The sequence below is a fragment of the Pelophylax lessonae genome (assembly GCF_965119305.1).
Source record: "Pelophylax lessonae genome assembly, contig: HAP1_SCAFFOLD_57, whole genome shotgun sequence".
Classification (NCBI taxonomy): Eukaryota; Metazoa; Chordata; class Amphibia; order Anura; family Ranidae; genus Pelophylax; species Pelophylax lessonae.
Genome location: NW_028120142.1, coordinates 13,402 through 85,490, shown reverse-complemented (window position 1 = coordinate 85,490; position 72,089 = coordinate 13,402). Strand labels below are relative to the sequence as shown.

Sequence of the window (72,089 nt, the reverse complement as noted above, 5' to 3'; positions counted from 1 at the left end):
GGGGGGAAGGGCCTCGTTGACCCTTGTTAAAGGAGGTTTCTAGATTCTGATAAACCCCCTGCCTGCAGACCCCCACGGGGGCTTCCAGATTCTGATAAACCCCCTGCCTGCAGACCCATTGCGGGGAAGAGGCCTTTGTGCCCATCAACACAGGGACAAGGTGCTGAAGGGTGGGTTGGGCAGAATCCCAGCTGCCCCAAAACACCCTAGCCATGTTTAGGACATGTGGCCCCCTTTCCTGGCCTGCCAGGTTACATGCTCAGATAAGGGTCTGGTACAGTGCCTTGCGAAAGTATTCGGCCCCCTTAAATTTCAACCTTTTGCTGCATTTCAGGCTTCAAACATAAAGATATAAAACTGTAATTTTTTGTGAAGAATCAACAACAAGTGGGACACAATTATGAAGTGGAACGAAATTTATTGGATATTTCAAACTTTTTTAACAAATAAAAAACTGAAAAATTGGGCATGCAAAATTATTCAGCCCCCTTAAGTTAATACTTTGTAGCACCACCTTTTGCTGCGATTACAGCTGTAAGTCGCTTGTGGTATGTCTCTATCAGTTTTGCAGAGACTGAAATTTTTGCCCATTCCTCTTTGCAAAACAGCTCAAGCTCAGTGAGGTTGGATGGAGAGCGTTTGTGAACAGCAGTTTTCAGTTCTTTCCACAGATTCTCGATTGGATTCTGGTCTGGACTTTGACTTGGCCATTCTAACACCTGGGTATGTTTATTTGTGAACCATTCCATTGTAGATTTTGCTTTATGTTTTGAATCATTGTCTTGTTGGAAGACAAATCTCCGTCCCAGTCTTAGGTCTTTTGCAGACTCCATCAGGTTTTCTTCCAGAATGGTCCTGTATTTGGCTCCATCCATCTTCCCATCAATTTTAACCATCTTCCCTGTCCCTGCTGAAGAAAAGCAGGCCCAAACCATGATGCTGCCACCAGCATGTTTGACAGTGGGGATGGTGTGTTCAGGGCGATGAGCTGTGTTGCTTTTACGCCAAACATAACGTTTTGCATTGTTGCCAAAAAGTTCGATTTTGATTTCATCTGACCAGAGCACCTTCTTCCACATGTTTGGTGTCTCCCAGGTGGCTTGTGGCAAACTTTAAACGACACTTTTTATGGATATCTTTAAGAAATGGCTTCCTTTTTGCCACTCTTCCATAAAGGCCAGATTTGTGCAGTATACGACTGATTGTTGTCCTATGGACAGAGTCTCCCACCTCAGCTGTAGATCTCTGCAGTTCATCCAGAGGGATCATGGGCCTCTTGGCTGCATCTTTGATCAGTCTTCTCCTTGTATGAGCTGAAAGTTTAGAGGGACGGCCAGGTCTTCGTAGGTTTGCAGTGGTCTGATACTCCTTCCATTTCAATATTATCGCTTGCACAGTGCTCCTTGGGATGTTTAAAGCTTGGGAAATCTTTTTGTATCCAAATCCGGCTTTAAACTTCTCCACAACAGTATCTCGGACCTGCCTGGTGTGTTCCTTGTTCTTTATGATGCTCTCTGCGCTTTAAACGGACCTCTGAGACTATCACAGTGCAGGTGCATTTATACGGAGAATTGATTACACACAGGTGGATTCTATTTATCATCATTAGTCATTTAGGTCAACATTGGATCATTCAGAGATCCTCACTGAACTTCTGGAGAGAGTTTGCTGCACTGAAAGTAAAGGGGCTGAATAATTTTGCACGCCCAATTTTTCAGTTTTTTATTTGTTAACAAAATTTGAAATATCCAAGAAATTTCATTCCACTTCATGATTGTGTCCCACTTGTTGTTGATTCTTCACAAAAAATGACAGCTTTATATCTTTGTTTGAAGCCTGAAATGTGGCAAAAGGTCGCAAAGTTCAAGGGGGCTGAATACTTTCGAAAGGGACTGTATGGCAAGCATTTAAAAAAAAAATGGCATGGGGTTCCCCTTAAAATCCATACCTGACCTAAGGATGCAAACATCCCTTGTGACAGTAATAGGCAGTGACAGGTATTCTTTATAGAGGGATCGGGGGTCTAAAAGACACCAAACCCCTCCACTGCACTTGACTGTAATAAAAATGCAGAAAACTGCATTTTTGAATACAGTAACTTTTTAAATTCTGCGCCTATAGTGGCCGAGTAACCCGGACGTGATGTCATAGATGCCACTTTCGGGTTACATCATCGGAGAACTGATCAAAGCCGAATCTGGCTTTGATCGGGATTCCAACCAGTTAGCGGAGGTACCGGCTGGTTGCTCGGGTCTCCCGGTGGGACGGGAGACCTAGGCAGAGCCGCGGAAGGCGGCGGGAGGGGGGGCATCCCTTCTCGCTCCCTGGGGTAACGATCGAGCGACTCCCGAACCCCATCGCCCATTACCGCCTTAAAGCCGACCGCTGGCTCTAAAAAAAAAATGATACTGGGATGATGCCTCTAACCGCAGGCATCACCCCGGTACAACCACTTATTGCAGCCGACATAGAGTTATGTTGGTTTGCTGTAAGTGGTTAACAACCAGCTATTTTTCACACAGAATTCAAATTGGTCGATCATTTTTCGACCGATTGAAATTCGTATCAAATTTGAAAATTTAGAAATTTGTTAGAAAACACATATTTCGAAATTAAATTAAACAAATTCTATTGAAGTTTGTTATTATTTCATTTGAGATTCGGATACACCCGAAAAACTAGAATAACCCGATAAGCCCCCTCCCCACAGACACCCACAACCACCAGCTAGGGTTGTAGGGAAGAGGCCCTTGTCCCCATCAACAAGGTGCTTTGGGGGGCTTTTTTTCTGCATTTTCATTGCATTCTTTTGTTTACATTCATCTGTCAGTGGGGAACAGCTGATGACTCATTGGGTGTTAAGGGCGTGGCAGCTGGCTTCTGAGCCCGCTCCTTAACAACCAGATATTCTTCACACAGAATTCGTATGGGTGGATCATTTCTCGACCGATCCAAATTTGAATCAAATTTGAACATTTAGAATTTGTTAGAAAACAAATATTTCAAAATTAAATTAAACAGATTTCATCGAAATGTTTTATTATTTAATTTAGAGATTAAATAATTACACCCGAATCACCAAAAACTCATCTGTATTTATATTTAAACCGAAACAAGTTGCACACGTCTATATCACATCCTATTATATCATATCATTATCTTTTACTATAAGGCCCGGTTCACAAATATGCGAAATGGATGAGGGTTTGCCCACATCCAATTGGCATGACAAGAGAGTGTGACCGGCTCCCAATGGCGCCGGTTCACACAGCCCCGGGACAACCGTGTCCCACATTGAAGAAGTGTCCTGTGCATCTTCTGGTCCAATTTAGGTGCGAATTCAGGTAAAAATTTGGACTGACTCTATAAATCTACAACATACATCACATCCTATTATATCATACAATTATATATCATATTTGGGTGTGAAATTTATACTGAAGCAGGACAACCAATGAGATTTTGGCTTTTATTACTTCTATACAGACATAGTAAGAGGTGATGTTTGATTGGTTGCTCTGGTTGCTTTATGGGGACAAGGGCCTCTTCCCTACAACCCTAGCTGGTGGTTGTGGGGGTCTGTGGGCAGGGGGCTTATCGGCTTGTTGGTTATAGATTGCAGTATTAGTATTAGTAGATATGTGTCCTATAAATGAAGACTCTGGTCCTCAGCTGTCTATAATGTATGGAGAGGATCCCCCCCTCGTTATAATAACTTACTTTTGACTTTTTCTTTATTGGTCTTCTTCTGTACATCGAGATCACACATATTGATATATGCATTGTCCTCAGAGGTTTGATCTATAGAGGAACAGAGACCTTCATATGAGGACGGTTCTGTGGAGGATATTTAGAAAATGCAATTCAGATTTAATGAAGCTCTGTGAATGTAATGCTACTTTCAGAGTCAGACACTCATTTAGGCTTACACAAAATGGCTGGCTGGCACCCTGTGGTGGCTGGCTGGCACCCTGTGGTGACTGGCACCCTGTTGTGGGTGGCTGTCTGGCTGGCAGGCACCATGTGGTTGGCTGGCACCCTGTTGTGGGTGGCTGTCTGGCTGGAAGGCACCATGTGGTGGGTGGGTGGCTGGCACCATGTGGTGGGTGGCTGGCTGGCACCCTGTGGTGGCTGGCACCCTGTTGTGGGTGGCTGTCTGGCTGGCAGGCACTGTGTGTTGGGTGGGTGGCTGGCTGGCACCCAGTGGTGGCTGTCTTGCTGGCACCCTGTGTGGTGGCTGGCCTGGCACATACAGGCCCAGGGCCTGTGGCTGAAGAGCTGGTACAGTCTGGACGGAGGAGGACTCAGGCAAGGCCTGTGGCTGGCTGGTTGGACTGTGTGGGACTGGATTGCTGGCTGGCACCAGGCAGCTGTGGGTGGTGGGTGGGTGGGTGGCCGTGGGTGGGTGGCCTCCTTAGGACTTTCCATTAAGCAGGTGAAAAATGAAGGAGCATGTACTGGTCGTGACTGTGTTTTTTTTTTTTCTTTTGGCAGGTCAGTGGCCAATGGGCATCATGATTACTGTGGATCTGCATCAGAACAAAGGGCCTTTTTTTTGGATTTTTATTAAAGGATTTGGGTGTCTTTATTTCTAGGGTTACAACTATGTGCCCCATCATCATTCACATGGGCATCACTTATTCATAAAGCACCCCCTCTTCAATGTTAAGAGTGTATGGCTTGGTATGGTTCATGAGGGATACATATACTTGTCTCCCTCTTTTCTGGTCAGTTAGGATGCATGCTCAAAATATTATTGTTTCAGGTACTTATATAGTGCTGTCATTTCATGCAGCGCTTTACATATACATTGTACATTCACATCAGTCCCTGCCATCAAGGAGCTTACAATCTAAGGTCCCTAACTCACATTCATACATACACATAGTAGGGCCAATCTAGACCAGGTCCAGTTAACCTACCAGCAGGGGCATAACTACAGGGGTTGCAATTGCAACTGGGTCCCACGCTCCAGGGGGCCTGTGCGGCTCCCCTGTACACCTGGATAGGAGGGGCGGTGGGGGCAGCATGTAGAGAAATCACTGTCCTCCTTTTTCCTCCTGTAGCTGCAGGAGGAAAATGGAGGAGAATGGTTCATCTGTATGCTGCCTCCGCCGCCCCTCCTATCCAGTTCACTTGTGTTCTGTTGTCTCTGGGCCCCTGTGTGCTCCCCTGCCCCCCCCCCCCCACTGTGCTGCCCCCACCACGCCTCCTATCCAGTTCACTTGTGTTCTGCTGTCTCTGGGCCCCTTTGTGCTCCCCTGGTCCCCCCCACTGTGCTGCCCCTCCCCCATTGTGCTGCCCCCACCACGCCTCCTATCCAGTTCACTTGTGTTCTGCTGTCTCTGGGCCCCTGTGTGCTCCCCTGGTTCGTGCTGCCCCCCCCCCCCCCCACTGTGCACCCTTCCCTCTCCTGCCGGCTGCTGCAGGGGATGTGTCACAATAGAGAACCAGGAAGGGGTCGGTAAATATGTCATTTACCAGCTCCTTCCTTTTCTGAATGGACAGAGTCGTAGTCAGTGACATTGTAAAAAAATAAAATAAAATGATGAAAAATAATACAATTAAATTACCAAAAAATAAAAACTAGTGACACCAGTGGGTGAACTTCCAGGATCGCAAAGGTCACACACATAGGTCATACACATAGTAGGGCCAATCTAGACCAGGTCCAGTTAACCTACCAGCAGGGGCGTAACTACAGGGGTTGCAATAAAGAGTCCCTAAAAATGCAGTGTTAGCAGGATCAGCCCCCACACACTGCCAGCGACATGTAGCAGAAAACATTTTGCCCTAAATTTACAAATAATGTTTCTTTTATTTGATATGTTTTTTAACAGAAAGTAAAACACAGTTTTTTTTAAAAAATGTTCAGTCTTTTTACGTTTATATAGCAAAAAAAAAAAAACAGCGGTGGTTAACCACTTTACCACCGGAGGATTTTGCTGTCTTACGTCCTGGCCACTTTTTGCGATTCGGCACTGTGGGACTTTAACTGACAATTGCGCGGTCATGCAACGCCGTACCCAAACGAAATTTATGTCCTTTCTTTTTCCCACAGACAGAGCTTTCTTTTGGTGGTATTTGATCACCTGTGCGATTTTTATTTTTTGCGATATTAATTAAAAAATGCGACAATTTTGAAAAAATAACAATATTTTTCTAATTTGACAGTTAAAAAATATCCAATATATTCAATTTTTGTCATATGTTTAGGCCAAAATGTATTTAGCTCCATGTCTTTGACAAAAAAATTCTCAATGAGCGTATTTTTAACCGCATTATGACCGGAAGGTTTTACCCCATTCCTGACCAGGCCATATTTTGCAATTCGGCACTGCGTTATTTTAACGGACAATTGCGCGGCCGTGCAATGTTGTACCCAAATTAAATTTATGTCCTTTTTTCCCCCATAAATAGAGCTTTCTTTTGGTGGTATTTGATCACTTGTGTGATTTTTACTTTTTGCGCTATAAACAAAAAAAGAGCGACAATTTTGAAAAAATAACAATATTTTTCAAATTTTTTTATATGAAATCCCCCCCCCCCCCCCAAAATGTAAAAATCAAAATTTTTTATCATTGTAGGCCAATTTGTTTTCTGCTACATATTTTTGGTAAAAAAAATAGCAATAAGCGTATTTTGATTGGTTTGCGCAAAAGTTATTGCGTTTACTAACTAAGGGAAAGATTTATGTCATTTTTGGTGTTTTTTTTTTTTTTAACTAGTAATGGCGGCGATCTGCGATTTTTTTTATGCGGGACTGAGACATTGCGGCTGACAGATCGGACCCTTGACTGACATTTTTGACACTTTTGGGGGTACCAGTGACATTACTACAGTAATCAGTGCTATACATATGCACTGTTACTGTAAAAATGACACTGGCAGGGAAGGGGTTAATTTTTATTGGCGAGGGAGGGGTTAAAGCCTGGTGCTTACTGACGTGTGTGGGGGGAGGTGACTGAGTGACACAGGGACAGATCGCAGGTTCAGCTATGCTGAATCCTGTAATCTGACCCTGCCTGTCACTTAGGAGATCCACCCGCTTTGTTTACACAAGTGAGCGGATTTCCACACTAGATCCCCGACGATCGGGGAAGAGCGGCGGTGATCACCGCTGCTCCTCCCCTTGCCCGACTCCCGCTGTAACTGAATACAGCGGGAGCGAGCCTCCAGCGGCGCGCGCGCGGCACCGAGAGAAGGGAATGTCTGGTGACGTATGGTCTACGTCGCCAGACGATAACGAGACACTTTGCCGCAGTACAGCCAACGTGACTGGTCGGCAAGTGGTTAAATACCACCAAAAAAAACCCTATTTGTGTAAAAACAATATATATATATATATATATATATATACACATTTAATTTGGGTATAGTGTTGCATGACCGCGCAATAGCCAGTTGATCAGACAGGAGATAGAGAGATACAAAGTAACATTGTTTATAAACATTGATCAGACAGGAGATAGAGATACAAAGTAACATTGTTTATAAATATTGATCAGACAGGAGATAGAGAGATACAAAGTAACATTGTTTATAAACATTGATCAGACAGGAGATAGAGAGATACAAAGTAACATTGTTTATAAACATTGATCAGATAGGAGATAGAGAGATACAAAGTAACATTGTTTAGACACAAAATAGAGAATTAGGAAGTTACAGTTACTTCAGAAACTCCTCTGTTTCTAACTTCTGCAGATGCTGTTAGTTTAAGCCATGTGGCACATAAAAAAGTATTTTCTTTAAAATATAACTTGTCTTTGTATTAACCCTTCGTTTACATTAATTGCCCATCATGCACTTAATTTCCCTTCTTCCTTCATCTATTATTTAATAATTCTGTTTTTATCTTTATATTTTATGAACCATTAATGTGTAAACTTAAAAAATAAAAATAAAAATGTGTTTTTTTTTAACATCCTATTAAAAAAAAAAAAGAACAAAATTACCCCCCGCCCCAAAAAAAAAAAAAAAACTTTTGCATCCTACCAAAAAAAATACAAAATTGGAAAAAAAAAAAAAAATCTCCCTAAGTGTAAATTACTTTGCCATTCCCTGTAGCAGAACAATAATTTTCTGTCTTTTTAAACAGAGAAAATTCTAGAATAACGTTTTTACTTTTTATCTAAAGTAATACTATGTTTTTTTAACAAAATTATTATGATAACCCCATGCTCTGGACTATTGTAAAAAAAAAAAAAATCAATATACGCACCCACTAATGGGCAATTGCTGCCACCATATTACATTAAAAAAAAAACTTTTACTCCATTTATGTCATTTATATATATTTTTTTAAACTAACACTGGTCAAAAAAGAAAAAAAAAAGAAAGTGTGCATTTTTTTTTTACTTTTGTTCTAAGGGTTGCATAAAATATATATATATTTTTTTCAAGCAAATATCACACAAAGAAAGTTTTGTTTGCCCTTTTTCAAAACAATATACTGTATATATTACTTTGTTATCCTAAATAATGACTCAGTTATTGCTGAATAAACAGGTCTATAGCAGAAATATAAAAATCCCTGTTCCATTGGGCAATTTTCAGGTGGGGGATAGTAAATGGTGAAGAATACAAAATACTAAAAAAAAAAAGTACAAAACTTAAAAAAAACCCCAAAAAAAAAACAAAAAAATCTCCCTAAGTGTAAATTACTTTGCCATTCCCTGTAGCAGAACAATAATTTTCTGTCTTTTTAAACAGAGAAAATTCTAGAATAACATTTTTACTTTTTATCTAAAGTAATACAATTTTGTTTTTAACAAAATTATTATGATAACCCCATGCTCTGGACTAATGCAAAAAAAAAAAAAAAAAAAAAAATATATATATATATATATATATATATATATATATATATATATATATATATATATATATATATATATATATATACGCACCTACTAATAATGGGCAATTGCTGCCACCATATAACATAAAAAAAATAAAAAAAACTTTTACTCCATTTATGTAATTTATATATATTTTTTAAATTAATGCTGGTCAAAAAAAAAAGTGTGCTTTTTTTTAGTTTTTTTACTTTTGTTCTAATAGTTGCACAAAATAACATTTTTTTTTAAAGAAAATATCACACAAAGAAAGTTGTGTTTGCCCTTCTTCAAAACAATATACTTTATACATTTATTACTTTGTTATCCTAAATAATGACGCAGTTATTGCTGAATAATCAGGTCTATAGCAGAAATATAAAAATCGCTCTGTTCCATTGGGTAGTTTTCAGGTGGGGGATGGTAAATGGTGAAGAAAACAAAATATTATTTTTGTCAGGATTCCCTCGATATTCATCAATTATCATGTCCACCACCTACCTGGTTCCATCTCCAGATTTGCAGTTCCCCTCATTGCACCCTGTGAACAAGCTCGATTCCGTGCGCTGTGCGATCTGCGTCCTCACCATGTGCTGTTGCTTCATTTATAATGTTCCTATAGGAAGATGTTGCCTCATTCTCTGTTCAGATTTTAGGAACCTAAAAATGCCACAAAGAAGGGGAAGTGTCTGGAGTTCTGTAGAGTTCTGCATATCATTACTGCGCAGAATTTTATACCCAATCATGAACAGAATGGTTAATCTCAGCGGGTTCTGATTGGTTTATAATACATTGGTTTCCATTACTCCCCATCAAAAAAAAGGAGTTGTTAAAGAGTGGACCATCACTTACATTGGACTTCTTGGGGGGGGGAGCTTCTCAGGGGGTGAGTAGCGGAGGAGACACTTATTATGGTGTGCAATGGGGTGGAGACTGAGAGAGGAGATATCCGCCAGGCAGAGGGGGGGGGGGGTTGTGAATGTGAACTCTCAGTCATATTAGGCCAAATAGAAAAAAGATAACACTATACTAGTGTATCTCCCCGCGCCTCGGAAAAGGTTTTGATTAGATATAAGATAAAAATATAAAAATATGTGTGTAATTAGTGAGATATAAATATAAAAATATATATTGTGTGGCAACAGCTGTAGATTTAAAATGGATGATAGAAAAATAGCCTAGGCTATATACAGCATTTGCCGCAGAAAAACAATTAACTTAATGTATGTGAACAATGTTGAAAACTTATCTTTACAGTATAAGTGAAAATACAAATCAATTAAACACATGGAAATTAATAAAAAGTTGATAAATAAATAAATAAGTATTTTCCGGTGGTGATCAATATATGTGAATAAAATAAATGTAAAATTCAATAAAAAAAGTCTTTTCAAGTAGTGATCAGGTGCAAAGTGCTTCATGCTCAATAAATAAAAGTTCGTGACTTTCGTGACGTGGATTCCTCTTTTTCTGTGGCTTGTGGTAGAAATAAATGACTTACCAGAATTGTTAGGTCCTATGTGCTGTATAGCACTAGGACCTACAGCGCTTGGAGGCCGTTCAGGCCCGATTGGGGATCCCCTTTGTGGATGATCCTGGTGGGATACAGGTTAGGTTCCTCCTTACCCAATCTCGATCCTCAGGATATGGGGTTAAAAGAAAGGCTCCAGATAGTGCATTATCATTTTAAAAGTTTATTCATCAAATATTCATAAAAATCGGAGCGAAGAAAAACTCAAACTCCAAGTTTGCAGGCAAAGAAACCGCTAACAAACACCTCCTAGCAGAGTGGTGAGCGGTGTGTTCCGGCTTGCGTTTCACGTGGTGCATAGCGTGCTGGCGTGCGTTCCACAAGCTTGACGCGTTTCGCCACTTCCTGTGACGTTTTCAAAAGGCCTTTTGACTTTTGACAGGAAGTGACGAAACGCATCAAGGTTGTGGAACGCACGTCAGCACGCTACGCACCACGTGGAACGCAAGCCGGAACACTCTGCTCGCCAGTTAATTGTTTTTCTGCGGCAAGCGCTGTGTATAGCCTAGGCTATTTTTCTATCATATTAGGCCAAATGCCCCCAACATAGGGAGGGTACCTTGCCAGGGAGGACCCCCATATTGATGAGGACAAGAGTCTCTTCATCGCGTCCCTGACTTAGTTCTGGACTCTAATTGGTTTATAATACATTGGTGTGCATCAAAAATAACATTAGAGCTTGACATTAAAAGTTTGTTCAAGAGTGGACCATCACTTACATTGGACTTCTTGGGGGGTTCTCAGGGTGAGTAGCAGAGGAGACACTTATCATGGTGGACAATGAAGTGGAGAGGAGATATCAGTCTGGCTAGGAAGGCGGGTGAATGTGAGCACCTGGTCATAACAGGCCCAATGCCCTCAACATGAGGAGGGTACCTTGCCAGGAAAGACCCCCCTGGCAAAGCATCTTGCTCCCATGTTGATGAGGACAAGGGTCTCTTCATCGCATCCCTGACTTTGTTCTGGACTCTGATTGGTTTATAATAAATTGGTGTGCATCAAAAATAACATTAGAGCTTGACATTAAAAGTTTGTTCAAGAGTGGACCATCACTTACACTGGACTTCTTATGGTGGGGGGGGGGGGGGTTCTCAGAGTGAGTAGCAGAGGAGAGGAGACACTTATCATGGTGGACAATGGAGTGGAGAGAGGAGATATCAGCCTGGCTAAGAAGAGGGGGGGGGGTGAATGTGAACTCCCGTTCATAACAGGCCAAATGCTCTCAACATGGGGAGGGTACCTTGCCAGGGAGGACCCCCTGGCAAAGCATCTTGCTACCATATTAATGAGGACAAGGGTCTCTTCATCACATCCCTGACTTAGTCCTGGACTCTGATTGGTTTATAATACATTGGTCTGCATCAAAAATAGCATTAGAGCTAGACAGGAATTGTTTGTTCAAGAGTGAACCATCACTTACATTGGACTTCTTGGGGGGGGGGCTTCTCAGGGTGAGTAGCAGAGGAGCCTCTTATCATGGTGGACAAAGGAGTAGAGAGAGGAGATATCAGCCTGGCCTGGGGGGGAGGGTGAAGGTGAACTCCCTGTCATAACAGGCCAAGTGCCCTCAACATGGGGAAGGTACCTTTCAAGGAAAGACCTCTTCACCACATCCCTGACAGTGGTAGTGGGGGTCTGCAGAGGGGTTCTGCAGGTGGGTGACTTAAAATAATATTAAACTCTAAATCTCTAACATTCACAGTGATCAGAGACTTATAGCAGGACTGCAATACTGGGGCGGACATTCTGACACTAACTGACACTTGTGACACTTTGTGGGAACCAGTGACACTAATACAGTGATCAGTGCTAAAAATATGCACGGTGATCAGCAATTTTTAGTGGGACTGCGACATTGCGGCGGACAGATCAGACACCTAACTGACATTTTTGGGGGCACCAATGACAGTACTACAGTAATCAGTGCTAAAAAATATGCACTGTCACTTTACTTATGACACTGGCTGGAAAGGGGTTAAACATCAGGGGCGATCAAAGGGTTAAATGTATGTCTAGCCAGTGTTTATGTGTACTGTGTGTGCTGCTTTTACTAAGGGATGTGCTGTGCAAGGAAACAACATATAGGCTAGGCTATAAAGTTTGCCTAGGCTAACCAGCCGGGGAACTATAGGCCAGTCAGCCTAACATCAATAGTATGCAAGCTATTGGAGGGGATGATAAGGGACTAGAGGCATACCCCACTTTTAAGTACACAATGGGACCAGAGCATGTATGTAAAACAAAAATGTACTTGAAGTGAAGCAATACATTTGTTAATTTCTCAATGCATGTAAATACACTAGCTCCATAGGAAATCTTGGTCTGCTTGACATGGCACTGCTGACAAGGACACCAAGCTTGGGGAGCATGTTAAGGGGATCCATGACTATGATATGGTAGATTACCTTGGCAAGCTGGCTGGTCACAAATAGGATATGTTGTAGTCCCGGGTCCCCTCTCGGTGCTCCCTAAGTTTGGTATCCCTGTCACTTATGGTTTGAGAGCAGTGCCATATCAAACTGACCAAGATTTCCCATAGACACCAAAGTTAAAAATCGGGAGTAGTGCCATGCCAAGCTGACCAGGCTGTGTCTGTACTCGCGAGTGTATGTAAAGTGAGTGTACTTAAAACGGGGTATGCCTGTATATACAGGACTTTAGTAATGAAAACGGTATTATTAGTAGTAATCAGCATGGATTCATGAAAATCGAATACACTTATGATAATGTGTATTGAACTTTAATGTCAGAAACAGGCTCTCCCCATTGTCTGTGTATTGAAGTGGGATGTGGATTCTGTTAAGCCTGTCTGCCCCATTGTTCAATGTTAATGAACTCACATATTGTTTCTGTCCAGATGGCTAGATAATTAGTTCAGGTTAATTCTATTTCTGTATACAATTTCCTCTGCATATGATAATGTAATCAGGCAAACCCCTGACCTGTGTGTGGTAATCTGATCAGGGAGGGGGAGGTCCATGCTGTATATAAACTGTGTGAGAATGTTCAATAAAGAAGAAGGTTCAAAAACATATACAAGCTAAGTTGTCGGCTAGCTTTGTATGGGGACAGCTGGAATATTTGATATCTATGTTCAAGGCTGAAGGATGAGGTATACTGAAGGAAGCCCACAGACCCAGTGTGCGTCAGTTCCGTTACAATCTGTTCCCCCTTATTACAGTGCCTTAAAAAAGTATTCACACCCCTTGAAATTTTCCACATTTTGTCATGTTACAACCAAAAACGTAAATGTATCTTATGGGATTTTATATGATAGACCGACACAAAGTGGCACATAATTGTGAAGTGAAAGGAAAATGATAAATAGTTTTCAATTTTTTTATTTTACAAATAAATCTGTGAAAAGTGTGGCATGCATTTGTATTCAACCCCCCCCCCGAGCCAATACTTTGTTAAAACCCCTTTTCCTGCAATTACAGCTGCAAGTCTTTTTTGGGATATCTCTACCAGCTTTGCACATCTAGAGAGGGACATTTTTGCCCATTTTTCTTTGCAAAAAGTCTCAAGCTCTGTCAGATTGGATGGCGAGCCTCTGTGATTAGCAATTTTCAAGTCTTGCCACATGATCTTAATGTGATTTAGGTCTGGACTGTGACTGGGTTATTCTAACACATGAATATGCTTTGATGTAAACCATTCCATTGCAGCTCTGGCTGTATGTTTCAGGTTGTTTTCCTGCTGGAAGGGGAACCTCCGCCCCACCGTCTCAACTTTTTTTGCAGAATCCAACAGGTTTTCTTCTAGGATTGCCCTGTATTTGGCTCCATCCATTTTCCCATCAACTCTGACCAGCTTCCCTGTCCCTGCTGAAGAAAAGCATCCCCACAGCATGAGGCTGCCACCACCATGTTTCACGGTGGGGATGGTGTGTTCAGGGTGATGTGCAGTGTTAGTTTTCCGTCACACATAGCGCTTAGCTTTTAGGCCAAAAAGTTCAATTTCATCTGACCAAAGCACCTTCTTCCACATGTTTGCTGTGTCCCCAACATGGCTTCTCACAAACTGCAAATGGGACTTCTTATGGATTTCTTTCAACAATGGCTTTCTTCTTCTCACTCTTCCATAAAGGGCAGATTTGTGGAGCGCACGACTAATAGTTGTCCTGTGGACAGATTCTCCCACCTGAGCTGTGGATCTCTACAGCACTACAGTTCCCATGGGCCTCTTGGCTGCTTCTCTGATGAATGCTCTCCTTGCTGGTCAGTTTAGGTGGACGGCCATGTCTTGGTAGGGTTGCAGTTGTGCCATACTCTTTCCATTTTCCCATGATGGATTGAACAGCGCTCCGTGAGATGTTCAAAGCTTTGGAATTTTTTTTATAACCTAACCCTGCTTTAACCTTCTCCATAAACTTTATCCTTGACCTGTCTGCTGTGTTCCTTGACCTTCATGATGTGTCTGGTGTTTTCCTTGACCTTCATGATGCCGGTTTTTCACTAAGACTCTCTAAAAAAAACTCTGAGGGCTTCACAGAACAGCTTTATTTATACTGAGATTAAATTACACACAGGTGGACTCTATTTACTAATTAGGTAACTTCTGAAGGCAATTGGTTCCACTAGATTTTAGTTAGGGGTATCAGAATAAAGGGGAGGGGGTGAATACAAATGCATGCCACCCTTTTCACATATTTATTTGTAAAAAAAAATGTGAAAACCATTTACCATTTTCCTTCCACTTTGTTTTTGGTCTATCACATAAAATCCCAATAAAATACATTTATGTTTTTGGTTGTAACATGACAAAAAAAAAAATTGTCATGTCATGGAAAATTTCAAGGGGTATGAATACTTTTTCAAGGCACCGTATATCACCAATGACACATCCAATGATATATGGATCCACATAAAAATGTATAATTTATTGTATGCATTTAACAGAACTACAAAGATTATTACAATTTTATTTTATTATTACAAATCTTATGTCAACTCTGCCCAAAACTGGTGGTGGGAAATGTGAAGAACATCTAAAGTGCTGCTGATCTATTTCCTAAAAACCTAGAAGCAACTATAATATTCGATGAAAGAGGAAGAGAGAAAATACAAAGGAAAGAAAAGAGGAACCGGGAGAAATGAAACTGGAAGAAATGAAACTGTATGAAATGAAACTGTATGAAATGAAACTGGGAGAAATTATGTGAAATATACAGTGCCTTGCAAAAGTATTCGGCCCCCTTGAACTTTGCGACCTTTTGTCACATTTCAGGCTTCAAACATAAAGATATAAAACTGTTATTTTTTGTGAAGAATCAACAACAATTGGGACACAATCATGAAGTGGAACGAAATTTATTGGATATTTCAAACTTTTTTAACAAATAAAAAACTGAAAAATTGGGCGTGCAAAATTATTCAGCCCCCTTAAGTTAATACTTTGTAGCGCCACCTTTTGCTGAGATTACAGCTGTAAGTCGCTTGGGGTATGTCTCTATCAGTTTTGCGCATCAAGAGACAGAAATTTTTGACCATTCCTCCTTGCAAAAAAGCTCAAGCTCAGTGAGGTTGGATGGAGAGCGTTTGTGAACCGCAGTTTTCAGTTCTTTCCACAGATTCTCGATTGGATTCAGGTCTGGACTTTGACTTGGTCTTCTAACACCTGGATATGTTTATTTGTGAACCATTCCATTGTAGATTTTGCTTTATGTTTTGGATCATTGTCTTGTTGGAAGACAAATCTCTGTCCCAGTCTCAGGTCTTTTGCAGACTCCATCAGGTTTTCTTCCAGAATGGTCCTGTATTTGGCTCCATCCATCTTCCCATCAATTTTAACCATCTTCCCTGTCCCTGCTGAAGAAAAGCAGGCCCAAACCATGATGCTGCCCCCACCATGTTTCACAGTGGGGATAGTGTGTTCAGGGTGATGAGCTGTGTTGCTTTTACGCCAAACATAACATTTTGCATTGTTGCCAAAAAGTTTGATTTTGGTTTCATCTGACCAGAGCCCCTTCTTCCACATGTTTGGTGTCTCCCAGGTGGCTTGTGGCTAACTTTAAACGACACTTTTTATGGATATCTTTAAGAAATGGCTTTCTTCTTGCCACTCTTCCATAAAGGCCAGATTTGTGCAGTATACGACTGATTGTTGTCCTATGGACAGAGTCTCCCTCCTCAGCTGTAGCTCTCTGCAGTTCATCCAGAGTGATCATGGGCCTCTTGGCTGCATCTCTGATCAGTCTTCTCCTTGTATGAGCTGAAAGTTTAGAGGGACGGCCAGGTCTTCGTAGATTTGCAGTGGTCTGATACTCCTTCCTTTTCAATATTATAGCTTGCACAGTGCTCCTTGGGATGTTTAAAGCTTGGGAAATCTTTTTGTATCCAAATCTGGCTTTAAAACTTCTCCACAACAGTATCTCGGACCTGCCTGGTGTGTTCCTTGTTCTTCATGATGCTCTCTGCGCTTTAAACGGACATCTGAGACTATCACAGTGCAGGTGCATTTATACGGAGACTTGATTACACACAGGTGGATTCTATTTATCATCATTAGTCATTTAGGTCAACATTGGATCATTCAGAGATCCTCACTGAACTTCTGGAGAGAGTTTGCTGCACTGAAAGTAAAGGGGCTGAATAATTTTGCACGGCCAATTTTTCATTTTTTTATTTGTTAACAAAGTTTGAAATATCCAATAAATTTCGTTCCACTTCATGATTGTGTCCCACTTGTTGATTCTTCACAAAAAATTACAGTTTTATATCTTTATGTTTGAAGCCTGAAATGTGGCAAAAGGTCGCAAAGTTCAAGGGGGCTGAATACTTTCGCAAGGCACTGTATATAAGAGGTTAATTGTACGAGAATATGGAAAGCAGAAGATCGAATGTCATCCATGAAAACAAATAATTCTATGTGACATGTCAGGAATCTAATTCATGTAGAGTTACTGACGGGTCCACTTCCACAATTTACAACATAAAGAAAATTCTCAGTAAAAAGGAAGATGAACTCCATTTGGCAGATCGGGAGCTGGATCCAGAATGGTATCAAACAATTCTCCAACATCCTTCCCACAGAATGTGATGTGAAGGGAATATATCCCCTTTCTTCCCCATTCTGATGCTCAGTTTGAACTTCAGCAAGTTGTCTTCAACATGTCTAGATGCCTAACTGGTTTGAGTTGCTGGCATGTGATTGGCTGATTAGCAATTTGTGTTACCAAGCAAATCAAGAGGCGTACCTAAAAAGAGAGAGTGTATATATATATATATATATATATATATATATATATATATATATATTGTACAGGATGCCAAGGTTGGGTCCTGGATGTGTGCTATGTGGCATAATTGGGTTGTCGTCCCTTTAAGGGGGGTAGGTTAGTGTACTCAGGGGTCCCACCCATAGGGATGGGCTCTGTGTTCGACTCGAACATCAGCTGTTCATGTGTTCGCTGAACATGCAAACAATTTGGGCGCTCGGCACTGCCCCATTTGTTCAGCGCTTCCTCCTGCCACCTGCCCCCTGATGCACTGTGCTGTTGCAGTGCATTGATTGCTGATGATTGGCCAAAGCATGCACCTGACCCGTAAACTTTGGCCAATCATAGCACAATGTCCTGTCGGAGCCATGATTGACCAAAGGCAGGGTGCCTTTAGCCAATCATGGCTCAGGGGCTAAGGCCACGCCCCACACTATATAAGGCTGCTGCTTACACGGCAGCCGTGTATAGTGTGTGATAATAGAGGTTAGGGGGGTAGTTAGTGGATAGTGAGTTGAGTAAGTTTAGTGCAGTCAGTGTAGTGAACAGGTTATACCCCACTTTAATGTATAGATATGTTGTAGTCCTGGGTCCTCTCCCAGTGCTCCCCAAGTTTTGTGTCCCTGTCACTTATGGTTCGGGAGCAGTGCCATGCCAATATTTCAAAACAACACACCAATGTTATAGACGAGGAGCAATGCCATGCCAAGCGGACCAATATTTCCCATAGACGCCAATGTTAAAGACAGAGAGCAGTGCCGTGCCAAGCTGACCAATATTTCCTATAGACGCCAATGTTAAAGACAGGGAGCAGTGCCATGCCAATTTGACCAATATTTCCCATAGATGCCAAAGAGCACTGAAAGCTGAAAATTGGTCTTGGCAGGAAGGGGGTGAAAGTGCACTGTATTTAAGTAGTTAAGAGGAACCCTATGACAGAATTAAAAAAAAAAAATGGCATGGGGCCCACCCCAAAATCTATACCAGGCCCTTTGGGTCTGGTATAGTTTTTACGGGGAATTCCACACCAAAATGTAAAAAAACAAAACGGCGTGGGGTCTGGCCCAAAATCCATACCAGACCATTATCTGAGCATGCAGCCAGGCAGGCCAGGAAAGGGGGGCGAGCGAGAGCCCCCCCCCCCGAACCATACCAGGCCACTTGCCCTCAACAAGGGCCTCTTCCCGACAACCCTGGGCTGTGGTTATCGGGGTCTGTGGGTGGGGGGCTTATCCAAATCTGGACAAGGGGGCCCCTAGATCCCAGCCCCCCCCCTATGTGAATAGATATAGAATGCATAGTACCCCTACCCATTCACCAAAAAAAAGTGTAAAAAAGTAAAAAACACAGAATCACAGTTTTTGACAAGTCCTTTATTAAAAAGAAAAAAAAATAGTGTCCCTCGATGTAAATTCATCATCAATCACATTTGATTGTGATCGATCACAATGACATTTTTTCCTTTAGAAATGTCAGTATTGCTGCAGCAGGCTCCATACATTGTACAGATGCACCACTTTACAGCCACATTAAGGGGACCCCCCAGGCACGATATTTAAAGGAATTGTTCATTTTTATTTCACTTTAAGCATCATTAAAATCACTGCTCCTGTAAAAACGTTTGTTTTAAAAAAAAAATATTTGCATTGATGCATGTCCCCCAGTGCAGTACCTGGGTCCCCATACTCTTTTTATGGAAATAACTTGCTTATAAGTCTTTAAAATGAGGACTTTTGATTTTTCATGTTCGTATCCCATAGACTTTAATAGAGTTTGCATGTTCACTAGAACATTTCCCCTGTTCAAGATATTCTGGTGCGAACCGAACAGGAAAGTGTTCGGCCCATCACAACTCACCCATACAGGGTGACAGATTCTGGGACAGTTGTACAGAAGACTGGACTGACTCGCACTCCCTTCGGCATTAGTAGTGGCTTTTTTGGGACCTAGAATTTTGAAGGTCCTGAGTGACATTCGGGTGGGAAAAGGACCTCCACTCCGGACCAGTAGCCGAACTACCAGAGTCGCAGCAGTCACACTTGCGACCGGGCCCTGGTGTTCCACCACTGTGGGGGGCCCCTATGACCCGGCATCTCACCCTGTACCTCCAGCTGGCAGTTCACTATGCAGTGAAGGAGGGCGGGGGGGGCGATCATCAACTCTGTGGTGCATGCAGGATCTCCCTCTAGCTAGCAATTCACTTCCCGCTTAACAATGGATTTGCTGGGGGTTGGTGGTGCACATCAAGTGGATGTGTTAGGCCCCTTTCACACTTGCAGACCAACCGGTCCCAATGATCACATGCTCCCCCATACCTAGAAATAGGGGGAGGGGGGGTTCTCAGGATGGCTGACGTCTGGAAGGGAGAGCAGAGAAGAGACTTATCTAGGTTGGAGGGGGCTTGATATCCAGTTAACCTCTTTCTGGCTTTGCTCTGAAAGGAAAGAGAAAACAACCCCCAAGTGGGACTTTAAAGGCAGACAGAAAATAGAATGGAGTATCAATACAGTAAAAGCAGTATATTTATTTCACATAATAAAAAGTGACAATTTCACATGGTAAAAACAAAACAATAAACCATCTGTATGAGTAGAGGTGTACCGTAGGTTCAATCAGGGAGAACGGGAGGGTGTCAGGATAAGTATCTGTAAGGTTCTGGCACTCTCAGTGCCTCCTATCACATCATTTCCGGGTGCTTTCCATCTACCTAGATAGATGAAGCACATATAGGTGTGTTTCCCTTTAAGAGTGCTGACATCATCACTGAGCGCCGGACTGAACAGCTATTTAAATCACTAGCTCTCACTCACATGTGTTCGTTAAACCTGCTGTGTGCCTAGATGTGCCTTGTTGCTAACCTGTCTTGAAGCTCTCATGCTTGCAAGCTTACCTCGCTGTCGGAACCACGCTGCGCTGATCCCTGTATCCCACTACCGGATCATCCGCTCTTGTCGAACCTCTCCTCTGCTACATTGCTACTAGTGATAAGTACCCCACAGGGGAAACCTCAATAACCTTTATACTAAAGCTTACACTGTCTAGCTCTGCATACTAAGGACTGTTACTACATCTGCACTATCTAGATTGCTAGCTCTTGAGCCTACTATCATCTGCTCTTGCACTGGGTTAGTCTCTCCTGTATGTCATCTGCTATCCTATCATCTACTACCATACATAATTGCTAACCTATCTGCATCCCACCTGTTACTATCTCATTCTCAAGAACATTCCTCTCAAGTGTCTGTCACCTATCGTCTCAACTCAACCTGTCTCTTCAGCCTATCACCTCTATACTACTATATACATAGATCACTCCAGGAACTTCTTATTGAGTGTGTGTATTTACTTGCTGAATTGAGATCATCCACATATGATGAGTCTTTGGGAGTTGGGATTGGTGTCTCAGCGTTTCTCTACATGACTACTGAAGTGGAATATTTCTGCAGCTGTAAATCCACATCATACATAAAACGCAGGAGCGTTACAGTATCCAACCCAATAGTGTTCACACTGATATATCCATATCCAACATGTTTCAGAACATAGAAAGTTCCTTCGTTAAGGGATAAATCGGAACAAAGTACTTAGGTCTATAAATTACAAAGTATAAATATCAATACATATATCGTAAAATATGGTATCTTACTTACATCTATACAGTTACAATGGCAGAAGTAATTGCGTTTACTAACTAAGGGAAAGTTTTTTGTCATTTTTGTTGTTTTTTTTTTTTAACGCGTAATGGCGGCGATATGCGATTTTTTTTGCGGTACTGCGACATTGTGGCGGACAGATCGGACCCTTGACTGACATTTTTGACACTTTTGGGGGTACCAGTGACATTACTGCAGTAATCAGTGCTATACATATGCACTGTTACTGTAAAATGACACTGGCAGTGAAGGGGTTAACTTTTTTTGAGAGGGAGGGGTTATGTGTGTCCCTAGGGGCGTGATTCTAACTGTGATTGACTGTGGCCTGAGGTGTATGAACAGTGATCAACGGTCCTACATAGTAGAACCGTATGATCACCATTCATACACAGGGGAGAATGAGAGGCGGCTTGTTTACATTAGCCGCCTGCCTTTCTCCCGCTTTAACGGACGATCGCGAGTGACCGGTGGACATCGGGTCCGCCGGTCACACGCGCGGGGGGGGTCCGTGACCGAGCGGGAGCGCGCCTCCGGCGGCGCGCGCTCGCTCCCTAGACCCTCACAGGCTAGCGACGTATCCCTATGTCGCTCTGCCTGTGAGGGGCTGACTGCCGACGTAAATAGTCGTGCGGCGGTCGGCAAGCGGTTAACAGATGGAGATCTGGTCTTCTTCAATGTCTGAGTGAGGATATTTTTATTTATATTTTGGTTGAGGAAGGGGAAGGATTAGCAAATGGAGATCTTGTCTTCTCCAATGTTCAGGTCAAGTTTTTTTTTTTTCTATGTCTGGTGGAAGAAAGGGAATAATTAGCAGATGGAGATCTAATCGTCTTTGATGCCCGGGCCATGATAGGTTTTATTTTAGTCTGATACATGAGGAATATTTATGAGCAGATGGGGTTTTGGTCTTCTCCGATGTCCTGGTCAGGATATATTCTTATATACTCTGGTAGATAAAGAGGAATAGTTAGCAGTTGAATGAAGATCTGGTATTCAATGTCCAGGTCAGGATATTTTCTTCTATAGTCTAGTTGAGGAAAGGGAATGATTAGCAGATAGAAGTCTGGTCTTTTTTGATGTCCAGATCAGGATAGTTTCTTCTCACAGATGTATGGGATTCTCCGGAAACAATTGTCATCGTTCCATTTTCTGATTGGTACTATTGTGGCACAATCTTCCGTTTGTCCATTCTCATACCCAGACCAATTATCAGGCTGCCTGTAGTCCCAAAACCTGAAAGAAACAAGTTAAGTTAGAAACTGTAGCAAGAAAGGCTGGAGATAGTGATGATCAGTGCTTTTTTTCTCAGAGAATAGGTGCAGGAACTCCCCTTTTCTAAGTCACTTCGTATCTCCGCCCCCTAACCACCTCCGCGCACTGACCCTTGGTTCCACCCTTACCCACTTCTGAGCACTGACCCTTGGTTCCACCCCCACCCACCTCTGAGCACCGTTCCTTGGTTCCACCCCCTACCCAACTCCCAGTACGGCCCCTTTTAGAGAGTATAGAGCCAAGTATCATTTTGTTGTGTTAAATAATGTATACGGAATTTGGTCATGATAACAAGACAAGCAATAAAATAGATCCTAGCCAGCAGTAATAGACTCCACCCCAGCAGCAATAGACCCCCCCTCCCCGGCAACAATAGACCCCCCCCCGGCAGAAATAGACTCCCCTGGCAACAAAAGACCCCCCAGCAACAACAACAAATCTCCCAGCAGCCAGTATCAATAGACTCCCCAGCAGCCAGCAACAGGAGACTCTTAAACAGTAAATCCCTTCTAGCAACAATTGACCCCACAGTAACAAAAAATCCTCCACCAGCAACAATTGATTGCCATGCAAAAATAGATCTCCTCCAGCAACAATAGATACTCCAACAGCCAGCATCAGTGAACCCTCCCTTCACACCCCAGCACCTCTTGCCATTGTAAACATTCAGTGCTAGAGGTGCCGGAACTGCGTTCCCCCGCGTTCCCACTGAAAAAAGCCCTGGTGATGATAGTAGACAGAGATGACCTCTAACCAAAGTGAAAAACAGCTTACTGGATTATACCACCTGCAAAAGAGGGAAGACCTCTGTAATCCTCTCAGAACAAACCTACGCTTGCATTTCACATGTTTCGTGTGTGTTTAATTTTACATTGCCATATGTTGTCCTGAATGAGTATCTATGAGTATCTATGCTCAATTTGCCAGATGCCAGAACTGCCCCACATTATAAAACCATACACAACTCACAACATAACATGCATTTTTCATTAGTGTCCTCTAATTCCTTAGCAGTGGCAACAAGGAGAGCAATTTAAAACCAGCAAATACGGGAATGGTGTGCACAGACAGGGAACCCTGGCACACTTTTAAGCCACCCAGCAAAGAAAGAACCTCACTAAACTGTTTCAACTGAACAGACTTTTTGTGATGCGTACGTAGCATCCTCCTTGCCGGAGCCACGTGGGAAGGATGTAACAAACAGACTGCATAGTCCTTTGCATCCTGACTTTAAACCCCTGTGAGGACCAAGCGCCCATGTGGACCAGACATTTCTGGTCCCTTGATACCTCCTGTGGTCACACACAGCCCATTTTGTTGACATCACTGGGAATGTTTACTGAATAGCTAACACTGAATACCCAAACTATATATGATTAATCACGGGTGTTATGAATACTAGTGGATAATACATCCCCTGAAGAAGCCCAGTGAGCGAAACATGTCGAAAATTTTCATTATAATACTGCAATGAATTTCCAAAAACACATGACTCACCAGACAGCAGCAGTCTGGGTCATTATATATATCATCTGAAGAGGCCCCTATCCTACATTTAAATCATTGGATATGGAAAGGTTGGGAGACAAGGATTTCGGGCACTAAATTTTCATAAAATTGCTTTTTATTAAACAAACACTTTAAAAACATCTAGTGATACAAGCAGATGAGAAAAATCTACATTGAACATGAGACCAGAAAACGGTCGACAGTATGAGATATAATCTTACATGAGGTACTAGACCTTCATATAGTATGGGAACAGTTGTGTACAGAACAAGTTGTATTATGCATACATCCAATGTGATATACTTCAAAGCAGACAGAGCCTGCCGGCGGACACCTCGATGCTCAGGGTGCCAGTCAGCAGGGTCGGCTGAAGTTTACAGTAAACACATGGTATACATTACTCATGACAGTTTGCTCAACATGTTTCGCCTTCTCGGTGAAAGCTTCGTCTGGAGCTTAATAATTGTTTTGTCTGTATAAAAACATAAGTAATTTTAAGGAGACAGAATGTATTATTTACTACATATTCCATAAATGAGAATAATGCATTTTATATGTGATATACAATGTCAATGTAAAAGAAAAGGCATTTAACACATATGATATTACTGTTCTAGCCATCAGGGGGGGGGGGCCCGGTGGGGAGGCAAGAGGGCAGCCATTGGGACACATGTGGGGACACACACCGTATGAAATAGGTAACATTATTTTTTAGGCATCAGTATATAAATGATAGAGAAAACATATCTGTATAGGATATGAACATACCTGTACAGTGTATATTCTGAACTTTTTTGGTACTGTAACGAGGAGGACTAAAAGACGGTCACTGAGCTCATAAATGGGGGAGCCGATATTCACAAGGAGTATAAATACAAACGCTACTGTATGTTTGTATCTGGGTTGGATATAAAAAGTGCGCTAGTTATAATATGTCAAACCATTATCGGTAGAAAATAGCGACACCCGGTGCATGTTGATACACAGATAGGTGAGGATAAAGTTGTTTGTATATAAAAAAGGAAGAAACCCATTGAAGAAAGATGCATGGACATATACCAATCACGGGGAGGGAGCTTCTACTCCATGTCATCATATACCGCAGTAATTAAAGGTTTTTATGAGAAGAGTTACAAAGGAGTAACTGCCTAGGTATAAGCCGCTTGTATGGTCCTAGATCTCCATACAAACAAAAACATAGGATACTTGATTCCCTCATGTGAGGTACAACATTATTCGACCTTGAGTATATAATGGATTAGAAAGATTGCTTTTAGTACCGCATTTCTCTCAATGAGCCCAGCGGTAGTAGTCCATGCATGTTTCAAGACAGTCCAAAGATCACCAATAGCTACATGCGAGTGTATTGGGGGCTCTCCAATAATTAAACATGCTCACCGGTCCTGCGGAATACTTTGTTAAGATAGGGATAAATTAGACCTGGCTTGTAAGTGGCAGACACTATTGGATTGAAAAAGGATTAAGGACAAAGTTGTAAGTAAAATGGTGTGCATAATCCAAGAGATAGCAAAGATATAAGTTTGTCGGCTTACCCTGTTGAGCCAAAATCCGTCATAGATGTCCTCCCCGGATGGGGAACCGCCGCCATACTCGGACGCTTGTATGGCGCCCTTTTATGGCGTGGGTCCCGGGCGGTTCGTCAGAACGACGTCGCCACCCCGGCCACACCCCCCGGATATGACGATGCGGCGTAGGCGGAAGTGACTCCGCTGCGGCCACTCGTAGAGCTCCGAGAGGGTAGATCAGACTCTCAGAGCTGGAGGCTCCAGAAAGTCTGATCTGGTGCCACAGGAAACGATGCTCCTGGGAGCGGAAGTCCACTGTGGCTTACCAGGCCGCACATGTATCACCGGATTGGCTAAAAACTCTAGCGTCCCACAGCGCCCCCGGAGGTTAGCTAGCATGGCACACTTAGATATAAAGCATCTGCAAACACATGATAACAGAAATACATTGATCTGAATAATAATTACAGAAAAAAATATATACATCAATAGTTAAACAAAGAGTGATAAGAACAAAAAGAACCAAGAATATAATGATATATTATATTCTAAAAAAAGAGGAAAAGGATAAACAGAAATGGGAAGAATATGTTAATAAGGGAAAAAAGGAAAATAATAATAATGGTGTATCTAGCACCCAGGCAATTTGGTGCTTAAAAAATGGAAGGACTAGAGCCGTTAGGCCCAAAAATTGAGGACACTACCCTCAGTAGCTTTTGAACATATGAAGAGCTGAGTTTGGAAATTATGATTCTCCAGAACACAATCCCATAAATATCGAAGAGGCATAGAGTCAGCACATGGACATTCATTGGGTTTCATATAATGCGATATTGATACTTCTAATGATTAGTAAAGGACAATTGGGGGTAAAAGACACGAAGGGAGGGGAGGGGGGGGGAAACAGGAAACAGGGGGTGGAAAGATGATCACGCCAAGCAAGCCGACACCCGTCCTACCCTCCACAGATAACAAACAGTAACGAAGGCGGAAAAAAAGTTTTATCTTAAATCATTAAGAAATGCACGATTTATAAAAATGATTTATAAGATTGGGTTTCATTCAAACCCGGTCTAACGGTGGCATTGAGACGTTCAATCCAGATGGTTTCCCTCTGGAGAATTCTTTTGTCCCAGTTGCCCCCTCGTGGGTCCTGGGGGATCACATCCAGGACATAAAAATGTGCTTTTTTTGGGTTGAATCTGTGGTAGAGGTCTAGGTGCCTGCTCACGGGCGTGACCATCTTTCCTCCCTCTGATATGTATATATGGTCATTTATCCTCTGACGGAGCTCTCTAATTGTTTTCCCAACATAAAACATGCCACATGTACAGTGCATGAGATACACCAATCCACGAGTGTCACAGTTGGCGCGGAAGGTAGGGGAAAAATCTTCCCCATTGGGTAGAACGAAATGGGAACCCTCCTTAACCCATGGACACATGGCACAACCACGGCATCTATACGTACCCCTATTAGTTGTTTTAGAATTTTTTATGGGTTGGTAGTGGCTAGCTGTTAATTGATCTCGTAATGATCTAGTACGTTTAAATACAATTTGTGGGTATGGCCCCACATATTTGCTCGTGATTGGATCATGACTGAGTAAATGCCAGTGTCGTTCAAGGATGGTTCGGAGTACATTCTGGTGGCTTGAAAACTTAGTTATGAGTTTCACCGTGGGTTGTGTATCTCGGTCTTTAACTCTAAAAATCAGACTATTCCGATCTTGTGAGAAAGCTCTATTATATGCTGTACGTTAAAGGCGTTTACTGTAGCCCCTGATGGCTAGAACAGTAATATCATATGTGTTAAATGCCTTTTCTTTTACATTGACATTGTATATCACATATAAAATGCATTATTCTCATTTATGGAATATGTAGTAAATAATACATTCTGTCTCCTTAAAATTACTTATGTTTTTATACAGACAAAACAATTATTAAGCTCCAGACGAAGCTTTCACCGAGAAGGCGAAACATGTTGAGCAAACTGTCATGAGTAATGTATACCATGTGTTTACTGTAAACTTCAGCCGACCCTGCTGACTGGCACCCTGAGCATTGAGGTGTCCGCCGGCAGGCTCTGTCTGCTTTGAAGTATATCACATTGGATGTATGCATAATACAACTTGTTCTGTACACAACTGTTCCCATACTATATGAAGGTCTAGTACCTCATGTAAGATTATATCTCATACTGTCGACCGTTTTCTGGTCTCATGTTCAATGTAGATTTTTCTCATCTGCTTGTATCACTAGATGTTTTTAAAGTGTTTGTTTAATAAAAAGCAATTTTATGAAAATTTAGTGCCCGAAATCCTTGTCTCCCAACCTTTCCATATCCAATACTGCAATGAAATTAAAGTTATTGTAATGTAAGAAGGTTTTTTTTTTTTTTTTATCCTAATGCATTCTTTGCATTTAGATAAAAAACCTTCTGTTTGAAGCAGCCCCCAATGAGCCAATAAAAGGAGAGAGGGGGCAAGGCCGTGTCTGAATGGACACACGGAGCTTGCTATGGGGGCACTCATCAGGGGGGAGGGGCCAAGGAAGCCAAAGAGAAGAGGAAGATCTGGGTTGCTCTGTGCAAAACTACTACACAGAGCAAGTAAGTATGACATATAAAACATATAAGAGTGAGCGCTATGTGTTCATAAGCTGCTGGCACTAAAAAGGTGAATATATGCCTTCTAAACAACAAGAAAAGGAAACAGTGCAGCACTGATAAATACTCCAATCATATATAGCCCATATGTGTACAGTCCAATACGTATGTCACAATATAGGAGGAATGAAGATGAAGAGGAAGACAGGAAGGCCCTTAGAAGTCACAAATTGGTGCAAAATTCACATGAAAGGTCCACGGGGTGACCGACCATCCAAAACGGTGCGATACACAGCACAGTGATCCTCTACCAGGTTCATCTATATGCTCCCCAGATTTGCCAGGGAGACAAACCTTGAATCAAACTCCTGTGGGCAAAGGGAATACCACCTTACAGGTATCAGGACATCCTTATCTTCCGAGTAGATGCACTAAATAGATTGCTCATCACATGGAGCCAGAAAGATATTTCATAGTGTAGTATGATTTATTAAGGTACTGTATATAGTAAAAACATGTACATGTTCATAGATAAAATCAATAGCGAAAACTCACATCAGAAAGTCCGCCGCTCCTCAGCACGGATGCGGCAGACAGATGCCAGTGTGTAGGCCCAGGTCTGGACACATTTAGTGTCAGTACACGTTTTCAACAGGAGAATGCCTATCACTGGCATTGTAAACTTACTTGTATTAAATAGTGGAAAGACGTTATTAATTACGGGACTGGAAGTAGTCACAGCGTCCTTTTCAGGAAGACCGGAAGCGGAAGAACCGCCATTTTACTGGTGACTGGAAGTGACCTCATGCCGTGATTCTTCCGGAGCCAAACATTAGCATTTTAATTCGTAACAATTCTCAATTCGACCACTAGGTGTCTTACTGATAAATTAATATACTGTAACTAGTACCAAAAATGTCCTCAATTGAATTATAACATGAATGCTTAGTATAAAATATATGCGATAAAAAAATAAATAAATATGTAATAAAAATATAGATAGATTTAATGAATTATTTTTTAAAAAGTCACCAAAAATATTCTAGAATATACAAAAAATATTAAAAAAAATGTTATATCTTTGATAAAATATTTTGTTAATAGCCTCATCTGGTCTATCCTCTCTCATATCATAATGACCATTAAATCGAATGCATGATCAACAATTCCACATACATAATCACTGTAAAAATGATAAACATTTATCAGCAAATTACATAAAGAAAACATCTATGAGGTATATAATAAAATCTCACATACTGCGATATATAGATCTCAAAAATGCACTATCCCATACATAGAGTAAAAATGATTATATAGCTGTATAGAATAAGTCACCTGAATCATATACAATTATGAACAATATCATGTGAAACTTTACAACTATATAATTCAAATGGGTAATATCTATCTCCCCAAGTGGGTGACGGGCAATCCACTATTCAAACCAATTAGTCGTATTGCACCTTATGATGTAAAGGTCCTGATGTGTGGGCAAAAAACTCATATGTCTATAGGGTGACTAGCAATTGAATTGCATGCTAGAAAAATCCCCATAGATATAGATACAGAAAGGGGGCAAAGGTCTTTCAAAATGAAAGGCTCGACTATAGCTTCTAGCTGTTGTCTAAAAAACAATTGATGTCTAGATCTACGTTAAGTCCCCTGGGCACTGAACTTTTAAATTCAGAGATCCATTCAGTTTCTTTCTTCGAAACCTCTCGTTTTTTTATTCATCCCTCTTCAGTGGTGTTGGATTACATCTATGCCCACAAATTTGAGAACACTAGCATTTCTGTTATGGAATCTATGAAAGTGAGCAGAAAGATGATGGTCTTTAAAGCCTCTCTTAATGTTATACATATGTTCCCTCAGCCTATCCTGAAGGGGTCTGGTATATGGTTCTCCCCACGTACTGCTTACGGCAAGGGCATTTGAGCATGTACACAACATGAGTAGTATTGCAGGTGATGAAGGCATCTATAGGATAAGTCTTTTGTGTAACGTTGGACTGAAAAACAGAACATTTATGTGTAGTGGTTCTGAGCATATAACACATTTTCTGTATGAAAAAAACATTTTAAGTTAGAGAAAAATGTTGTTCTGACTGGGGGATTAACAATGTTGGGTGCTATTTTGTCTCTCAATGTGGGAACTTTTCTAAAAACCACCTGAGGTTGAACTGGTAAAATACAATTCAAAACCGGATCACTTCTGAGGATACCCCAATGTTTCTTAATGATTTTCTTGATCTGGTAATGCTGTATGGAGTACCCCGTAATAAATGGGAAAAACTTTGCAGCTATGACTAGATCCTTCTTCCTCCCAGAGATGCTACAAGCTATAATTGTAGCGTTACCCAAACCTGGGAAAACTCCGGATATCCCACAAAATTTTCGTCCCATATCTTTATTAAACTCAGATTTAAAATTGTACGCTAAAATATGGGCTCAGAGACTGGCACGGGTAACTCCCTATCTAGTACGCACGGACCAGGTTGGATTTGTTACGGGCAGGCAGGCCCCTGATGGTACCAGATGGATGTTTAATCTGTTGAAAGTGGTGGAGGACCGTAGAGTGCCCTCAGTGTTCCTGACACTCGACACCGAAAAAGCGTTTGACAGGGTGCACTGGGGGTACCTGAGAGCTACCCTCTCCAAGTTTGGTCTTCGGGGCCCTGTCTGCTCTGCCATATCGGCCTTGTATACAATACCCTCGGCGAGAGTCTATACGAGTAATGCCATGTCTGACTCTGTCAATATCATGAATGGCACCCGCCAGGGGTGCCCTTTATCTCCGCTAATATTTTCCCTGGTGATGGAGCTGCTGGCGGAGGCCATTTGGAGTGACCCTTCTATTTCAGGTATCAGAGTGGGAGACAAAGAACATAAAATAGGATTATTTGCGGATGACGTTATACTTACCCTTAGGTCCCCGATAACTTCCCTGAGAAACCTTACTAAGGTCCTGGACACCTTTAGCGCTGTCTCCTATTACAAACTAAACACTACTAAATCTCAATGCTTGCCATTATTTATGTCCTCGGGAGCCTTGGGGCTCCTGAGGAGGAATCATCCCTTTCAGTGGGCCACTAAATCCCTTCTATATTTAGGAATCGATTTGTCCTTCCCGACTGCCACAACCTACTCAGTCAACTTTTCAGCGCTCACTAATATAGTACAACAAGATTTGTCTCACATAGCTCAATACGAACTTTCGTGGATGGGGAAAATTGTGCGCTTAAAATGAGTGTCCTACCAAAAATCCTGTATTACTTTAGAACAATTCCTATCATCCTACCCAATTCCTTCTCTTCTAATATGGAGAAATTATTCCGGAAATTTCTATGGCATGGGAAGGTGCCCAAGATCTCCTACTCTACCCTTCTCAAATCTAGGTGTCGGGGGGGGGGTTGGATTGCCGGACCTTCGCAGCTATCACAGGGCGGCCTTATTGGATCAGGTGAAGGAGTGGTTCAACCCCATCTCTGATAAATTGTGGGTTCATTTGGAAAGGGCCTTGGTGGCGAATAGGGATCTCCCCTCCTTGCTATTAGTGGTGCAGACTGGTCGGGATCTCCACATTCCTGAGGTCCCGTCCATTCGGGCTACGGTAGCTAGCTGGGGGTCCCTGAGGGCATTGTCGGGGACTCCACTTATATCTAAGGAACTAACGCTTGCCTCATACGAATTTCTTATTCCCTCTTAAACTGCCCCCGCCATGCCATCCCGAGCTCATTTACATATGCCCAAATTCTATCTTCCACCCCAATTTATTTTTTTTAGCGCAACTACGCCATTACCATCTGAAATTTCCCACCACACGTATTTCTGTGTCCCAGGAGGTGTGGGAATATCTCATCTCCAGGACTATGAGGTCTAAAGGGCTTTCATGGTTCTACTGACGAACCCCAGGTGTCAAACTAAGTCAAGGTGTATGCAGGAGTGGGAAAGGGACCTCAACTTGGAATATTCCTTGATAGATTGGCAAGATGCCATTAAATCCAGCTATCAATATACACATTGTACCAATCATTGGGAAGGGGCACTCAAACTTCTAAATAGGAGCTACCTCACCCCATCTCGATTGGTGAAAATGTTCAAGGACTCTTCAGACTCATGTTGGCGGGATTGTGGGTCCAGAGGTACTCTTTTGCACATATTTGGGAGTGTAGGTGCTTGAAAAGCTACTGGGTTTCAGTCTACGCCTTGATAGCATCTGTAACGGGCATCCCGCTTACTATGTCACCTGCATTGGCATTGCTTAATTTGGGTATCCATGCAATCCAGAAAGAGCATAGATGCATTATCTCCCATATATTCATGGCGGCCAGGGTGACCATATCGGCGGCGTGGAGGTCAGCATGGACTCCTACCGTTTATGATGTTGTCAACCGTGTGAAAGCGATCCACTCCTATGAAAAATTCTTTGCTAGCTCACGGGACTCCCTTCCTGCATTTCAGAAGCAATGGGGACGTTGGCAGTTGAACTATCCTAGTTGAACCGGAGCATTGCTGACTGTTACTTGTATTTCCTGATTGATGACTAATATTCGGAGGCACTGTTTTGACTGTCCAGTTGATAGTCTACCTGTTGTATAAGTTGACTGTTTCAACTTTTTCTTTTCTTTTATAACATGTACTTCAAGTATCTGAGACACCTACTCTATTTTAAGTTTAAAAGATTGGACGTGTACTCTTTTGGGAATCATTCTGTGGGGGGGTCAGGAGGTCTTCAGGGGAGGGGCTGGTTAGGGGGTTTGGGCGGGTCATGGGGCCTGGGCACAGTATGCTCCCAGTGGGGTGCCGGGCCTCGTGGCGTGTTTCCTCTGGCCTTGATCTGCGCCCTAGGCGTAGGATCTTGGATTAAACTTTGGGTCCTACTCCTCGATCTTTTTTCAGATTTGAGGTACTTTGCTTAATTTAAAGTATAAGCTATTATTTGCTATGTTTGTATGCTCTGATCTTTGTATTTTCTGGCAACTTGCTTGTTGTATGTTTGAAAAATTTCTAATAAAAAAACTATTGAAATGAAAAGGGAAAAACTTTTTGCAGGGGGTTCTATGGGCCTAGTGTGAAGTAGGTCTGCTCTATCCATATTAGCTTCCATTTGGATGGTATCCTGTACATTTCGGGCATCATATCCTTTCTCCAAGAACCTGCACTTTAATATCTTGCTATCTAGCTCATTTTGTTGGTACAGTTTTGCCTGATCCTGATGAATTGGCCTTTAGGGATGTTTTTGAGCCAACTGGGGTGGTGGCAGCTGTTAATTGGGATGTACCCATTCCTATCAGTAGTTTTAAAAAAGGATGTTGTTACAATTGAAGACCCAGTGTTAATCAGAGTAAGATCCAGGAAGTTTACCTCCACCTGGCTACACACATAGGTCAATTCTATGTTCAATGTGTTATTATAAAGTTGTCCAAAGAGGACCTGTTTGCCCTTTTATTACGGGGTACTCCATACAGCATTACCAGATCAAGAAAATCATTAAGAAACATTGGGGTATCCTCAGAAGTGATCTGGTTTTGAATTATATTTTACCAGCTCAACCTCAGATGGTTTTTAGAAAAGTTCCCACATTGAGAGACAAAATAGCACCCAACATTGTTAATCCCCCAGTCAGAACAACATTTTTCTCCAACTTAAAAAAGTTTTTTTTCCATGCAGAAAATGTGCTATATGCACAGAAACCAGAACCGCTACACGTAAATGTTCTGTTTTTCAGTCCAACGGGTACACAAAAGACGTATCCTATAGATGCCTTCATCACTTGCAATACTACTCATGTTGTGTACGTGCTTGAATGCCCTTGCTTTAAGCAGTATGTGGGGAGAACCATCAGACACCTTCGAGATAGGCTGAGGGACATGTGTATAATATTAAGAGAGACTTTTAAAATCATCTTTCTGCTCACTTTCATAGATTCCATAACAAAAATGCTAGTGTTCTCAAATTTGTGGGCATAGATGTAATCCAACACCATTGAAGAGGGATGAATAAAAAACTAGAGGTTTCAAAGAAAGAAACTGAATGGATCTATGAATTAAAAAGTTCAGTGCCCAGGGGACTTAACGTAGATCTAGACATCAATTGTTTTTTTGGACAACAGCTAGAAGCTATAGTCGAGCCTTTCATTTTGAAAGACCTTAAAAAATGTTTTTTCTTTGCCCCCTTTCTGTATCTAGATCTATATCTATGGGGGATTTTTCTAGCATGCAATTCAATCGCTAAAAAAAGGGGGAAGAAGAGCCTGTGCGCTGCCAAGAGATGAATAACTAAATAATATATACAGATGAGAGGGAAGGAGGAAAAGAAGCAGCCAATTCTGTATTTTCCCAAAATACTGGATATTCAAAGGTGTATATAATGAATCGGCTCTAATTTTCAAAAGATAACTAGATGTCATAAAACTGCATGTTCATAAGTGACAAAAAACAAATACAAAATAAATACAAAAGTATAAAATGCAATCAATGTAAAATCAATAAATAAATAAGTGATCTCACAAAAGATATCCACAGGGTGAGTAAAGTGATAGTGAATCAAAGTGCCATTAATATATATAAATAGATGATAAATATTGATAGAAGAATATATATAAAGGTATCAAAAATATACGTGAAGTGAGATTTAAAATCACATAAAGTGCCAGATGAAAATCAAAAAATCCACTAAAAAAATATACAGTGGGTACGGAAAGTATTCAGACCCCCTTAAATTTTTCACTCTTTGTTATATTGCAGCCATTTGCTAAAATCATTTAAGTTCATTCTTCTTCCTCATGAATGTACACATAGCACCCCATACTGACAGAAAAACACAGAATTGTTGACATTGTTGCAGATTTATTAAAAAAGAAAAAATGAAATATCACATGGTCCTAAGTATTCAGACCCTTTGCTGTGACACTCATATATTTAACTCAGGTGCTTTCCATTTCTTCTAATCATCCTTGAGATGGTTCTACACCTTCATTTGAGTCCAGCTGTGTTTGATTATACTGATTGGACTTGATTAGGAAAGCCACACACCTGTCTATATAAGACCTTCCAGATCACAATGCATGTCAGAGTAAATGAGAATCATGAGGTCAAAGGAACTGCCTGAAGAGCTCAGAGACAGAATTGTGGCAAGGCACAGATCTGGCCAAGGTTACAAAAAGATTTCTGCTGCACTTAAGGTTCCTAAGAGCACAGTGGCCTCCATAATCCTCAAATGGAAGACGTTTGGGACGACCAGAACCCTTCCTAGAGCTGGCCGTCCGACCAAACTGAGCTATTGGGGGAGAAGAGCCTTGGTGAGAGAGGTAAAGAAGAACCCAAAGATCACTGTGGCTGAGCTCCAGAGAAGCAGTCAGGAGATGGGAGAAAGTTGTAGAAAGTCAACCATCACTGCAGCCCTCCACCAGTCGGGGCTTTATGGCAGAGTGGCCCGACGGAAGCCTCTCCTCAGTGTAAGACACATGAAAGCCCACATAGAGTTTGCTAAAAAAAACACCTGAAGGACTCCAAGATGGTGAGAAATAAGATTCTCTGGTCTGATGAGACCAAAATAGAACTTTTTGGCCTTAATTCTAAGCGGTATGTGTGGAGAAAACCAGGCACTGCTCATCACCTGTCCAATACAGTCCCAACAGTGAAGCATGGTGGTGGCAGCATCATGCTGTGGGGGTGTTTTTCAGCTGCAGGGACAGGACGACTGGTTGCAATCGAGGGAAAGATGAATGCGGCCAAGTACAGGGATATCCTGGACAAAAACCTTCTCCAGAGTGCTCTGGACCTCAGACTGGGCCGAAGGTTTACCTTCCAACAAGACAATGACCCTAAGCACACAGCTAAAATAACGAAGGAGTGGCTTCACAACAACTCCGTGACTGTTCTTGAATGGCCCAGCCAGAGCCCTGACTTAAACCCAATTGAGCATCTCTGGAGAGACCTAAAAATGGCTGTCCACCAACGTTTACCATCCAACCTGCCAGAACTGGAGAGGATCTGCAAGGAGGAATGGCAGAGGATCCCCAAATCCAGGTGTGAAAGACTTGTTGCATCTTTCCCAAAAAGACTCCTGGCTGTATTAGATCAAAAGGGGGCTTCTACTAAATACTGAGCAAAGGGTCTGAATACTTAGGACCATGTGATATTTCAGTTTTTCTTTTTTAATAAATCTGCAACAATGTCAACAATTCTGTGTTTTTCTGTCAGTATGGGGTGCTATGTGTACATTCATGAGGAAGAAGAATGAACTTAAATGATTTTAGCAAATGGCTGCAATATAACAAAGAGTGAAAAATTTAAGGGGGTCTGAATACTTTCCGTACCCACTGTATATATAAAGTCTTAGTGCAATATTCTGTGCAGACACAAGAGGGGGTGTGGATCCTTCTCTGTGACCATAAACAATAGATATACACTGTGACTGGTGATGGTAATCCAAAAAAATCTCTGTGATTGTTGGTTATATCCAAAACAGTGATCATGCAGGGTGAGCAGGGACTCCAGAGAAAGACATATAGGTACAATGGCCGCTCACCTCACATTACACCAAAATTGGCGTTTTTTTATATAACCACTGGAGTATCACTGGATAATAACTTCCTCTTTATCTCCTTCTCTCCTTAAAGGTGAAAGCTAATATTTAAAGGGTCCCTCGATATCCCTTCCTTTGGATGGGGTGATCGATATAAATCCCCACGATTTAACATAGGTATTAGAAAAATATAAGGTAGACCTCCATGGTAAAGTATATAAACACTTTATTGCCACAGAAGAACAAGAATAAAACTCACATTTGCTGTAGATGAATCGCGCACTTGGCGCAAATAGCGGTGTATACTACGGGGAGTTCCGGGTGCGGCCGTAACCGGAAGTGACGTCACTTCCGGTTACGGCCGAACCCGGAAGTCCCCGTAGTATACACCGCTATTTACGGCAAGTGCACGAATATTGCACGAAGACCTACCTTGATATTGAAGAAAATACCGGACGCGGGCCACTTCCTCCCTCTACGGCCGTGGCCCGCGCCGTCACTTCCGGTTTGCAAAGACTCATGGGAGCTGAACGTCTTCGCTCCCAGGAGTCAATGCGCCTGCACCGGCCCCGCTCATCACTTCCAGTGTAAGCATGGCATTCCCTGCTAAACATCTTCTGGGCATACTGGTAAGTGCGACCTGGGACAGTTCAGAGGCTCTCCATTGTGGAATGTACTAGCCCTGACTGTCCCGGGGGTATTTTTATCTAAATTTGACCCCCGAGGCCGGAACTCCGCTTTAATTAATCAGTAAGACACCTAGTGGTCGAATTGAGAATTGTTCCGAATTAAAATGCTAATGTTTAGCTCCGGTGTAACGTTAAAAACCCTACCCTGTGAAAAATCCCTACCCTCGTCACTTCCTGTGAGGGTACGTCATTCAACAGCTGAGCAGCTTCCCAGTGCGCATGCTCACAGCTGCAGCGGGTAGGGAATTTTCATGGGGTAGTGTTTTTTAACCTTACACCGCGTCATTTATCAGCTGTTGCAGCACGTCCCACTGCCCATGCCCAGCCGCTAAATGGAATCATCTCGGAGACTTCCCTCATCAGCAGGTGCGGCGTCTCAAATGAGTGACTGTTACACTGTAGCCGTGATTTGTATTTTCATAGACCTGCTACCGATGTAATTTTCCTGAAACAGAGATGACGGGAAGTCTGATGGGTTGGAGCCGAGATGATTTCGCGCGGCAACAGCTGATGAATGAGACGGTGTTCCGTGAAAAAACACTAACCCGTGAAAATTCTCTACCCTTCGCAGCTGTGAGCATGCGCACTGGGAAGCGGCTCAGCTGATGTATGACGTACCCTCACCGGAAGTGACGAGGGTAGGGAATTTTCACGGGTAAGGTTTTTTCACGGAACACCGGAAATATCACGGCATGAGGTCACTTCCAGTCATCGGTAAAATGGCGGTTATTCAGCTTCCGGTCTTCCGTAAAATGGCGCCGTGACTACTTCTAGTCCCGCAATTAACAACATGCGGTCTTTCCACTATTTAATACAAGTAAGTTTACAACGCCAGTGATAGGCATACTTCTGTTGAAAACGTGTCCAGGACTGGGCCGTCTGCCGCATCCATGCTGAGGAGCGGCGGTCTTTCTGATGTGAGTTTTAGCTCTTGATTTTATCTATGAACGTGTACATGTTTTTACTATATACCTGAAAAAAATCATACTACACTATGAAATATCTTTCTGGCTCCATGTGATGAGCAATCTATTTAGTGCATCTACTCGGAAGATAAGGATGTCCCGATACCTGTAAGGTGGTATTCCCTTTGCCCACAGGAGTTTGATTCAAGGCTTGGCTCCCTGGCAAATCTGGTGAGCATATAGATGAGCCTGGTGGAGGATCTCTGTGTTGTGTATCGCACCGTTTTGGATGGTCTGTCACCCTGTGGACTTTTCATGTGAATTTTGCACCGATTTGTGACTTCTAAGGGCCTTCCTGTCTTCCTCTTCATCTCTCCTATATTGTGACATGCGTATTGGACTTTACACATATGGACTATATAAGATTGGAGTATTTATCAGTGCTGCACTGTTTCCTTTTCAGGTAAGTATGACATGTTTGTTATTTTTAGGCAAAAAAACAAGACTTTAGTATCACTTTAAGGACAACAAGAAATATGTCAAGATTGTACATTGTTTTACATAGATATGTTTTTCTAACAATTTTTTAATAAATAATTAATTTTTAAAGAAGTTTATGTATTTAAGTTTTGTATGTATAAGAAAGTCTCAACACCCCCCCCCCCTGTTTTTTTCACCCTCCTAGTTAGGTGCTAATAGGTAGGTAGGTTGTAGGTAAATTGAGTTATTTGGTCTGTTCTTGGTGCTATCTCCTCTGTATTTCCAGAAAGTACTGGAAAATAGAAGGTAGAGCAGGTGGAGCCTGGGCTGATCCTAAATGCAGCCAATCCCTGTTCTGGGGAGTGACCAGCAGGGGGCCAATGTCTGGAGCATGGAATAGCCTGTTGGAAAGGCCCAGCCTGGAAGTGCTGTTAAACCTTACAGGGCCTTTAAAGCTGCGAGTTCGGGATAATTCCAGCTCAGAAGGGAGCTGAAGAATCACCCACAAGTCACAGGAACAGCTGGGGCAATATCCAGTGAGGATTTTAGTTGGGAGTGCAGTGTCAGCTGAAACTGGACTCCCATCTAGATAGCCAGTGACACAGTGAGTAGGCCTGAAAAAGATCCTGAGAGAAAGACTGTTGCCATCGTGTTTTCTTTTTTTCTGTGGAAAAACTGTTGCAGACCTGCTAGCCAGGATTGTTTCCATGGTGGGAGCCTTCTGCGCTGAATTGTTTTCAAGTTCCTATATAGAAAACTCTTGTGTCTCAGTTACAGTTTACTATATAGTGTCCTCAGGCAGGTTTCTTAGTTCTGGGTATCCCAAGGCTCATCTAGACCCCCATCCCAGGTCTTCAAATAATAAAAACCACAAAATGAAGGCCTCTTGATCCCTGTAGGGAAAGAGAGCCTTGACTGATGGGGGCATGGCCAGGAGTTGGGATCAAGCAGGAGGGTACATGGGACAAAAGGACTGGATGGAGCCTTGGGTATGGGGCTGGACCTGAGCTCAGTTAAGAGGACCTTCCCAGGGAATTCTGGGTCTTTTAAGAAGAATCGCGGTGAAGAGCTGACCACCCCCCCCCCCTCCCTGTTTTACGGTCGGTCTGTCACAGCTTTCATGGCTGTTTTTGACCTTGCCAGCAGCTAAAGTTCCGGTTATTGGTTATGCCCTTGTATGTAAATCTGGGGTAGGCTGTCTGTCAGGCACTGATGGTAAGGACAGACCCTTCCCCCTTACCCCTTTTTAGAAGTTAAGTTAATGACTAAGAGTGCTCACAGTACAACTGTGACTGGCACTGGTCTAGACGTGTACTGGTTTGGTATTAGAGACGAAATAAAAGCTGTGGCCTTGCCCTTTCCAACTTAATCGTGGTAAGCGTGGTTTTTATATGGGGAGGGGGCAAGGGGGTGTTTGTTACCACGTTAACTTTGTTTCTGGGCCTATGCTCCCAGCAGTCAAGGCACTATCTGCCTACTCACTGTGTGAAAGACAGAGTTAAACTAGGTGCACTTGGATGGAAATAGCTTGTGTTTGGCTGCTTTTCACTAAAATAAGCAAAATCTGGGTTAAACAGCAGGACCAGACTAGAGTCTGCACTGCACATATATGCAAAATACATGTGAAGCCATACTGCCTCATAAAAGCATTTCTGTAAACATGCGGTGCTTTACTTGAAGGAATTCCTTTCCTCCTCAAAGACCCGTCACCAGATCATTATTTCAACAGCAGCCTTCCCATAAGGGGTTATTTACCTTAAAAACCTCCCTTGTGTAGACATCCAAAAGCCTGGAACGTGTTGTTGGTTGCCACCATCTAAAATGTGATATCAGCAGCCCAGGCAGACTGAGAACATGTCACTTAGATGACACTCTATAGCAGGGGTGCCAAACTTAATTTTTATCACAGGCTGCATCTGCGTTATAGTTGCCCTCAAGGGGCCGGTTATGTCTGTATCAACACTTTATCATATTAAATAATTGCCTCTGCATTTGATTATTACTGGTATTAGTAATTACTTAAGACTTAAGCTGTGAAGGCAAGGTGCAGACTGGTACAGAGCCCAATCACCCTTCTATACCAGATGTTTAAAGTTTAAAAGAAGGGTGGGATCATGATATTATCCACATGAAACTTTTTTGGAGACTTCTCAGACAGAGCATGTCTGAGCAGTCTCCAATTAGAGTGGTCACCTGCTTGGGATTCATCCCTGGTTGTGAATCATGTGCCAAGGTTTCAGTCCACCTGAATAGGGTTGGGCTGGATGTTCGAGTCGAACACACGAGCACCGGAGGCTCTCGGCGGCAAGTTTGTCTGCTGATGAGCGCCCCATAATGCACTGCACGATTGCAGTGCATTAAGTGCTTGCGATTGGCCAAAGCATTCACCTGACCTATATGCTTTGGCCAATCACAGAGGTGTGGCCACCCGGTTACATCACCCGGTGGCACTGCCCCCTTCTGACGTCAAATGCTTCACATGAGGTCAGGCGGGGTTTTGCCACCGGGTGATGTAACTTGCCTATAAAACAGCTGTCAAAGCTCAAGAGCGTCATTTGGCGGGACGCCTCAGAAGAGGCAAAGAGTTTTTGGATTTTTTCTATTTTTCGGGTGCAGCGAGCGTCGTGATTGACGATGGATTACATCGGGGGACAATATTTATTTATTTATTTTTTAATAAAGGACTTGTCAAAAACTGTATTTTGTGTTTATTTTTGTTGCACACTTTTTTGGTGAATGGGTAGGGGTACAATGTACCCTATACCCATTCACGTGGGGGGGAGGCTGGTATCTGATGGCCTCCTTGTTAAATTCTGATAAGCCCCTCACCCGCAGACCTCCACAACCACAGCCCAGGGTTGTTGGGAAGAGGCCCTTGTCCCCATCAACATGGGGACAGGGTGCTTTGGGGGCACCCCATAGCACTCTCCCCCATGTTGAGGGCAAGTGGCCTGGTATGGTTTTGGGGGGGGGTGCGTTCGCTCTTTCCCACCTTTCCTGCATGCAGGCTGCATGCTCAAATAATGGTCTGGTATGGATTTTCAGGGGGGGGGGGCACGCCGTTTTTTTTCTAAAATCCATACCAGACCCGAAGGGACTTGAAGGGGTTTAAATTACATTTTTCCTTTAGAAATGTCAGTATTGCTGCAGCAGGCTCCATACATCGTACAGATACGCCACTTTACAGGCATATTAAGGGGACCCCCCAGGCACAATATTTAAAGGAATTTTTCACTTTTATTGTTTCAATTTATGCACTATTAAAATCACTGCTCCTGTAAAAATGATTGTTTTAAATCAATTTTTTTGCATTGATACATGTCCCCCAGGGCAGTACCCGGGTCCCCACACACTTTTTATGGCAATAACTTGCATATAAGCCTTTAAAATGAGAACTTTTGATTTTTCATGCTTGTTTCCCCATAGACTTTAATAGAGTTTGCATGTTCACTAGAACTTTTTCCCTGTTTGAGATGTTTTGGTGCAAACCGAACAGGGGGGTGTTCGGTCCATCACTACACCTGAAACCTAGACACATTTTTCAGATAAGAATGTGGCTCAGAACAGGCCTGAAAGGAGGGTGAGGGGGTAATATGTGCGCTGCATTACTATACTCTTTGAAGTGGTCAAAAGTGTCCCAGGTCAATTACTATCCTATAGTGTATACTAAAAAAAAAACTGGCAAACCTATCTTCAATACACAGAGGAGCGTGGATCTGGAGGAGGAATTCTATCTTCCTCTCTGCTGCCGACTACCGAGACAAGGCAGAGATAAGGAGGGTGCTGCAGGAGAGGTGCAAGGGTTTACATAAAATGGCCTGGGGGCAGGCCCAGACTGGCCATAGGGCAGACCGGGCATTTGCCCGGTGCGCCGGGGCCACCCGCTCCGTGGCCGGTTTATGATCAGGCCGCACAGAGGCATGTAAGCGGCAACCACGGCCTGGAAGCACTGCGTTCCGAGCCCACCCACTTGTGTGACAATAGCAAATTAATATTCCCATTGTCTAATTGATTCTCCTCCCGGACAATCAGGAGGCCAGTCCTTAGATCTGATTGGCCAGGGAGTCTTAAGACTCCCAGCCAATCGGGTCTTAGGAGCCACTTCCTGTTCGGCTGAGAGGAGAAGCAACGGCCCTGGAGCAAGGAGCAGAAGCCCTACCATCTCTCCTAAGGCAAGGATGCCTCTGATCGCCACCTTCCCATCCATCTCCCATGGGGGTGTTGGTTTGCCGCCCTACCAAAATATTGAGCACCACCTGCCACAGCCTAGGCGGCTGGATGTGGCCCATGGGTCTTTTGTTTGACACATATGGCCTATAGTATTTATTCTTTGCCTTTGCCATGGTAGCTACATAGGAGGTTATGAAGGCAGGTATTACCACAGAAGCAAAAAAGATCTGCTTTAGTGATTGTAATGAAATCCGGGCTATCAAGATGACAGCTGGGATTTTCCAGTAAGCACAGCGATGTAAGCACAACGATGGCGCTTTGGAGTTTTTAGGTACACACATGTCCAAAGTATTTAAGATATGTTTAAAATTTACATATAAAACCCGCGCCCTTATAGCAGCGAACTCATACAGCTGGATGTATACAAAAATTGATAAGAAAGGAGTCGCGCTTAGTAGAACAGTCAATAAATCCCATAGAAGAAAAACAGCAATGACTGGGAATCACATCACAGCCACATTCAGCCTTGATGGGTATACAGTTCATGAGAATGCGGGGTTATATCACCCAGGTGTATGTTGCAGACAGACGCTTGTGAGAACCTTCACCACATATAGCCTCTTACCAGAGAGAGACGGGGCATACACGGTAAGTAGTTAGAGGACTACTTCGCCTGTATCCAGCAAGTCAGCTCCGGTACGTATCCAATCATCCGGTGTTCACCAATGTAAAGGATGTGCTGGCACTTTAAGGACCCGCTCTCAGAGTGTAATGTGGAAAAAGACAAAAGCGGCCCATAGCGTCCCCTTGAGAACGTCCATCCGACGAAAAGCTTCGGGGAGGAGCGGAACGAGCGTCACTCCGTCATACCCGGAACTCGGAAGCACCCTACACCGTTCCTCTGCCCATGATGTGGCTAGAGGCTTGATGCTATTGTATTTTGGTGAGTGCAATACCTTTTTCTACCAAATAAATATCTAGACAGTATCACGCTATGGGCCGCTTTTGTCTTTTTCCACATTACACTCTGAGAGCGGGTCCTTAAAGTGCCAGCACATCCTTTACATTGGTGAACACCGGATGATTGGATACGTACCGGAGCTGACTTGCTGGATACAGGCGAAGTAGTCCTCTAACTACTTACCGTGTATGCCCCGTCTCTCTCTGGTAAGAGGCTATATGTGGTGAAGGTTCTCACAAGCGTCTGTCTGCAACATACACCTGGGTGATATAACCCCGCATTCTCATGAACTGTATACCCATCAAGGCTGAATGTGGCTGTGATGTGATTCCCAGTCATTGCTGTTTTTCTTCTATGGGATTTATTGACTGTTCTACTAAGCGCGACTCCTTTCTTATCAATTTAAGATATGTTTGTTCAGGTCTTTGTGAGTTGCCCAGAGTCCAAGAATTGTCAGTACCTCATAAATAGATGGTAGTCCACACTTGGCACCCTGCCAACTCCAACTTTTTCCCCAATTAAAAGAATAATGCCCTGGACATCACTACACATCCAGTGAAAAAGTTGACAATGCTGTTGGCACCCACCCAAGACAGTTTGGAACCCTAAGCCCCGGTTCACACTTGTGCGTGTGCGGGGTTCGCATGTAATGTCGGAGCGCACTGCTCCGACATTACATGCGATCGGCTGTGCGGTGCGAGTTTAGCCATACAGTTTATATGGCTAAATTCGCACCGCAGCCGCACCATACACGCACAGGACCCTTTTTTTTAGCCGCATCAGGATCGGATCGCACAGCGGTTCACACTTGTGCGATCCGATCCTGTGCGAGCTGCACGATCGCACTGCGATATGCAATCAAACTGGGGGTGTCGTTAAGATTACATTGACACCCCCAGCGTATCGCATATGGCAGTGTGAACTGCCGGGGGTGCGTGTGCGATGCGGGAACAGGCTGCGAATTCGCAGCCTTCCCGCATCGCATATATGTGAACCGAGCCTAAAGGTTCCAGCCCCGTTCATATACAGGTGCATCTCATAAAATTAGAATATCATAAAAAAGTTATTTTATTATAGTATTTCAATTAAAAAAACAATTCGTTATGGGGTTTCAGGTCAGGTGAGTTTGCTGGCAAATCAAGCACAGTGATACCATGATCATGTGACCAGGTATTGGTAGTTTTGGCAGTGAGGGCAGGATCCAAGTCCTGTTGGAAAATGAAATCAGCATCTCCATGAAGCTGGTCAGCAGAGGGAACCATGAAGTGCTCTAGAATTTCCTGCTATGACTTTGGATAAAACACAGTGGACCAACACCAGCAGATGACATGGCTCCCCAAATCATCACTGACTGTGGAAACCTCACACTGGACCTCATGCAACTTGGATTCTGTGCCTCTCCACTCTTCCTCCAGACTCTGGGACTTTGATTTCAAAATTAAATGCAAAATTTTCCAAAAATTCACTGTGTTTATGGGAGGCTGTCAGGTTGGCTGTCAGGGCCCCCCTAGTTTCTAACAAAAGCCCTATATATATATATATTTATTTATATTAGGGATAGAGCAATATGTTATTTTCAGGGCAGATACCGATACTGATATTTTGGTCACAACGTATCGGTATCGGCCAATATGGGCCGATATTTTGTACATTTAAAGTTTTGAAAAATAAAAACAATTTTTGACACAAATCTGGTACTGAACATGTAAATTTTTTGTTTGATGTTTAATGGCTGGCTTGCTGGCACCCTGTGGTGGGTGGCTGGCTGTCTGGCACCCTGTGGTGGGTGGCTGGCTTGCTGGCACCCTGTAGTGGGGGGCTGGCACCCTGTGGTTGATGGCTGGCTGGCTGGCACCCTGTGGTGGGTGGCTGGCTGGCACCCTGTGGTAGGTGAGTGGCTGGCACAGGGGCTGTGGGTGGCGGGCTGGTACAGGGCCTGTGGGCAGCTGGTACAGGGCCTGTGGGTGGATGGCTGTCTGGCACCCTGTTGTTGGGTGGCTGGCTGTCTGGCACCCTGTGGTGGGTGGCTGGCTGGCACAGGGGCTGTGGGTGGCTGGCTGGTACAGGGCCTGTGGTTGGCTGGCTGGCTGGCTGGTACAGTGCCTGTGGCTGGCAGGTACAGAGCCTGTGGGTGGCTGGCTGGCTCGCTGGTACAGTGCCTGTGGCTGGCTGGTACAGGGCCTGTGGATGTGGGTGGCTGGCACCGGGCTGCTGTGGGTGGGTGTATGGCTGTAATACACTCCCGTGAGACTAGTCCCGACTCCAGACGAGGCTGTCCAAGGCAATGGAGGTGGCCTAAGAAGGCAGAATGACATCACAAAAATATCGGCAATATCAGCCAGGCTGGGGCCGATACCGATATATCGAGGAAAGTGCATATCGGCCTCCGATATATCGGCCTTGCCGATGATCGGTTTATCCCTAATAAATAAATATATATATATATAATATAGATATATAAAAATATAGTATATGTACAGTACATATATACCGTTGGTTATCTAAAGACGCAGCTCTTTGGTTACACCTAGTCTCATCAAATTAGACTTCATTTAAAGTTCATGATCTTACTTTTCATTTGAGGCATAGGGAGTCCCATCGACCCATTTCCAGGTTCCGTCCTTGTCAGTAAGACCGATCCATACGAGCATGCCATAGGAAAACTTCTCTATTAAAATCTTTAAAACACAAAAAAATACTCATGTGAGACATTAACATAAACCCAAACTCAAGTAAAGATTTGCAATCTCATAGGGAACATTAGAAATGTTGATTGTGCGTTTCTGGGTAAAGCTTCTGCAGTACAAGTATTTTTTAGACATCTCTTTTCAGAATAGGTTGAACAAATCACATCAGGCTTTGGTCCTAACTTGCTTACACTCTAATATGCTTACTATACGCTTATATGTACACAAACACAAGGACACCTTTAAAAAAAAAAAACTTCAATGAGTATTAAAAACCCCCAAAAACCTAAATCAAATACAGTCCTCTCCCAAGACTATGGTAGTGTATGACTCCCCCCTAGGCGTGCTGCATGAGTATAGACTAATGCCCCAAATCTAGTGATCTGGTTTCACCCATGTACCTAAGGCATGTACTTAATTTGGTGTCAGGAAAACCGTGCTCAAGCCCATGCTCAAAGAATAGAACATGCTCGCAGAACAGTCCACAGGACAGAATTAGGATCATGTGTGCATCTGCACAAGCATGTGCGCATGTGAGCATTACTATGCTGCGTGTGCTCATGAGCATGAGTGTACATGCTTGATGGACTTTGGCGCCTAGTTGCCTATTTAAAGCCCTACAAAATTCATGATCATTGCTAGGTGGTCATCAGCTCCTACTGCTTGTGAACTGATCCGGCGTGCATCCATGTCCTGACCTTGTTGACTCTGCTTGTTTCTGGACCTCTGTTGCTGACCCTGGCTTGTGACCTGACCTTGCTTCCTGCCTGCTGTTTCGGTACCTCCTTGCTTGGTTGATACCGACCTTTGCCTGACTCCAGTGCTTTAAGTGGCCCAAAAGAGGTGCCGGTACTCTATTAAAGCCTATAAATTTTGTCGCCCCACCCCACATCAGGGTCCCCACAGAGCACCCCCCCCCCGGCCTCTAAACTTTCAGCTCATACAAGGAGAAGACTGATCAGAGATGCATTCTTGCGATAGTATTCGGCCCCCTTGAACTTTTCGACCTTTTGCCACATTTCAGGCTTCAAACATAAAGATATAAAACTGTAATTTTTTGTGAAGAATCAAAAACAAGTGGGACACAATCATGAAGTGGAACGAAATTTATTGATTATTTCAAACTTTGTTAACAAATAAAAAACTGAAAAATTGGGCGTGCAAAATTATTCAGCCCCTTTACTTTCAGTGCAGCAAACTCTCTCCAGTAGTTCAGTGAGGATCTCTGAATGATCCAATGTTGACCTAAATGACTAATGATGATAAATAGAATCCACCTGTGTGTAATCAAGTCTCCGTATAAATGCACCTGCACTGTGATAGTCTCAGAGGTCAGCGCAGAGAGCATCATGAAGAACAAGGAACACACCAGGCAGGTCCGAGATACTGTTGTGGAGAAGTTTAAAGCCGGATTTGGATACAATAAGATTTCCCAAGCTTTAAACATCCCAAGGAGCACTGTGCAAGCGATAATATTGAAATGGAAGGAGTATCAGACCCCTGCAAATCTACGAAGACCTGGCCGTCCCTCTAAACTTTCAGCTCATACAAGGAGAAGACTGATCAGAGATGCAGCCAAGAGGCCCATGATCACTCTGGATGAACTGCAGAGATCTACAGCTGAGGTGGGAGACTCTGTCCATAGGACAACAATCAGTCGTATACTGCACAAATCTGGCCTTTAAGAAAGAGTGGCAAGAAGAAAGCCATTTCTTAAAGATATCCATAAAAAGTGTCATTTAACTTTTGCCACAAGCCACCTGGGAGACACCAAACATGTGGAAGAAGGTGCTCTGGTCAGATGAAACCAAAATCAAACTTTTTGGCAACAATGCAAAACGTTATGTTTGGCGTAAAAGCAACACAGCTCATCACCCTGAACACACCATCCCCACTGTCAAACATGGTGGTGGCAGCATCATGGTTTTGGCCTGCTTTTGTTCAGCAGGGACAGAGAAGATGGTTAAAATTGATCGGAAGATGGATGGAGCCAAATACAGGACCAGAAGAAAACCTGATGGAGTCTGCAAAAGACCTGAGACTGGGATGGAGATTTGTCTTCCAACAAGACAATGATCCAAAACATAAAGCAAAATCTACAATGGAATGGTTCACAAATAAACATATCCATAGAATGGCCAAGTCTAATGACCTTTGCCTGAATCCAGTGCTTTAAGTGGCCCAAAAGAGGTGCCGGTACTCTATTATAGCCTATAACTTTTGTCGCCCACCCCACATCAGGGTCCCCACAGAGCACCCCCCCCCCCTGGCCTGGGCTGGGACTCCGGAGTAGGGGGACTCACTGGTGGTGACTGGTCTGGCTCTGGAGTGGGAAATATTCTTGGGGGGGTGGCAATTGAGGGTGCAGATGTCCAAAATGAGCGTACTGGTACGCTAAGGCACACGGAGAGGTGGCGGTATGCTCAAGAGCCATATTTGGAAGTGGCGGTACTGAGTACCAGTGTATACCGGCCCACTTAAAGCACTGCCTGACTCTAATTCCACTCCTGGTTCCTGACCCTGTACTCCTGCTGCCTAATTGTTGCCGACTCCTGCCCATCTGGCCATGCTCCTGCATTTGTCTGCTGCCAGTTTGCTTGCTAAACTGTCTTCAGCTCTGCTATCAGATCTTCTGAACTGGGTCTCCTGTCACTCTGTGCCACTTTATACCCTGTGACCCAGACTAAATTTGCAAGTGCCACTCAAGGCTCCACCAGGTCCTCTTATGCAGGAACCACTTGGAGTGCAGATAAGGGCAGGGCTCCTCACAGCTCTAGATATCTAATGGAAAAAGAGAAAGACCTGGAAGTCGCACATCTCTGCAGAACCTCCTAAGAAAGTATATCACAGCTTCAGCCCGGGCTCCAACCAGGCCACGCCCCCAATGCATTTCACTTCACCCACAGAGCTTAGTCATGACTAAGCTCAGTGGGTGGAGTAAAAGTGCTGGGGAAATGGCCTGGTTGGAGCCCGGGCACCTGTAAATTTAGTCTGGGTCACAGGGTATAAAGTGGCACAGAGTGACAGGAGACCCAGTTCAGAGGATCTGATAGCAGAGCTGAAGACAGTTCAGCAAGCAAACTGGCAGCAGACAAATGCAGGAGCATGGCCAGATGGGCAGGAGTCGGCAACAATTAGGCAGCAGGCGTACAGGGTCAGGAACCAGGAGTGGAATTAGAGTCAGGCAAAGGTCAGTATCAACCAAGCAAGAAGGTACCAAAACAGCAGGCAGGAAGCAAGGTCAGGTCACAAGCCAGGGTCAGCAACAGAGGTCAAGGAACAAGCAGAGTCAACAAGGTGGGATATGGATGCACGCCGGATCAGGTCACAAGCAGTAGGAGCTGATGACCACTCAGCAATGACCCTGAATTTTGTAGGACTTATGCTGGCCATACACGCACAGAATTTCAGCCGTTTGCAATTATTCATCAGTCGAAAGCGAATTGGCCACTAACTTACAGAATAAACTCTTTTACATAATCGTTTTCATGATCATAATGATCATTCGATAACATGTACAATACCAGTCAGAATATTATTTTCATTTCAATTTTACCATACACTTAACAACTTTTGTAGAAACGATAAAAGTTTTCGCTATGGATCCATCGACATTAGCCGGGCACACGATCAAAATCGTCGGTAAACTTGTGTTCACTAACGGCCCAATTTTCGAACGATCTTTCCTAAAACGACCATTTTTCGGACGAAATTCTTGTCGTATATGGCCAGCATAAGGCTGTCACACACCTTCTTATGGGGTTTTACAGAGATGTGCGACTTCCAGGACTTTTCCCTCTTCTTGGTATTCCCCTTCATCATCCCCAGGTAAAACAGGACAACAGGTGTATGGAAAGTCCTCATCAACTCTGCCTCGACTAGTTACATGACATTTGGGCACATTTGGCAAACTTCCATGATTTTGGGAGACCATAGTGTATTATAGATTCCCGGGGCAAAATGGCAGTTTTGTGACGACCCGCCCCCTGTAGCTTGGTCACACCTCCCTTTTCCATATCTACCAAGAAGCCATCCCACCGTGACAAGCATGGGCTGTTGTTCTGTTCTGGCTGAAGTTCAAAATAAGTTCAAAGATACAACTATTCCCCATCATTGGTTCTCTCACCATCTCCTCCTTGGAATTAATGACCAACAGGTGAGCTCCCATGTCCTCACAATCTTTCTGGGCCGCCATCCATGTCTTTAGATTTAAGGAAAAGTAGTAGCAGCTGGACTCATAACATGTCCAGTCCACACCACACATCACATTGGAAGAGCCTAAAAGAGAAGAAATTGAGTCTCATGTTGAACCATCTCAGCTGTAGTAACTCTTGTAGGTAACATTTTTATATGGAATTATAGTAAAGCAGTAGAAATCAATTGCATCCCAACACCAGGTTCTACTCCCCCAATGACACAAGAACATTTCTTCATTTTACAGAAGCATGGGTATTTTTTTTTTTGACAGATGCTTTAACCACTTAAGCCCCGGAAGATTTTACCCCCATTCCGACCAGGGTTTTTTTTGCGATTCGGCACTGCATGACTTTAACAGACAATTGCGCGGTCGTGCAACGCTGTACCTAAACGAATTTGACGTCCTTTTTTTCCCACAAACAGAGCTTTCTTTTGGTGGTATTTGATCACCTGTGCGATTTTTACTTTTTGCTCTATAAACAAAAAAAGAGCGTAAATTTTGCAAAAATAACAATATTTTTCACATTTTTTTTATATGAAATTCCCCCCAAAAAAATGTAAAAATCAAAATTTTTTAACATTTTTGGCCAATTTGTTTTCTGCTACATATGTTTGGTAAAAAAAAAATCGCAAAAAGCGTATTTTTATTGGTTTGCGCAAAAGTTATTGCGTTTACTAACTAAGGGAAAGATTTCTGTCATTTTTGGTGTTTTTTTTTTAATGCGTAATGGTGGCGATCTGTGATTTTTTTTGCGGTACAGTGACATTGCGGCGGACAGATCGGACCCTTGACTGACATTTTTGACATTTTTGGGGTTACCAGTGACATTACTACAGTAATCAGTGCTATACATATGCACTGTTACTGCAAAATGACACTGGCAGGGAAGGGGTTAACTTTATTGGGGAAGGAGGGGTTAAGTGTGTCCCTAGGGGCGTGTTTCTAACTGTGATTGGACATGGCTACTGGTGTAGGAACAGTGATCAATGGTCCTACATAGTATAACCGTATGATCACCATTCCTACACAGAGGAGAATGACAGGCGGCTTGTTTACATCAGCCGCCTGCCTTTCTCCCTTCACAGCGGACATCGGGTCCGCCGGTCACACGCACGGACTTCCCAGGGAACGAGCCAGGGAAGGCATGCGCCTTCGCGGGCGCGCGCTCGCCCGCTATTGGCTCACAAGGAAGTGACATGCTAGTGATGTACCAGTACGTCACTTTGCCTGGCCGGGGCTGACCACCGTAGTATATGTACTTGCGGCGGTCGGCAACCGGTTAATCTCATTTCCAAAGCCATTTTAATATATTTAAATAGGCATCCTTCAATAGAATGCTCGAGCCCTGTCTTTCAATTGTCATCCCAAGTTGTCACATGGGCTTCTGATGAAGACTACCCACTTAATTTGGGCATTTTTTTAATTTTTTTAAAAATCATACTTGTCTAGGTGGATGCAGCATCTGTCCCCCGCCAGCTCCAAGACTGAGAACCGTGCGATCAAAGACTGCTGATTGCTCAGTTTTTAGAGCTCCGTGAGCAAAAAGCTGGTCAGTCACCGCTCTCTGCTCTGCAACCCCCGTGCTCACTGGAGCACTTGGCAGTAGAGGGGTTGGAGCAGCCAGCTCAGGGTCTTCCCAGTCCAGGCATTTGGGCGGATACCAACTTTATTGTTGCAATCTTGCCCCAGCCTGGTCCGGCTCTGTGACATCAGCTGACAGCGGACTTCAGCCCGCTGTCTGCTGAAAATGGGTCACAGGAAGGCAGAACGAACTACAAAACTGATCCACAGGAGACGTACAGCCAAACAAGCTTTCCCCATACTTCTCCTTTAAGGACCGGACCTTTTTTTTACATTAGTTGTTTACAAGTAAAAATCTGTATTTTTTGCTAGAAAATTACTTAGAACCCCCAAACATTATATATATATTTTTAGCAGAGACCCTAGAGCAGTGATGGTGAACCTTGGCACCCCAGAGTTTTAGAACTGCATTTCCCATGATGCTCATGCACTCTGCAGTGCAGCTGAGCATCGTGGGAAATGTAGTTCCAAAACATCTGGGGTGCCAAGGTTCCCCATCACTGCCCTGGAGAATAAAATCAGGATCAACCGATTATCGGTTCGGCCCATAAGCGGCGGCCGATATTCACTTTTTTTAAAGTATCGGTATCGGCCACAAACTAGGCTGATATGACCAATATTTTCTTAGGGTAGGGCTGCCTCTGGAGGGGAAGAGGGGGATGGGGATTAGAGTGCCGCCTGATTACACAAAGAGCAGGGTTCTTGTGCTTAACCGGTGCGGGCGCTGTCATACGAAGTCCCGCCTCCTGGACCGGCTCCTACCTATGATAGACAGCACACTGGTGACGTCTATCATAGGGGCCGGTCCAGGAGGCGGGACTTCGTATAAGAGCGCCAGCATTGGGTAAGCAGAAGAACCCTGCTCTTTGTGTAATCAGGCAGCGCTCCAATCCCCATGCACTGGTCACTCTGCATTGGATGGGGGACTGGTCACTCTGCATTGGATGGGGGCACTGGTCACTCTGCATTGGATGGGGGCACTGGTCACTCTGCATTGGATGGGGGCACTGGTCACTCTGCATTGGATGGGGGCACTGGTCACTCTGCATTGGATGGGGGCACTGGTCACTCTTCATTGGATGGGGGCACTGGTCACTCTGCATTGGATGGGGGCACTGGTCACTCTGCATTGGATGGGGGCACTGGTCACTCTGCATTGATAGGGCACTGGTCACTCTGCATTGATGGGGCACTGGTCACTCTGCATTGATGGGTCACTGGTCACTCTGCATTGATGGGGCACTGGTCACTCTGCATTGGTTGCTTGATTGAATGTGCAGAATATCGGCCCATATCGGCCACTTCTGATATGCAATGGCCAAAATATCGGTAATGGTATCGGCAACAAAAAAACGATATTGGTCGATACCTATAATAAAATGACAGCCATTGCAATTTGTTAAGTATGTCACCTAGTAATAAATGAAAAAAGCAAACAAAATATAATATATACCCCAATTATTTTGTATAATAAGAATGATGATGTTACACCGAGTAAATAGATACCTAACATGTTATGCTTTAAAATTTCTGGTTCCGGAACCTCTGTTGCTGACTCCAGCTTGTGGACCAACCTTGCTTCCTGTGTGCCGTTCCGGTACCTCCTTTACTTGCCTGATACCTACCTTGGACTGGCTCTGACTTCACTCCTGGTTCCTGACTCTGTACTCCTGCTGCCCAATTGTTGCTGACTCCTGCCCATCTGATCATGCTCCTGCATCTACCTGGTGCAGGTTTGCTTGCTGCACTGTCTCCAGCTTTGCATCTGCTACCAGATCTTCTGAACTATATCTCCTACAGGCACCCGTGCTCTGTTATACCCTGTGACCCAAACTAAATTACTGGTGCTGCGCAGGGCTCCACCTGTGAAGGGGCTTCTCTGTGAAGTACAGACAGTGCTGCCGCAGTGCTTACAAAAGAGCTTGTTAAGGAGAAAAAAGAACACAAACCCTTCCAAAGGTCTGGTGTGTATTTTGGGGGACCTTTGGAGGGGTTCATGTGCTGTATTTTCTCCTCGGCAAAATGCCAAAGAGCCTTTGAGTCTGGTGTGTATTATAAGGTGGTACCTCAAGATTCCCCAAAAAATCCATACCAGACTCTCAATCCAAGCATGCAGCCAGGATGTCCAACCCTTACCTTATCCACCAAGACATACCTTACCCACCAATCCTTACTTTACCCACTAAGACATAGCTTGCCCACCAACCCTTACCTTATCCACTAATAAATATCTAACCCACCAACCCTTACTTTACCCACTAAGGCATACCTTGCCCACCAACCCTTACCTTATCCACTAGAACATACCTTACCCACCAGTGGCGGCTGGTGCTCAAAATTTTTTGGGGGGGCGCAAAAAGAAAAATGTGAAAAGAAAAATGTAATAGGTATTGCTTCGCGGCAAAAAACGCGGTAAAAAAATTGCATGACTTTGAGGTCATGGTACAGGCATGGCACAGGTGATGGTATAGGCATGGCACATGTGATGGTATAGGCATGGCACAGGTGATGGTACAGGCATGGCACAGGTGATGGCACAGGCATGGCACAGGCATGGCACAGGTAAGGCACAGGTGATGGTATAGGCATGGCACAGGTGATGGTATAGGCATGGCACAGGTGATGGCACAGGTGATGGAATAGGCATGGCACAGGTGATGGCACAGGTGATGGCACAGGTATGGCACAGGTGATGGTATAGGCATGGCACAGGTGATGGTATAGGCATGGCACAGGTGATGGCACAGGTGATGGTATAGGCATGGCACAGGTGATGGTATAGGCATGGCACAGGTGATGGCACAGGTGATGGTATAGGCATGGCACAGGTGATGGCATAGGCATGGCACAGGTGATGGCAAAGGTGATGGCATAGGCATGGCACAGGTGATGGCATAGGCATGGCACAGGTGATGGCACAGGTGATGGCATAGGCATGGCACAGGTCATGGCATAGGCATGGCACAGGTCATGGCACAGGTCATGGCATAGGCATGGCACAGGTGATGGCACAGGTGATGGAATAGGCATGGCACAGGTGATGGCATAGGCATGGCACAGGTGATGGCATAGGCATGGCACAGGTGAGGGCACAGGTGATGGCATAGGCATGGCACAAGTGAGGGCACAGGTGATGGCATAGGCATGGCACAGGTGAGGGCACAGGTGATGGCATAGGCATGGCACAGGTGATGGCATAGGCATGGCACAGGTGAGGGCACAGGTCGGCTTCAATCACTTACCTTCTGACGGCGGCGGGATGGCGGGATTCCGGGAACCGAGATGAGCAGCGCCGTGGATGTCCTCCTCTTCAGTCTTCCGGTCTGGGCGGCGGGAAGGAGATCGGGCGTTGACGGTGCGTGACTGACGCACGCACCGGCACAGCCCCCATTGCGAGTCAGCGATGTCCTGGATGATGATTGGTCCAGGCTGGAGACTGGACCAATCACAGCCAGGATATCACGAAGGTGGGGGTGGCTCAGCGCTTTTTCCTGTGCCCAGGTTACGCCCCCAGAAGGCAGCCAATCGGCGCCTCTTCTGGGTCGTAAACCCCCCCCCATAGCAACCAGGCCCAGCGCATAGGCCTGCGAACACAATTTTTTTTTTTTCAAAACTTTATTTGTTCTTTTTGTCATTTTTTTTTCTTTTTTTTTTTCTTTTTTTTAAGGGGGGTGGCGCTCTGGGCCGCCACTGTTACCCACTAACCCTTACCTTACCTACTAAGGCATATCTTACCTACCGACCCTTACCTTATCCACTAAGACAAACCTTACCCACTAACCCTTACATTACCCACTAAGACTTACCTTACCCACCAATCCTTACTTTACCCACCAAGACATACCTTACCTACCAAGCCTTACCTTACCCACTAAGACATACCTTACCCACAAACCCTTACCTTACCCACTGACACATACAGTACCTTACCCACCAACCCTTACTTTACCCACTAAGACAAAAATTACCCACCAACCCTTACCTTACCTACCAAGACATAACTTACCCACAAACCCTTACCTTACCACTCATTAAGACATACCTTACATACCAACCCTTACCTTACCCACCAACTCTTACCTTATCCACTAAGACATACCTTACCCCCAAACCCGTACTTTACCCACTAAGACATACCTTACCCACCAACCCTTACTTTAACCACTAAGACAGACCTTACCCACCAACTCATACTTTACCCACTAAGACATACCTTACCCACCAACCCTTACCTTACCCACTAAGACATACCTTACCCCATCAACCCTTACCTTACCCACTAAGACATACCTTACCCACCAACTCATACTTTACCCACTAAGACATACCTTACCCACCAACTCATACTTTACCCGCTAAAACATACCTTACCCACCAACTTGTACTTTACCCACTAAGACATACCTTACCCACCAACCCTTCAGTTACGTATATCACTTACAAGCAGAATAATAGAACAGGATCCAGTACAGAGTCTTGTGGTTATTTTTGCTATCTTACAGAAGTAAGTAGATGGAAATAGATACATCTTAGCTACTTACCATTATTTTTCGGATGTGATACGTTCTCTGCCATGCTTTTATCTGAGGAGGAAAGAAGAACAATGGAATAAATATAATTTTCTTGATTCAAGAGATCTTAGAAAGAGGTCTCTCCATACAACATTTACTGTCTGGATGTCTGAACCATTCCTCTGGGCACCACAAATATTTTTTGTAATGTTTGTAATATGAATGTCTTTTACGAACAGCCCCATCTAGTGGCCATAAAGCTGTAGTTTCCTGAAATACTTAAAGTGATTGTAAAGTCTTGTTTTTTTTTTTTTTTTTTTTTTCTACTAAAATAACAAACATGTTATAGTTACCTGTTCTGTGTAATGGTTTTGGACTCTCTTCTTGCGTCCCCGGTTGGAGCTCCTGGCCCCTCCCTCCTGGCCCCTCCCTCCTGTTGAGTGCCCCCACAGTAAGCAGCTTGCTATGGGGGTACCCAAGCTCAGCTGCAGCCCTGTGTATCCATTCAGACAAGTGAGTACACCTCTAAGTGAAAATGTCCAAATTGCGCCCAAAGTGTCAATGGAGTTCCCCAGAGCTTCACAGGTTGCCATTGGAGTTCATTGTCACTTAGGGGTGTACTCACTTTTGTTGCCAGCGGTTTAGACATTATTAGGTGTGTGTTGAGTTATTTTGAGGGGACAGCAAATTTACACTGTTATACAAGCTGTACACTCACTACTTTACATTGTAGCAAAGTGTCATTTCTTCAGTGTTGTCACATGAAAAGATAGAATAAAATATTTACAAAAATGTGAGGGGTGTACTTACTTTTGTGAGATACTGTATATACTGTATATATATATATATATATATATATATATATACACATACATACATACATACATACATACATACATACACACACACACTATATTACCAAAAGTATTGGGACGCCTGCCTTTACACACACATGAACTTTAATGGTATCCCAGTCTTAGTCTGTAGGGTTCAATATTGAGTTGGCCCACCCTTTGCAGCTATAACAGCTTCAACTCTTCTGGGAAGGCTGTCCACAAGGTTTAGGTGTGTCTATGGGAAGGTTGGACCATTCTTCCAGAAGCACATTTGTGAGGTCAGGCACTGATGTTGAAGAGAAGGCCTGGCTTGCAGTCTCCGCTCTATTTCTTCCCAAAGGTGTTCTATCGGCTTGAGGTCAGGACTCTGTGCAGGCCAGTCAAGTTCCTCCACCCCAAACTCACTCATCCATGTCTTTATAGACCTTGCTTCGTGCACTGGTCCAAATAATTTGGGGGAGGGGGGATTATGGTGTGGGGTTTGTTTTTCAGGAGTTGGGCTTGGCCCCTTAGTTCCAGTGAAGGGAACTCTTAAGGCGTCAGCATACCAAGACATTTTGGACAATTTCATGCTCCCAATTTTGTGAGAACAGTTTGGGGATGGCCCCTTCCTGTTCCAACATGACTGCACACCAGTGCACAAAGCAAGGTCCATAAAGACATGGATGAGCGTCGAGTTTGGGGTGGAGGAACTTGACTGACTGGCCTGCACCTGACCTCTACTGATAGAACACTTTTGGGATGAATTAGAGTGGAGACTGTGAGCCAGGCCTTCTCATCCAACATCAGTGCCTGACCTCAAAAATGCGCTTCTGGAAGAATGGTCCAACCTTCCCATAGACACTCCTAAACCTTGTGGACAGCCTTCCCAGAAGAGTTGAAGCTGTTATAGCTGCAAAGGGTGAGCCAACTCAATATTGATCCCTATGGACTAAGACTGGGATGCCATTAAAGTTCATGTGCGTGTAAAGACAGGCATCCCAATACTTTTGTAATATAGTGTAAGTATATATATATAGCAAAAAAAAAAAAAAAAATTATATATATATGTGTGTGTGCGGAATTATGGCCACTAGATGGAGCTGATGTTCGTAAAAACAAATTATTACAAACAATACAGAAAATATAATATGTGGTGCTGTGTGAGTGGTTAAGACTTCTGCACAGTAAACACTTCATATGTAGACCATATATAATTATTTACATTTTTTTGCAGGACTCACCAGGATACCATTTATCATTTAAATGCTGCAATAGTGTAGTGTCATTTTTTTTTTTTTTAATCAAAGTTAACACAGCATATCACTGTTGTATAAATGCATATATATTATCACTGGTATATGTATAGAGATAGATAGATAGATAGATAGATAGATAGATAGATAGATAGATAGATAGATAGATAGATAGATAGATAGATAGATAGATAGATAGATAGATAGATAGATAGATAGATAGATAGATAGATAGATAGATAGATAGATAGATAGATAGATAGATAGATAGATAGATAGATAGATAGATAGATAGATACAGTGGGTACGGAAAGTATTCAGACCCCCTTAAATTTTTCACTCTTTGTTATATTGCAGCCATTTGCTAAAATCATTTAAGTTCATTCTTCTTCCTCATGAATGTACACATAGCACCCCATACTGACAGAAAAACACAGAATTGTTGACATTGTTGCAGATTTATTAAAAAAGAAAAACTGAAATATCACATGGTCCTAAGTATTCAGACCCTTTGCTGTGACACTCATATATTTAACTCAGGTGCTTTCCATTTCTTCTGATCATCCTTGAGATGGTTCTACACCTTCATTTGAGTCCAGCTGTGTTTGATTATACTGATTGGACTTGATTAGGAAAGCCACACACCTGTCTATATAAGACCTTCCAGATCACAATGCATGTCAGAGCAAATGAGAATCATGAGGTCAAAGGAACTGCCTGAAGAGCTCAGAGACAGAATTGTGGCAAGGCACAGATCTGGCCAAGGTTACAAAAAGATTTCTGCTGCACTTAAGGTTCCTAAGAGCACAGTGGCCTCCATAATCCTCAAATGGAAGACGTTTGGGACAACCAGAACCCTTCCTAGAGCTGGCCGTCCGGCCAAACTGAGCTATCGGGGGAGAAGAGCCTTGGTGAGAGAGGTAAAGAAGAACCCAAAGATCACTGTGGCTGAGCTCCAGAGATGCAGTCAGGAGATGGGAGAAAGTTGTAGAAAGTCAACCATCACTGCAGCCCTCCACCAGTCGGGGCTTTATGGCAGAGTGGCCCGACGGAAGCCTCTCCTCAGTGTAAGACACATGAAAGCCTGCATGGAGTTTGCTAAAAAACACCTGAAGGACTCCAAGATGGTGAGAAATAAGATTCTCTGGTCTGATGAGACCAAAATAGAACTTTTTGGCCTTAATTCTAAGCGGTATGTGTGGAGAAAACCAGGCACTGCTCATCACCTGTCCAATACAGTCCCAACAGTGAAGCATGGTGGTGGCAGCATCATGCTGTGGGGGTGTTTTTCAGCTGCAGGGACAGGACGACTGGTTGCAATCGAGGGAAAGATGAATGCGGCCAAGTACAGGGATATCCTGGACAAAAACCTTCTCCAGAGTGCTCTGGACCTCAGACTGGGCCGAAGGTTTACCTTCCAACAAGACAATGACCCTAAGCACACAGCTAAAATAACGAAGGAGTGGCTTCACAACAACTCCGTGACTGTTCTTGAATGGCCCAGCCAGAGCCCTGACTTAAACCCAATTGAGCATCTCTGGAGAGACCTAAAAATGGCTGTCCACCAACGTTTACCATCCAACCTGACAGAACTGGAGAGGATCTGCAAGGAGGAATGGCAGAGGATCCCCAAATCCAGGTGTGAAAGACTTGTTGCATCTTTCCCAAAAAGACTCCTGGCTGTATTAGATCAAAAGGGGGCTTCTACTAAATACTGAGCAAAGGGTCTGAATACTTAGGACCATGTGATATTTCAGTTTTTCTTTTTTAATAAATCTGCAACAATGTCAACAATTCTGTGTTTTTCTGTCAGTATGGGGTGCTATGTGTACATTCATGAGGAAGAAGAATGAACTTAAATGATTTTAGCAAATGGCTGCAATATAACAAAGAGTGAAAAATTTAAGGGGGTCTGAATACTTTCCGTACCCACTGTAGATAGATAGATATACAGTACAACACTGAAGAAATGACACTTTGCTACAATGTAAAGTAGTGAGTGTACAGCTTGTATAACAGTGTAAATTTGCTGTCCCCTCAAAATAACTCAACACACAGCCATTAATGTCTAAACCGCTGGCAACAAAAGTGAGTACACCCCTAAGTGAAAATGTCCAAATTGGGCCCAAAGTGTCAATATTTTGTGTGGCCGCCATTATTTTCCAGCACTGCCTTAACCTTCTTGGGCATGGAGTTCACCAGAGCTTTACAGGTTGCCACTGGAGTCCTCTTCCCCTCCTCCATGATGACATCACAGAGCTGGTGGATGTTAGAGACCTTCACCTTCCGTTTGAGGATGCCCCACAGATGCTCAATAGGGTTTAGGTCTGGAGACATGCTTGGCCAGTCCATCACCTTTACCCTCAGCTTCTTTAGCAAGGCAGTGGTCATCTTGGAGGTGTGTTTGGGGTCGTTATCATGTTGGAATACTGCCCTGCGGCCCAGTCTCTGAAGGGAGGGGATCATGCTCTGCTTCAGTATGTCACAGTACATGTTGGCATTCATGGTTCCCTCAATGAACTGTAGCTCCCCAGTGCCGGCAGCACTCATGCAGCCCCAGACCATGACATTCCCACCACCATGCTTCACTGTAGGGAATACACACTTGTCTTTGTACTCCTCACCTGGTTGTCGCCACACACGCTTGACACCATCTGAACCAAATAAGTTTATCTTGGTCTCATCAAACCACAGGACATGGTTCCAGTAATCCATGTCCTTAGTCTGCTTGTCTTCAGCAAACTGTTTGCAGGCTTTCTTGTGCATCATCTTTAGAAGAGTCTTCCTTCTGGGACAACAGCCATGCAGACCGATTTGATGCAGTATGCGGCGTATGGTCTGAGCACCGACAGGCTGACCCCCCCACCCCTTCACCCTCTGCAGCAATGTTGGCAGCACTCATACCTCTATTTCCCAAACACAACCTCTGATTATGACACTCAGCACGTTCACATAATACTAGCAAGAAAAGGCAGTTCCTGCGAAATGTAACCCATGCTCAGATCACTTTTCAGAAGAATTTGGCAGGCAGTGAAGAGGCCTCCTCACCTCCTGTTTTAACCCCCCTAAATGCATCATCATTATGCTGCAACTGTGTTTAGTGCACACAGTTGCGGGGTGGTTGCAGCATAGCCAAATTCACCTGGGGGTATATTTCCAGCCACAGCCACAGCATGTGAACCCCCCAGCTGCTTCTTTTGCAGCTAAAGGGGGAGCAGTTGGGGGTGGTAAAAACGCAGCTAAAGAGTGTGGTTTTTACTGCACATGTAAACAAGCCCTGGATTTACATCTGTGCAGCTGCTTGCTGATAGGACAGCAAATTAATTTCAGTGGGCTGCCCCACAGAAACACAGGGAAAAAAATCCCCTTATCTTTTTATCTTTTTATCTTTTTTTTTTCGTATTGCGCTGGACGGAAAATGCACCACATTTGCCAATGCATGGGGGTACCATTAAGAACAATGTCATCCCTGCGTGTCTGGTAAAGAGCAATGTGTTTGTCTGCGTGTCAGGAACCTGTGCCATTTTGCGCACATTCCGTGAAGCGCAGTAATGTAAACCAAGCCTTAGACTGGAAACTGGAAAAAATTCCCCTAGGGTATGGGACTTTATGGGCAATAACCAATCCTTGAGTAGTGAGGTCAATATATCATTTTTAATTTTTAATAGATATACAGTATATTGACCTCACTACTCAAGGATTGGTTATTGCCCATAAAGTCCCATACCCTAGGGCAGTGATGGTGAACCTTGGCACCCCAGATGTTTTGGAACTACATTTCCCATGATGCTCAACTACACTGTGCATGAGCATCATGGGACATGTAGTCCCAAAACATCTGGGGTGCCAAGGTTCGCCATCACTGCCCTAGGGGAATTTTTTCCAGTTTCTAAACTCAGGGATGTTGGCAATACCCATTCTAACCACTGGTTCCGAATATTTTTTCCAAGCCTTAGACTGGGGTGCCTCGAGACTGAAAATACTTTTCAAGGGCGCCCCGACTAGAAAAAGTTGAGAAACACTGGTCTAGCCTGTAGAGGTCTCTGCTCCCTCCATGGATACGCCTCCCCAGACCATCACTGACCACCAAACCGGTCATACTGAACTATGTTACAGACAGCATAATGTTCTCCACGATTTCTCCAGACCCTTTCACGTCTGTCACCTGTGCTCAGGGTGAACCTGCTCTCATCTGTGAAAAGCGCAGGGTGCCAGTGGTGGTCCTGCCCATTCTGGTGTTCAATGGCAAATGCCGATCGAGCCCCACGGTGCCGGGCAGTGAGCACAGGGCCCATTAGAGGACGTCCCGCCCTCAGGGCACCCTCATAAAGCCAGTTTCTGATTGGTCAGAGACATTAACACCAGTGTCCTGCTGGAGGTCATTTTGTAGGGCCCTGGCAGTGCTCATCCTGTTCCTCCATGCACAAAGGAGCAGATACCGGTCCTGCTGATGGGTTAAGGACCTTCTACGGCCCTGTCCAGCTCTCCTGGAGTAACTGCCTGTCTCCTGGAATCTCCTCCATGCTCTTGAGACTGTGCTGGGAGACACAGCAAACCTTCTGGCAATGGAACGTATTGATGTGCCATCCTGGGGGAGTTGGACTGCCTGTGCAACCTCTATAGTGAGGGTCTTCAAACTATGGCCCTCCAGCTGTTGCGGAACCAGGGCTTTTTTTCAGCGGGAACACGCACCTCCAGCACTGAATGTATGTAATGGCAAGGAGTGCTGGGTTGTGCTACACTGTCTATTGATGCTGGAGGGGATCTATTCCTGCAGGAGGATTTATTGCTGCTGGGAATATCTAATGTGGCTGCTGGGGGATCTATTGTCTCTGGAAGAGATCTCGTTTTGCAGGGGGGTCTATTGTTGCTGGGGTGGGTCTTATGTTGCTGAGGGGTCAGTTGTTGCTGGGGGGGGGATCTTCTGTTTAGGCAGCAGTCTATTGATGCTGGCTGCTGGGAGATCTGTTGTTGCTGCTGAGGGCCCATTGTTTCTGGCTGGATCTATTGTTGCTGGGGGATCTATTGTTGTTGGCTGCATGGGATCTATTTTACTGCTTTTTTTGTTATCATTAAGAAATTCCATACAAATTACTTAGTGCCACACACATTACTTTGTTCTGTATTTTCTAAAAGGGATGGTACTGGGAGGTGGGTAGTGGGTGGAACCAAGGAACGGTTCATGGAGGTAGGTAGGGGCGGAGACAAGGGGTAAGTCCAAAAGAGGAAGTTCCTGCACCTATTCTCTGAGGAAAAAAAGCCCTGTGCGGAACTACACATCCCATGAGGCATTGTAAAACTCTGACATTCACAGACATGGCTAGGCATGATGGGAATTGTAGTTCTTTAACAACTGGAGGGCCGTAGTTTGAAGACTCAACAAAAAAAATTCACACATAAATTATGTGAACAATTCCCCAGAATGTGGGCACTGATCCTCGATACAATCCCTACTTGCTGCGGTGTGTGTGTATGATCCTTCCTGGTCGTTGCAGCTCCTCCTGTATTCCACTGGGTGGCGGATTCAATAGGAAACACAACTAACATTTTCGGCGTGCGCTTTTTGTCTCCTACATTGCAGTTATAGTTTGAAGACCCCTGCTCTATAGGGTCCAGGTATGGCCTCATGCTACCAGTAGTGACACTGACCCCCTCTATAGGGTCCAGGTATGGCCTCATGCTACCAGTAGTGACACTGACCCCCTCTATAGGGTCCAGGTATGGCCTCATACTACCAGTAGTTACACTGACCCCCTCTATAGGGTCCAGGTATGGCCTCATACTACCAGTAGTGACACTGACCCCCTCTATAGGGTCCAGGTATGGCCTCATGCTACCAGTAGTGACACTGACCCCCTCTATAGGGTCCAGGTATGGCCTCATACTACCAGTAGTGACACTGACCCCCTCTATAGGGTCCAGGTATGGCCTCATACTACCAGTAGTGACACTGACCCCCTCTATAGGGTCCAGGTATGGCCTCATACTACCAGTAGTGACACTGACCCCCTCTATAGGGTCCAGGTATGGCCTCATACTACCAGTAGTGACACTGACCCCCTCTATAGGGTCCAGGTATGGCCTCATGCTACCAGTAGTGACACTGACCCCCTCTATAGGGTCCAGGTATGGCCTCATACTACCAGTAGTGACACTGACCCCCTCTATAGGGTCCAGGTATGGCCTCATACTACCAGTAGTGACACTGACCCCCTCTATAGGGTCCAGGTATGGCCTCATACTACCAGTAGTGACACTGACCCCCTCTATAGGGTCCAGGTATGGCCTCATACTACCAGTAGTGACACTGACCCCCTCTATAGGGTCCAGGTATGGCCTCATGCTACCAGTAGTGACACTGACCCCCTCTATAGGGTCCAGGTATGGCCTCATACTACCAGTAGTGACACTGACCCCCTCTATAGGGTCCAGGTATGGCCTCATACTACCAGTAGTGACACTGACCCCCTCTATAGGGTCCAGGTATGGCCTCATACTACCAGTAGTGACACTGACCCCCTCTATAGGGTCCAGGTATGGCCTCATGCTACCAGTAGTGACACTGACCCCCTCTATAGGGTCCAGGTATGGCCTCATGCTACCAGTAGTGACACTGACTCCAGCCAAATGCAAAACTGGTGAAAAACAGTCCGAAAAGATGAGTAGGGGAAAAAAATGTCACCTATAAAACCATTTCTGTTTCAATGGTCATCTCATTGTTGCCAATCTAGTGCACCTGTTGGTAATTTCATCAACGCTAAAACATCTGAAACTGATTAACCACTTAAGCCCCGGAAGATTTTACCCCCTTCCTGACCTGGCCCTATTTTGCGATTCGGCACTGCGTGACTTTAACGGACAATTGCGCGGTCGTGCGACGCTGTACCCAAATGAAATTAACATCCTTTTTTCTCCACAAATAGAGCTTTCTTTTGGTGGTATTTGATCACCTGTGCGATTTTTACTTTTTGTGCTATAAACAAAAAAAGAACGACAATTTTGAAAAAATAACAATATTTTTCACATTTTTTATATGAAATTCCCCAAAAAAATAAATGTAAAAATCAAAATTTTTTAACATTTTAGGCCAATTTGTTTTCTGCTACATATGTTTGGTAAAAAAAAAATCGCAAAAAGCGTATTTTGATTGGTTTGCACAAAAATTATTGCGTTTACTAACTAAAGGAAAGATTTTTGTCATTTTTATTGTTTCTTTTTTTAACGAGTAATGGCGGCGATCTGCAATATTTTTTTTTGGGACTGCGACATTGCGGTGGACAGATCGGACCCCTGACTGACATTTTTGACACTTTTGGGGGTACCAGTGACATTACTGCAGTAATCAGTGCTATACATATGCACTGTTACTGTAAAAATGACACTGGCAGGGAAGGGGTTAACTTTATTGGTGATGCAGGGGTTAAGTGTGTCCCTAGGGGCGTGATTCTAACTGTAAAGGGGTGCAGCTTTTCATGTAACCACAGAGACGTACGATCCTACATAGCAGGATCGTATGATCTCTGCAGTTAGATCATGGAGAATGACAGACGACTTTGTTTACATCATCCGCCTGCCTTACTCCCTCTGCACCGGGAGATTGCGAGTGACCGGCGGACATCGGGTCCGCCGGTCACACGCACAGACTTGTTAGGGAATGAGCGGGGGCGGGAGCGCGCCTCCGGCGGCACGCGCTCGCCCCCTACAGGCTCACAGGCTAGCGACGTAGTCCTACGTCACTTTCCCTGTATGGGGTTAACAACCCCCTCTGCTACTTAACTGACCAGATCAATATCCCAGGAGGTTCATTGACTTGATGCTATACTCTGAATAAAAATGTCCCTTTCATTTTTTTGGGCAGTGTATAATATGACTGGTGTATATATCCATACCATTACATCCCAGTACACAGACAGACAGGAGCGCTGGCTGCGGTTGAGTTATAACATTATTCATGAGAGTTACAAAATAACGTTAGAACGTCAGAGACAATGCCACACATTTCCTGATAAAAGAGGAACTTCCATCATTCTCAGATAAAGCTGATGCTCTTTCCTAAACACGAATGTGAAACCACAACGTACATTATGAAGCCGGGGATTTTAAATATATAGAATAGAATAGAAACAAAATTATGTTTTGGAAAAAGAAAAAGAAACAGTGTATCAAATAAAATGATCCTCAATAGCCAACTGCCATTTTTTCAAGATTTGCTGACTGGTTGTGCCTGCTAAGGACTTTTGACCCACAGGCATCACCACCGGGTCCCATGACTTGCTGGCAGTGATCTGTGATTTGATGACACTCAGGGACTTTTTACCCAGTTGTGGACATCCTACACACATCCAAAAACATCATGTAAGTATACAGGGAGTGTGTAGCATGCCTTGTCCCTCAGCCCCATTGCGTATCCCCTCCTCCCCCCATACTTACTGGCAATTCTTGACTGCTAAACTAACAGTCAAAATGGTGGGATAAAAAGAAATACAAAGTAACATTTTTTATAAACACTGATCAGACGGGATATAGAGAGATACAAAGTAACATTGTTTATAAACATTGATCAGACAGGAGATAGAGAGATACAAAGTAACATTGTTTATAAACATTGATCAGACAAGAGATAGAGAGATACAAAGTAACATTGTTTATAAACATTGATCAGACAGGAGATAGAGAGATACAAAGTAACATTGTTTATAAACATTGATCAGACAGGAGATAGAGAGATACAAGGTAACATTGTTTATAAACATTGATCAGACAGGAGATAGAGAGATACAAAGTAAAATTGTTTATAAACATTGATCAGACAAGAGATAGAGATACAAAGTAACATTGTTTATAAACATTGATCAGACAAGAGATAGAGAGATACAAAGTAACATTGTTTATAAACAATGATCAGACGGGAGATAGAGAGATACAAAGTAACATTGTTTATAAACATTGATCAGACGGGAGATAGAGAGATACAAAGTAACATTGTTTATAAACATTGATCAGACTCAGAGATAGAGAGATACAAAGTAAAATTGTTTATAAACATTGATCAGACAGGAGATAGAGAGATACAAAGTAACATTGTTTATAAACATTGATCAGACAGGAGATAGAGAGATACAAAGTAACATTGTTTATAAACATTGATCAGACAAGAGATAGAGAGATACAAAGTAACATTGTTTATAAACATTTATCAGACGGGAGATAGAGAGATACAAAGTAACATTGTTTATAAATATTGATCGGACGGGAGATAGAGAGATACAAAGTAACATTGTTTGTAAACATTGATCAGACGGGAGATAGAGAGATACAAAGTAACATTGTTTATAAACATTGATCAGACAGGAGATAGAGAGATACAAAGTAACATTGTTTGTAAACATTGATCAGACGGGAGATAGAGAGATACAAAGTAACATTGTTTATAAACATTGATCAGACTCAGAGATAGAGAGATACAAGGTAACATTGTTTATAAACATTGATCAGACGAGAGATAGAGAAAAACAAAGTAACATTGTTTATAAATATTGATCAGACAGGAGATAGAGAGATACAAAGTAACATTGTTTATAAACATTGATCAGACAGGAGATAGAGAGATGCAAAGTAACATTGTTTATAAATATTGATCAGACAGGAGATAGAGAGATGCAAAGTAACATTGTATATAAACATTGATCAGACAGGGGATAGAGAGATACAAAGTAACATTGTTTATAAATATTGATCAGACGGGAGATAGAGAGATACAAAGTAACATTGTTTGTAAACATTGATCAGACAGGAGATAGAGAGATACAAAGTAACATTGTTTATAAACATTGATCAGACAGGAGATGGAGAGATACAAAGTAACATTGTTTATAAACATTGATCAGACGGGAGATAGAGAGATACAAAGTAACATTGTTTATAAACATTGATCAGACAGGAGATGGAGAGATACAAAGTAACATTGTTTATAAACATTGATCAGACGGGAGATAGAGAGATACAAAGTAACATTGTTTATAAACATTGATCAGACAGGAGATAGAGAGATACAAAGTAACATTGTTTGTAAACATTGATCAGACGGGAGATAGAGAGATACAAAGTCACCAATTAATGGTTGCAGCGGTTCACTAGGTGGAAGTCTAGTCATTCACATAGCAGCACATTAGTAGTTTCATTGCAATTCACAGCCAATAACTATTTCATTTTTTTCTATATCAATGACAAAGAGAACAAAGACAGTAATTCTAATACTGATACTCACAGTGCAAAACCAGACCAGTAAGGAGGAGCAATAGAAGGAACATCAAGACCAGGAGAATCACCAGGACCATCATAACCCGATGCCATGTAGTCTTCACCTCTGGAGTGATCATAGACAGGAGAATAAGTCTGCATGTGTGTGGGATGCTCACCAATCATCCATAGTAATATCTCCTCTACATAAACCCATTCATGGCTACAGTAGATCCACACCCAATCACTAAAATATCACGCACTTTACCCAGATTTGTCCCATTAACCGGTTGCCGACCGCCGCACGACTATATACTGCGGCAGTCAGCCCCGGCCAGGCAGAGTGACGTATCGATACGTCACTCGCCTGTCAATGACTTGCGAGCCTATTGCGGGCAGGCGCGCCCGCCGCGGCTCGTTCACAGACAAGTCAGTGCGTGTGACCGGCGGACTCGATGTCCTCCAGTCACACTACGATCGCTCCTGTGAAGGGAGAAAGACAGAGCGGCTTGTGTAAACAAGCTGCCTGTGAGTTCTCCCTGTGTAAAAGTGAAGATCTGACCGTTCTACTATGTAGAACTGTTGATCTTTGCTTTTACACCAATAGCAATGTCCCTAGGACACACTTAACCCCTCCCTGTCCAATAAAGTTAACCCCTTCCCTGCCAGTGTCATTTTTGCAGTAACAGTGCATATGTATAGCACTGATTACTGCAGTAATGTCACTGGTACCCCCAAAAGTGTCAAAAATGTCAGTCAAGGGTCGGATCTGTCCGCCGCAATGTCGCAATACCGAAAAAAAATCGCAGATCGCCGCCATTGCTCGTTAAAAAAAAAAACACCAAAAATGACAAAAATCTTTCCCTTTGTTAGTAAACGCGATAACTTTTGCGCAAACCAATCAAAATATGCTTTTTGCGATTTTTTTTACCAAACATAGGTAGCATAAAACAAATTGGCCGAAAAATGTTAAAAAATTTTGATTTTTACATTTTTTTGGGGGGAATTTCGTATAAAAAAATTTGAAAAATAATGTTATTTTTGCAAAATTTACGCTCTTTTTTTGTTTATAGCGCGTGATCAAAAAATCGCACAGGTGATCAAATACCACCAAAAGAAAGCTCTGTTTGTGGGAAAAAAAGGACGTCAAATTCGTTTAGGTACAGCGTCGCACGACCGCGCAATTGTCCGTTAAAGTCACGCAGTAAAAAATCGCAAAAAAACCCCTGGTCCTTTAGCAGCCAAATCCTCCGGGGCTTAAGTGGTTAATGACCACTGACCAGGCCATTTTTGCGATTCAGCACTGCGTTACTTTAACGGACAATTTTGCAGTCTTGCAACGCTGTACCCAAATAAAATCGATGTCTTTTTTTCCCCACAAATAGAGCTTTCATTTGGTGGTATTTTGATCACCTGCGCAAATTTATTTTTTTTTGCGCTATAAACAAAAAAAGAGCGACAATTCTGAAAAAATGAATACATATATTTCACATTCTGCTATAAAACATTCCCAATAATAAAAAAAAAAGGTAAAAATCTAATTTTTTTCATCATTTTAGGCCAATTTTTATTCTGCTACATATTTTTTTGGTTAAACAAAATCTCAATAAGCGTATTTTGATCGGTTTGCGCAAAAGTTATCGCGTCTACACACCAGGGGAAAGATTTATGTCATTTTTATTTATTTATTTATTTTTTTACTAGTAATGCGTTTTTTAGCGGGACTGCGACATTGCGGTGGACATATTGGACCCCTAACTGACATATTTGACACTTTTGGGGGGTCCAGTGACATTACTACAGTAATCAGTGCTACAAATATGCACTGTCACTGTACTAATTACAGTGGCAGGGAAGGGGATAACCCAGTGGTGATCAAAGAGTTAAATGTGAGCCTAGAGGGTGTTTTCTAACTGTGGGGGGATGGGCTTATGGAATCAACACAGAGACCTGTGATCCTAAATAGAAGGAACACAGGAGCCCTGTGTTGATTGCTGACAGAACAACGGTCTGCTGTGTTTACAAGAGCAGACCGCCGTTCTGTGTCCATGGGGAGCGTTCACAGGTCCGCAAAGTCGCTAGCCCCACAGATCAGCTTTCCCGCTGGTGACTGGGCTAGGGCCCCCACGATCGATTCCGCAAAGCGACATACGGGGACGTATGTCATGTCACTAATTTTGTTCTTTTAAATTTGTAATAAAGCTATACATGTTTTCTACATAGTGGTTTACTTGCTTGCATTCTTTCAACCTACATATGCCGATATAGTCCCGCTTTTTCTGTCCTCTCTTGAATTTGTGTTTTATCAGGTCCAAAGTCAGCGCAGCCCTCTAGCAGAAAATTCTAGAGCACTTCATGGTTCCCTCTACTGACTAGTCTTATGGAGATGTTGATTTCATTTTCCAGCAGGACTTGGCACCGCCCACATTGCCAAAACTACCAATATCTGGTCACATGATCATGATATCACTGTGCTTGATTGGCCAGCAAACTCGCCTGACCTAAACCCCATAGAGAATCTGTAGGGTATTGTCAAAAGGAAGATGAGAGACACCAGACCCAACAATGCAGATGATCTGAAGGCCACTATCAAAGCAACCTGGGCTTCCATAACACCTCAGCAGTGCCACAGGCTGATCGCCTCCATGCCAAACCGCATTGATGCAGTAATTCATGCAAAAGGAGCCCCGACCAAGTATTGAGTGCATCCTATACTGTACATAGGCAGCAGTGCTTTAAGTGGCCCAAAAGAAGTGCCGGTACTCTATTATAGCCTATAAATTTTGTCGCCATCCCCACCCCACATCAGGGTCCCCACAGAGCACCACCCCCCTGGCCTGGGCTGGGACTCCGGAGCAGGGGGACTCACTGGTGGTGACTGGTCTGGCTCTGGAGTGGGAAATATT

General features: G+C 43.5%; 1 protein-coding gene across 1 annotated transcript; it reads right to left on the bottom strand.

The window, feature by feature from the left end:
• Positions 1-21,899: 21,899 nt before the first annotated feature.
• Positions 21,900-69,306, bottom strand: LOC309543481 (asialoglycoprotein receptor 2-like). Its single transcript, XM_082275960.1, has 5 exons — positions 69,212-69,306; positions 56,904-56,945; positions 50,710-50,861; positions 46,468-46,574; positions 21,900-22,476 (listed from the first exon to the last, which is right to left on the bottom strand). The coding sequence occupies exons 1-5, from the start codon at positions 69,282-69,284 to the stop codon at positions 22,329-22,331; spliced, it is 522 nt and encodes a 173-aa protein (XP_082132086.1). The 5' UTR covers positions 69,285-69,306; the 3' UTR covers positions 21,900-22,328.
• Between the last annotated feature and the right edge of the window lie 2,783 nt (positions 69,307-72,089).

Excerpts from the sequence above, each read along its gene's own strand:
- LOC309543481 (XM_082275960.1), bottom strand. The coding sequence starts at position 69,284 with ATGATGGTCCTGGTGATTCTCCTGGTCTTGATGTTCCTTCTATTGCTC. Across the intron at positions 56,946-69,211 it reads TACTGGTCTGGTTTTGCACT|ATAAAAGCATGGCAGAGAAC; the intron begins GTGAGTATCAGT and ends TTTCCTCCTCAG. Across the intron at positions 46,575-50,709 it reads TTAATTCCAAGGAGGAGATG|ATTTTAATAGAGAAGTTTTC; the intron begins GTGAGAGAACCA and ends TGTGTTTTAAAG.